Source organism: Mytilus californianus, unplaced genomic scaffold (assembly GCF_021869535.1).
Source record: "Mytilus californianus isolate M0D057914Y unplaced genomic scaffold, xbMytCali1.0.p SCAF_4, whole genome shotgun sequence".
Classification (NCBI taxonomy): Eukaryota; Metazoa; Mollusca; class Bivalvia; order Mytilida; family Mytilidae; genus Mytilus; species Mytilus californianus.
The window spans coordinates 126,003,673-126,075,761 of NW_026262690.1; the positions used below are offsets into that span (position 1 = coordinate 126,003,673).

At 32.6% G+C, this 72,089-nt stretch overlaps 3 protein-coding genes across 5 annotated transcripts in view; 1 reads left to right on the top strand and 2 right to left on the bottom strand.

Moving 5' to 3' along the window:
* Positions 1–2,503: 2,503 nt before the first annotated feature.
* Positions 2,504–26,098, top strand: LOC127739369 (triokinase/FMN cyclase-like). Of its 2 annotated transcripts, none has more exons than XM_052251067.1 (16): positions 2,504–2,738; positions 9,965–10,075; positions 11,580–11,764; positions 13,876–13,954; positions 14,408–14,497; positions 15,296–15,330; positions 16,131–16,215; positions 16,682–16,771; positions 17,455–17,571; positions 18,662–18,802; positions 19,746–19,880; positions 20,621–20,736; positions 21,526–21,629; positions 22,172–22,205; positions 24,952–25,041; positions 25,779–26,098. In XM_052251067.1, exons 1-16 carry the CDS (start codon positions 2,534–2,536, stop codon positions 25,929–25,931), a joined length of 1,770 nt encoding a protein of 589 aa, XP_052107027.1. In that variant the 5' UTR covers positions 2,504–2,533; the 3' UTR covers positions 25,932–26,098. The 2 variants fall into 2 exon arrangements, with proteins under 2 accessions (XP_052107027.1, XP_052107025.1); XM_052251065.1 differs by lacking the exon at positions 11,580–11,764 and adding an exon at positions 12,566–12,750.
* A 7,351-nt stretch (positions 26,099–33,449) lies between these two features.
* On the bottom strand, positions 33,450–45,948 carry LOC127739370 (visual system homeobox 2-like). Its single transcript, XM_052251068.1, has 5 exons — positions 45,481–45,948; positions 38,542–38,623; positions 36,345–36,468; positions 34,308–34,488; positions 33,450–33,969 (listed from the first exon to the last, which is right to left on the bottom strand). Exons 1-5 carry the CDS (start codon positions 45,878–45,880, stop codon positions 33,701–33,703), a joined length of 1,056 nt encoding a protein of 351 aa, XP_052107028.1. The 5' UTR covers positions 45,881–45,948; the 3' UTR covers positions 33,450–33,700.
* Positions 45,949–65,545: 19,597 nt separating this feature from the next.
* LOC127737045 (visual system homeobox 2-like) overlaps positions 65,546–72,089 on the bottom strand; it is a 15,899-nt gene continuing 9,355 nt past the window's right edge. The window contains exons 4-5 of one of the 2 annotated variants that reach the window (XM_052247581.1): positions 67,496–67,676; positions 65,546–65,972 (exon numbers count right to left, since the gene is read on the bottom strand). In XM_052247581.1, coding sequence (XP_052103541.1) covers positions 65,680–65,972; positions 67,496–67,676 — 474 coding nt within the window. In that variant the 3' untranslated portion in view covers positions 65,546–65,679. Of the gene's footprint in view, positions 65,985–67,495; positions 67,677–72,089 lie in introns of both variants that reach the window. The other variant, XM_052247580.1, reaches the window with a different exon arrangement.

Genomic DNA, 72,089 nt, shown 5'->3' on the forward strand with positions numbered 1-72,089 from the left:
TTAGCTTTGAACTAGCTTTCAATAACTGCGAGTACTATCAGATCTGTACTTTGTGCCTTTTGTGTTTTTGTTAGCCTAGGGTTTTTCGGCTTTGTATCGATCTGATGAGTAAGTTGTTTTTCAACTGACTTTTATAGTTTGTTCTGATGTACTGTTACACCACTGTCCCAGGTTAGGCGAAGGATGTGGCGCCATCAAACATGTTTAATCCCGCCACATTCTGTATGTGCCTGTCCCAAATCAGGATCCTGTAATTCATTGGGTGTCGTTGCTGTATATATCATATTTGTTTTTCCTTTTATTTTATTTTTACATAAATCAGGCCGTTAGTTTTCTCGTTTGAATTATTTAACATTTGTCATTTCGGGGCCTTTTATAGCTTACTATGTGGTATGGGTTTTGCTCATTGTTGAAGGCCGTACGGTGACCTAAAGTTGTTAACTTTTATGTCATTTGGTCTCTGGTGGAGAATTGTCTCATTGTCAATCAAACCACATCTTAGTTTTATAAGCTGACATGAGATGGTTTTGGCTGTTATTTTAGATCACTTTGGGGCCAAACAAAAACTCGTCGAAGAAAGGCAGACACCATTGGCAAGCGAAAATGCAAACAGACAAATAATGCAACATGCGACACACAACACTAATGTTTGAGCAATATGAATCTCAACGTCCTCCTGAACCATTTGTCTGAAGTCATCACAGTCGCACTCGAATATTTGTGTCGCACAGGTTCCAAAAGCGACTTGATTGACCCTAAAATGAATATTTGTGTCACATAGGTTCCAATAACTACTTGATTGACCCTAAAATGAATATTTGTGTCACATAGGCCTCAATCAAGTCGATGTTAAAAAAATCCAACCAAATGTTAAAACAAATTCTCTGATGTGAATTAGTTACTCTTCTAATATAAATATATATTTTCTGTGTTGAGTTTCAGTGTTTTCTATTACATTTCCGGATTTCTGTTATCTTTTCTTTGTATTTGATTGATTGAGAGGGTGCTAGTGTTATTTGTTGTGTACTTTTGTCAATTTTGATTTCCGGCATGATGCTGACTATCACTATTTTTTATTAATCTGTTTTCATATTATATTTTTTTTAATTGTTTTTTTCTTCTAAAATAGATTTTTTTCATGAAACTCGACCATGTGACATCCAGCCAAATGAAGGCATTGGTTAAAACTATTGCTATGATAAAAAAAATTATGTTAATTTTCTATTTTTGTCTTCATCTTTTATCAAAATAATCAGTATCATTTATCTTCACCTTACATGCCATTCTTGTGTAACACTGATTAGTTGATTTAAGATGTTTTCTAATTATGGAAAGGTTAAGAGAAGGGTGTGCTTGCACTATGTCGGCTCGGATAAGACTATGTTGGAATAGCTGTTTTCCTGGTGTGTTATTTCTATGTCTAATGAATAATGGATGTAATAGGTTAAAGCTGCACACCATCCATGGTTGATAGCAGAATATACATTATATTTAATTATATAAGATAAAACATTTTGCCTCCGGTTTCCCAGTTTTTAGTTGTATAAATTTGTGTTGGTATTATGAATTTTAAATGTAAATATTCAGTTTTTATTGCCGGCCACGAAAATCGCAAAAGCGAGACTTTGTGAGCTGTTTTTTTGGTATGTTGTCATCAATTGTTTAAGTTTTTCAATCATTAGACACACACATACACATCTTTGTGCTAAAATAGATATAAGAAGATGTGGTATGAATGCCAATGAGACAACTCTCCATCCAAGTCAAAATTTATAAAAGTAAACCATTATAGGTTAAAGTACGGTCTTCTACACGGAGCCTTGGCTCACACCGAACAGCAAGCTATAAAGGGCCCCAAAAATTACTAGTGTAAAACCATTCAAACGGGAAAACCAACGGTCTAATCTATATAAAAAACGAGAAACACTTATGAACCACATCAACAAACGACAACTACTGAACATCAGATTCCTGACTTAGGACAGGTGCAAACAATTGCAGCGGGTTTAAACGTTTTATTGGTACCAAACTTTCACCCTTATCTGAAACAATAGTGTAACATCACAACATAGAAAAACACACTATAAAATATCAATTGAAATGGCTTAACTCAATCAAAAGACATATTAACACCAGTGAACATACACTGAACAAATAAATTTGATCTATGATACAATGCAAATACAAAATAAATAAACTAAGGGAAAAATATTTAAAGTAACATTTTATACCGCTTTGAAATGTTAAACAATTTAAGAAAAACAATATACTAGAACAAAAATATCAGCCATTTGCTTTATCGAATTATGTAAATCTATAAATGTCTTTTACATTGTTATTATTTTCCATAAAATTTAAGTTATTATAATAAAAGCTACTTAAAAAAATTATCTAAACTATTAAAGCATAATTTCGAGTATTTTGACAAGAATGGCGCACCATATAATAGATTCTTCCCGATGCTGATTCGTATATTACTATTGATAACATTAAGGACCTAAATTTTGACCCGAAGTGGGCGTCTGAAATAAACATGTCGACGGCATGCAAAAAACTTGTAAATACTGTGGAAAGATGCGTTGATGAGTGTTTAGAAGGACTTGTAGCGGTAAACCCAGGTCTTCGTTTGGTAGAAGGTCACAGGGTCGTGGTCCGCGCTGACATAGAAGATGCAATTGCTAGTGGGAAAGTTAGTCTTATATGTGGTGGTGGGTCCGGCCATGAACCGGCTCATGCAGGTAAGTCTTTATCTTCTATGTTTACTATCAGTACTTAAGTGTGTATTTCAATAGTACACACACACTTACCGAATCCATTCATAAATTTATAGTAAATTTAAATGGGATAGAATTTGTCACTGTTATCTGTCAACAAATCGGGACTGAAAATAAATTAAAATCAAATGAAGGATAACTGCATCAAGTGTTTAAGATGAAAATTATCTATTAAAGTTTTTGTATTTATAATGACACGCATTGATTTTTATAAATCTATACAATTTCATAAAAGGAGCGTATTAAATATTATGATTATTGAGTTTTGAAACCTTTGCCAAAAAAGTGTCAGTAATTTTTAGCCTATATATAATTTGTGGTTATATTATTCATCTTCTTGAAATTATGCTTCGTTTTCCTCATAACAGTGTAATATTAGATGTAAATTATGATTTGAAAAAAATATAATGTAATATGTCATTCGAGGGAAACTTATATAGCGGATGTGGTCGTGTGGTCTAGAGCGCTGGACATGAGGCTAAGCGATTGGTGCTGTAGTGTATCAAAGGTGTGAGTTCGAATCCCGTTGAGGGACAAAAATTTGTCAGCATAAAAGTCTAATTCTAACACTGTTGGGTGTAATTTTCAGACTTATATAAATATTTGTATTAACCCTGTGTCTCAAACACACTGAGATCCAGTGGGCATATATATTGTATGGTTGTCACTTGCTTAGACTTGTTTGTATGATATACTTATTTCTAGTGACTGTATAATGAATTGAATCATTATCCCATACGGTATATAAAAATTGTTGAGTTAGATTGCTGACAAATAACAAATACATTGTGTATTAAATAATAATATAACATCTTCACACGCTTAAAACACATGTCTTATGTCCATCTCTAGATTCGCCTTACGTGACAAGGTAACACTACGACTATTGAAGTTATATTTTTATATAGCGGATGTGGTCGTGTGGTCTAGAGCGCTGGACATGAGGCTAAGCGATTGGTGCTGTAGTGTATCAAAGGTGTGAGTTCGAATCCCGTTGAGGGACAAAAATTTGTCAGCATAAAAGTCTAATTCTAACACTGTTGGGTGTAATTTTCAGACTTATATAAATATTTGTATTAACCCTGTGTCTCAAACACACTGAGATCCAGTGGGCATATATATTGTATGGTTGTCACTTGCTTAGACTTGTTTGTATGATATACTTATTTCTAGTGACTGTATAATGAATTGAATCATTATCCCATACGGTATATAAAAATTGTTGAGTTAGATTGCTGACAAATAACAAATACATTGTGTATTAAATAATAATATAACATCTTCACACGCTTAAAACACATGTCTTATGTCTATCTCTAGATTCGCCTTACGTGACAAGGTAACACTACGACTATTGAAGTTATATTTTTATATAGCGGATGTGGTCGTGTGGTCTAGAGCGCTGGACATGAGGCTAAGCGATTGGTGCTGAAGTGTATCAAAGGTGTGAGTTCGAATCCCGTTGAGGGACAAAAATTTGTCAGCATAAAAGTCTAATTCTAACACTGTTGGGTGTAATTTTCAGACTTATATATATATATATATATAGAATCATGTGCAAAACAGTGTAGGCGAGACCATTGATTAGGTGAACGTTCGTCTGTAACGCCCACAACTCACGACGTATTTATTATAAACATTTAAACTGTGGGGTTGCCAAAGGGTTTCAGTATATATACGAACTACAGTGCACAGTATATTATATACATATTTTATTTGCGATCATAAAATGTACGAAGTCGTCCATTACTATGTAAATTGGGTCGATTAAAAAAAAAGCTGAAAATGTTTCTGTTGCCAAGGGTTTTTCACAAGTATAGTAGTTAGCAGAAAAGTTCACCAAACTATACATTTTACCTATTCAAAAACGTAAATGCAAATTCCACAAGGCTTGATACAAATAGCCTTTTTTATTGTCTAATAACTTGCAAGTACGAAAAAGACAGGACAGAAGTATATTTTGTCTATATGTTTTGTGTACGCACACTTTTTAAAGTTGATCATGCATTCGTTCTAAAATAAAATTTTGACCAGATAAAAGTTAAAAGATGACATAATTGGACATGCAACCGCAATTGTTAAATCGCTTTGACGTCCGAAAAAAAAGATAATAATCAACACATACATTGTAACTTTTAAAGCCAGTTAAATCCTTTTTTTTTGTTGAAAGAACGTGCGATGTCATAAAAATTGATTATCAAAACATAACGAAAACACAAGTAAAGAACGTTTACACTGAAATGCAGTCAAGTTTAGCGATTGATAATTCATTGATAACATTCTGGCGTATCACAAACAAACAACTTGTAACGTCTCACTTCATTGGCCGAAAGATTTAAATACAACAACAATTGTTGTGTGCACGTGAATTGACACAGGTGACCGACAATGGAATGTACTACGTTACTACGAACGTAAAAAACAATGATTTTTGGTCGAAATAATTAAATAAGTATTTTGTGAATTTCAAATAGTGGGGTCGAAATATTATACTAATAATTTGTGTTAAGTAATATTCTTTAAGCATGCAGCACTTGTACCGCACTATGAAAAATATAAGGATAAAATAAAATACATGTGCCGCTTTTATACGGATGAATGTATGAACCACTTTAATTTCTTTCATATTGACGCTAGGTTATTATCCAGACAATGTCGTAGTTACTTATAATAAGGATCTCATAATACTGATCCATTTCAAATTTATGATGGGTTGCACATTCCTCTTTTATTGTTTTCATGCTATAAAACGAAAATAAAGAAGCTAAGCGTTTGTTCTTCAGAAATGACGTGTCATAAACGAGCAAATTGTCCCCGAAAGATCGTACCATGTGTGCACGTGAATATAGATGTACTATGCAATGTACTATCATGGTCACCACGAAATTCAAATGAATTCAGTGAAGGCATGTTGGTGTAAAAAGGTTTGAAATGTTTCATCGGCGAAGATTTTATTTTTGCATGTGTGGAACTAAAAAATAAATAAATACTTGTGAGAAATGTCGTAGTTTATAAGGAACTATATAAATGTACTGTTTTCGATTTTGATTGGTTGAAAATTTATCCTTTAATTTCATACCGTAAGAATAGAGCTTTGCATAACATTGTTGAACAATCCGCCAAAGTAACGTGTGGCATGCGTGCGTATTAAAATGAAATACAAAATCATACATGTATGATAAACTTATAAACGAAATATTAAGAAATTAAGGATGACTACTGTAAAAGTATGTACAAAAATGGAGTCACCTTTTATCAATACATTTAGTGAATAACCACACTGTTTAAAACTGATTGTTTTCTATGCAACTATTTAAATATTTACAATATATAATTTTCAACCGAGGATAGCAAAACAGTTAATTATAAATTAAGAAAGTATATCGCTGGAGTTTATAAAGTACATTTCCTTCCACTATGCCATGGTTTGCCATCTCCATTTTTTCTCTAAACAAAGCATGGCTGGTTACATGTTCTGAATTTACTTAGAATTTCGGGATTTTTTTTTTTCAAAATCAAGTAAACTAAATCAGAAAAAAAATCACACTATCCTAAAACTTATGAAAGAATATGAATAATGAACATGACAGTTTATAACACAAACCCATTTACTATAAAAATCGAGCAATATCTTTAGTATGTAATTTGGTTATTTTTGTAGTTAAGTACGGTTTCATTTCAAGTACAACGTTAATTCATCAAGTCCATTGAATAAAAGATAAGGCAGGGTGAGCAACTTGACAAAAAAAAGGCAGGATGACGATTTATGTAAAAAATCAGGATAAACGAATAAATATAGTCAGGACCTAACAGACTGAAAAATAGAAAGACAGGACAGAGATAACAACTAAAAAAAATGAAGGACAAAATGTTTCATCCAAGTCCTTCACCCCCAATCAAAATAAAATGGTAGCTCCCTTAATCCAGGACCAATTGAGAGGAGACTGTTGAATTAAATATTTCGACGTGACTGTTAAGATTAAAGTTTAAAATTTTACATGCACATGTATAAAAGCTAGAATTGTCATCAATAATCAAGAACACAATCATGTTCGGGAATACGACGATGGAAGTTTTTAACGACCTTGACCGGCTACGTGAATACTGATCAGTCCATTCAGCTTTATAGTACGCGTGTTCTATCGTCGCAGGTGTGAGGTCGAAGGTTTGAATTGACCAATGAAAACGATCGTTCCTTAACGAGTTAATCTAATAAAGTTTGTTTGACTGATTATGTTGCACGACCTTTCGCTAAGCTTGACCGCAGTTCAGTGTAAGTATTCAATATAAATCAAAACACAAAGGTTATTCCTGATTAGTTTTTCGAATTATTTTATTTAGGCGTTGAGACCCTTTGGTGACCTCACAGTTTAAATGTCTATAATAAATACGTCGTGAGTTTTGGGCGTTACAGACGAACGTTCACCTAATCTGACCCAGTCAATGGGATATTTTTGCGCGCCAATCAATGGTCTCGGCTACACTGTTATGCACATGATTCTATATAGATTGCCTAACAATGTAATTTTAACACACTATTTAGTATGTAAATATAAGAATGTTTAAAATATTTACAAAATGATGAAAATAAACGCAATATTTCGCTAGACTAACTAGCTTTATCAAGCGTGCATCTATCCAGGTGAAATCGGATGTAGATGATAAGAAACTTTTGCAGCTCAATGTATATGTTGCACTTGAATTTAGCTGCCTTGAAAATAATAAATAATTTGAATGAAGTTCAAGATTTTTACAAAATTGGTAGTTGAAGTTAGCAACGTCCATTGGCCAATATTACAGGATAAAAAGGACGATGCTGTGTACTAAATTATTCTTTATCTTTCCTGTATCTTTTCTCATCTTTTTCGTTAAGACCATCAGGTTCTAAAGTGTGGAGTTGGTGGATCCAAAAATTTTCTCTTCTCCTTCTCGCCGTGGTGTCCCACTCGGTGTTGACTTCTATGATTTGGAAGGTAACATTATCAAAAGAATGTTTCGTTGAACGAAGATGTCTTGTGAGAGGACAGTTTTTGTTGGTTTTGTACCATGAACGATGGTTATTGAGCCGAATATTAAATTTGTCCATTGTTTCTCCCACATACTGAATGCCACATGTGTCACATGTTAATATATAAATTGAGTTCTCCGTTTTACAGTTGGAATTTGAGTAGATGGTATAATTTTGTTTAGTAACGGAGCTGATGAAAGAACTGCTTGTATTGGCAGCTTTACAACACAAGCAGTTCCTTCGACCACATTGTTTGTAGCAACCGGGAGATGGAGTATGCTGCTTTGCTAATCAAGATGGCACTAATTTGTCACGGATGTTTTTAGGTCTTCTGAAGGCCATGACTGGTGGTGAGGAAAATACTTTTTTAAGATTTGAATCATTTTCTATTATTTTCCAATGCTTCTGAACAATGGAAGACACATTTTTAAAATCAGGATGGTAAGTGAGTACAAGGGGTGTTCTGTTAGCTGCTTTATTCTTATCTTTGTACTCTAGAAGTTCTTGGCGACTAGTTTTGTTTGCTCTTTCTTTAGCGCTTTCGAAAGAGCAAACAAAACTAGTCGCCAAGAACTTCTAGAGTACAAAGATAAGAATAAAGCAGCTAACAGAACACCCCTTGTACTCACTTACCATCCTGATTTTAAAAATTTGTCTTCCATTGTTCAGAAGCATTGGAAAATTATAGAAAATGATTCAAATCTTAAAAAAGTATTTTCCTCACCACCAGTCATGGCCTTCAGAAGACCTAAAAACATCCGTGACAAATTAGTGACATCTGTATTAGCAAAGCAGCCTACTCCATCTCCCGGTTGCTACAAACAATGTGGTCGAAGGAACTGCTTGTGTTGTAAAGCTGCCAATACAAGCAGTTCTTTCATCAGCTCCGTTACTAAACAAAATTATACCATCTACTCAAATTCCAACTGTAAAACGGAGAACTCAATTTATATATTAACATGTGACACATGTGGCATTCAGTATGTGGGAGAAACAATGGACAAATTTAATATTCGGCTCAATAACCATCGTTCATGGTACAAAACCAACAAAAACTGTCCTCTCACAAGACATCTTCGTTCAACGAAACATTCTTTTGATAATGTTACCTTCCAAATCATAGAAGTCAACACCGAGTGGGACACCACGGCGAGAAGGAGAAGAGAAAATTTTTGGATCCACCAACTCCACACTTTAGAACCTGATGGTCTTAACGAAAAAGATGAGAAAAGATACAGGAAAGATAAAGAATAATTTAGTACACAGCATCGTCCTTTTTATCCTGTAATATTGGCCAATGGACGTTGCTAACTTCAACTACCAATTTTGTAAAAATCTTGAACTTCATTCAAATTATTTATTATTTTCAAGGCAGCTAAATTCAAGTGCAACATATACATTGAGCTGCAAAAGTTTCTTATCATCTACATCCGATTTCACCTGGATAGATGCACGCTTGATAAAGCTAGTTAGTCTAGCGAAATATTGCGTTTATTTTCATCATTTTGTAAATATTTTAAACATTCTTATATTTACATACTAAATAGTGTGTTAAAATTACATTGTTAGGCAATCTATAATTTTATTTGTGTAATTGAATTAATCCCTGTACTGATTAATCCACACTCCCATAGATTTGTATGTCATGTGCTGCTATTTATAGGCACTTATATATATATATACACATTTAGTAAGCAATCCCTATTTGACGGGTTCTGTCCATCCTGGTTGATAATAATAACAATATATTATAGAAATTTATGTGAATTAAAATTTGAGAGAGTACTTACCCGTTTTTTGCTATAATAGGAGTATTTTCAGTTCACAGGGACCAGTGTCTAAACTAAGAAGACGATTTAATTCTGACAAACAAAAAACCTTAAATTCTTAATTTAAAAAAAAATATTTTTAATAAATATCTTTATGATAACAGTTACGCACATTTATCATGACAAATATGTACTCCCTGAATATAAGATGGACACGTGTAAAGTGTTAACCCCTAAATGATGATAGATACAATATATGTTTTCAACCTTTTTAACTTCTTATATATATTCATAATTGTAGCGCAAATGCATATTTTTACAAACGAATTCCCATGTAAGATTTATACTTAATCCACACAATTAGATCTGCATCTAAGTCTATATGAATAATATTTTAATTTGTAATTTAAAAGGTTTCGTTGGCAAAGGAATGCTGAGTGGTTCGGTAGCTGGAGCTGTATTTACGTCACCTCCTCCTCAGAGTATACTCGCATGTCTTAGAGCTGTCGCAAAGAAAAATACAGGTATGTAAAAAGAATAAAAAATATAATACTAAAATACCAAGGGGTAATGTGAATCATTATTCAACGAAAGGACGACCAACACCAGGGCTATAAGACAACTGCAAAATGACTGCATAAAATATTAAAGAATTATTCAAGACGAGCAATACCAATACAATGGCATGAACAAAGATAGGTGCTAGGAAAGTTTAGCACTTCCTGTATATCATTTTTTAAATATAGGTTCTAAGTAGCTTTTAACCTATAACACGTATTTTGTCCTGAAAATGCATGAAGTATTTGGCACTGGACGTTAAGCAAACACACATCAATATAAAACGTATTTTATTTATGTACAAAAATACATTATGATTATTCTCCCATGTTATAATTCTTTAAGGACAGTGTGATTTTTACCCATTTACTTACGTTAATCACTACGTTTAACGAAGAATATATACCAAAATACATTTCATACATTTGATTGAAAGATGAACTTAAAAAAGTAAATACGATAAGTACAAGACTGTAAACGTCATTTATGTTACTAGAGTGTACGAAGAATGATTGTAAACGTTGCCAAAATACACCAGTTTATAATACTAGTATCACAAACGTGCCAAAATACACTTCAATTTATAATACTAGTATCACAAACGTGCCAAAATACACTTCAATTTATAATACTAGTATCACAAACGTGCCAAAATACACTTCAATTTATAATACTAGTATCACAAACGTGCCAAAATACACTTCAATTTATAATACTAGTATAGTATCACAAACGTGCCAAAATACACTTCAATTTATAATACTAGTATCACAAACGTGCCAAAATACACTTCAATTTATAATACTAGTATCACAAACGTGCCAAAATACACTTCAATTTATAATACTAGTATCACCATCATGATAACTAGAAACACCTGGGTTTGACGTATTATTATGAGAACTTTAGATCTCTATGAAGAAAAAACTCTTTATACATCAAATAAGTAAGATACTAATTAGGTATTACAAAAAGAAGGCGGCAAAGGAAGGCAAACAATACCATTGATAAAACATAAGTAAGACTAAACGACGAAGCGCATACACACTGTAACACTGAAAACTAAAGACTAAGCAATACAAACCTTATCAATAACTGAAGGTAAACTCAGGTTACCTGACATGGTAAGCAGTTCTCTTTAATCGAGTGGCACCTGTCGTGTTGCTCATGACAAGCAAATTAGAAGAACATTGAAACTTCCTTAGACCAAACAAAAGAGAACGAGTTTCGTGTTTTTTCTCCCTAAAATATAGCATAGGCAGGTATGAATTGTTTAACTTATTTTGTTAACATTGACTTCATTGGGAAATTTCGTCACGATTTCCTATCCTAAGTGTCATCAAAAACTTGAGGGTATGTAATTTGAGTCATATCACAAATAGTGCTGGTACATTTGGACAATCTAAGCACATGTACTCGTATTTGATTTGATTACTTTGGCCTTATTATTTAATATTTAATGTTCTACAGCTGGTTGTGTAATGGTTGTTACTAACTATACTGGGGATAGACTCAATTTTGGTTTGGCCCTGGAACGTGCTAGACATGAACACATTAATGTGGAAATGGTCATTGTTGGCGAGGACTGTGCTGTTACTAGCAGCGATAAAACTGCTGGGAAGAGGGGACTTGTCGGCACCATTCTTATTTTAAAGGTCGGTCTATGTCATGAAGGAAACCATCTGCTAGTGCATGCATTCCATCCGCTTCAGTATTGTCCCAGAAACCTTGCCGTTCTCCGAAACAGACATTCGAATTGTTTCTTCATCAAAGTCAACAGATTCATATTTACGCGTACCTACCAAAATTTGTCTTTATTCAAAATGCTTCCACGTCTTAGAAATATGGAACTTTTGGGGTGCTATATTTTGGCCTAAACTATAAATTTCCCACTAACTTTAAGTTTAAAATTATTTTTCGTCATACAGTGACCATCCATATTTTCCAGCGCGCCATACTATAGTATTCATACATAGCTGCCAATGACTTGTACAGTTTCTTTACAGTAGGGAAACTCGCTGCCTACGTTGTTTGAAGAAAGAAGGATATTGCCTCTGATTCAAAAATCGTAATCGTGCCTGCCAATCCAATTTATTTTTAGACGCCACATGTAACTGGACATTAATCCTTCGAGTGGTTAGACTCAAAGTATGTACGCCTGTCTGCTTGAGAACGTTATGCCTAAGGCATGCAAGATAAGACTTCCAACGATCTGTGTAAAAGATAAAAGTTCTTATTTAATAGTTTTATTTAAAAAGCCGAAATAAAGATTTTTTTTTATATAAAGTGATATGTAGCGATTATACTGAGCAGTAGATGGTTAGTCTTGATGGTACGTTCGTTTTTATGTGTTTTAAACAGTTGAACGATCTTATATAAAGTGGTACAGTTGTCATTATAAAAACGATCTTATATTAGGTGGTACAGTTGTCATTATAAAAACGATCTTATATTAGGTGGTACAGTTGTTATTATAAAGAACTACACAGGGGACAGGGTAAACTTTGGTTTGGCAGTAGAAAGAGCCAAACATGAAGGATACAAATGTGACATGGTGGTCGTTGGTGAAGACTGTGCTCTCAAATCTTCTGATAAAACGGCTGGACGACGGGGACTCTGTGGTACTATTCTTATCGAGAAGGTTGGATATATCTGAAATATTTTTCTGTTCTGATGTACCATTACAATACAGCCTGTTAAGTAGTTTTTGTACAGTTTTATTTTCCTGCTTGACCATCCTACCTGCTATCAATTGTAATTTCAGCACCTTGATCATCCTACCTGCTATTAATTGTAATTTCAGCACCTTAATTAGCTAGAAGTATTATACGGACAATTTTAATATAATTAAAACAGCTATGTGTTGAAATTGCATGCAGATCGGAGCTTGGTGTTGACATGGAGCAAAATTTTAACGAAAATCCATTTGTTACGTGTCATATTAATTCCGGAAAATAATACGATTTAATAAATCATCATATGTATGTTTGAAAGGCTTCTGACAAATGTATAGTGATTAGCTTAGAGAGAAATTAAAAGTTAAGCAGTTATTTTGATATAAACAATACATTTGGATATTGATACATTCCAGTTTTTTCTACACTTAAATACTGCAAGAACATAGGATAGCCGTTTTGGCAAGTAGATGCCGTCATGAACGCGCCTCCAATTGAGTCTTTATAATTGAATATACGACTTGAAAAAGATTTTTGACTTTTATAAATGTTTGTGTTTACGCTTCTTACATGTAACAATAACACCAATAAATAATTGGTGTGGTTAGGTGCAGGAGATGCTTACCCTGTCGACACACTTGTCTCGCTCGCACCGTTTGGACTTCGTGAAATTTTCTCAGTTCTTTTATCATTATTTGTATTTACGATTTTTGAATATTGGTATACTTCTGTTGCTTCATACATTTATGTTATACATTTTGGCGCATTCAAGTTAGTTTTTCAGCAATACCTTGTTATTTTATAATGAAAGTTACAGCTTTAAGGTTTTAAAAAAAGTATATATCAATATTAAATATACGTTTCGAAGTAAACATGACCTATATGTAAAATTTAGCCTTAATTTCACTCCTTGTCATTTTTGATATATTGGACCGTAGCATAATTTATATGTTTATACTGCAAGATATAAGTAAATTGAACACATAACTCACTTATATTAAAATTTTCGTATTGGTATTGATAAATAAATAAACTATGTATTATCAAATAATGTTTTTGATTTTTGACTATTTATTCTTCTTATTTTGCAGATATGCGGTGCTCTAGCAGAAGAAGGGAGATCCTTAGAAGATATTGCAAGAATTGCAAAAGATGCAGTAACAAAAATGGGTAACCTTGTTAAGGACCCAGTTTTAAATTTTCACGTTATGAAGCTAAGAATTAGTTAAAGGATCAGTGGTTTTTAATTAACATTGTTTAAAAGATATCGCTTGTAATACTAAACTTTTAGTTTAGGGTTACAAAACAGTTTGATTCGATTTTGGGATTCATACTAAATGTCATCTGGAAAAAAAAAAAATCCGCGTAGAAAAATCATTTGTCAAAACACTAGATCTTGTGTGATAGAAAATTGATAAGATGTTTTTTTTTAAGTTATTTTAAAATGATTTAAACGTTAACTGTTGTTTTCCGTACGTGTTGTGTATCCTCATTTCACTTGAGGGTTTAAATAGACTAACGTTAATCTAAACGCTTTAATGCTTGATAAACACAAAGGCATGTTTTCACCATAATGATAAAATATTAAGATATGATTTGATTTCTATGGTTTTGTACTTTCAGGAACCATCGGATTAAGTTTATCACCGTGTACAATACCGGGAGCAGGTGCAACATTCACATTAGGAGCTGACGAGATTGAGTTAGGACTTGGTAATGCATATTGTTACTCTTGGGATATCTTTGCTTGAATAATAACTGGAACATATACAAAAAAACACATCACAAATAACGGGCTCAAATTTACAAACACAAAACCAGTCAATGGTCAATGCACTAGTACTACTACGATGGTGTTTAACAACCTTGGTAACCCAAGTGGGTTTCGCACGGTCGGGATGGACTAGTAAATAGTTTTCATACTGGAAGCTTGATCTGAATTATCATGGCAGCCGACTTTGATTTTATCAAATAGTACCAAATGTCGGTTAGTTTTTGAAGAACCACATTGAACTAGATGCTAGCAGCACTTCATTTTCACGAGATTACAATTTTGCGATTCCTATTGCCAAATTTGTTAAAGAGATGCGGAACATACCAAAGGGATGGTCAAACTCGTAAGTCCAAAAAACGAATTGACAATGCCATGGCTAAAAACGACCAAAAGACAAACAACAGTATACAAAACCCAAAATGGGACACTAAAGACTGAGCAACATGATCCCACTAAAATTCAGGGGGATCCTAGGTGCTTCAGAAATTTTACACACTTTTGAACTTGTTCACGCCCCTATTTTTTACTCAATGTTTAGTAGATTTAAAGCAACCAAAAATAAATCATTCAACTTTTTACCCATGTGTGTATTGCTGTTAGCATAGTCATATTAATGCGCGTAAAGGAAAAAAAAACTGTCTACCAAATCTGTTTTAGAATGAAAGAAAATGAACAATTGGCAGATACACTTTTGATTTTATAACGGTGTCCTTATTGTGCCTTACATTTTATTTTAGGAATTCATGGGGAAGCTGGCGTGAAGAGAACAAAGGTATGTTTTTGATTCAAAAACTCAAACCTTTTCCCCTATTCCCCTTGTATGCATCTAATATGTACATTCAAAAATAATAGTTCGAATAAATTCATACATAATTAGGTTTCCATCAGTAGAAAATTTTAAGATTGAATTATCATAATGGTGCATAACAATTGTTTTTCTGTCACATGTTTTACCCTCATCACAAAAAAGTGAGTTTTTGATATTAGTTTATTTTGAATGAGGACGGAACTTTAATGTTGAACTTATTTTACTATTTGCTTTACATTCTCCTGTCGGTGTGAATATGCAAAATAACTTTAATCTTACAAGATATGATGGTCACCAGTCCACCAGATACATGAAAGATATTAATTCGTTCGGCCATAAGAAGATAAGTATTTTTTTCGGACGTTTACGTCAACTTTTCGAATGTTGCAGAAGCACACCCTTTCGATACGCTACTTAACGTACAGAAAAAGTAAAACAACAAAAATACCGAACTCCAAGGAAAATTCCAACGGAAAGTCCCATATCAAATGGCAAAATCAAAAGCTCAAACACATCAAACGAATGGAAAACAACTGCCAAATGTTGCGTTTTTTGTGTTTTTTAGCGGTTAAACTGAGTGTTTCCGGTGTATGAAAAGATATCGATGTTCCTCAATTTATATATTTTTGTAAATTGCTACTGTAATTGAATGATAATAAGGGCCCCAAAATACAACTTATAAACAACAGAAGACATATATCATGAGCTAATAATATCTTACAACATTTTAAAATTGTTTTGTTTGTCCCATTTGGTTACTTTAGTTGGTGACGGCTAATGAAGCTGTGGGGATGATGATTGACCATATGACAGACCCAAATAACAACTCGAGACTAGAAGTCAAATCTGGTATGTAGTTGTCTTCTTGACAAAGTGATAGTGGATAAATGTTTGCTTTATTGTTCATTTCAGCATCCCACTTGTATAAATGTAATATGCCACTTGATGAGGTGTGTTCCTAGAAAAATATTCACCAGGTATGACTGAAAACACACGTTTGAAGTGTCAAAAACATAAAATGATTTTGAGAATCGTAAGGACGTGAATAAAGCAAACCTAGCCAAAAAGAAACTAACGAAAAGAATTGTTCACAATATAGTTCACAGAAAACTAAAGATTGAGCAATCCGACCCAACCAAAAATTTGGGATTAACCCCGATGGTGCGAAAAGGTCAGAAGAACCTGCTCGACTATAAAATGTTATCAAAGATTGTTCCTGTGTGAATTAATATATCTATTATTTCCGCATTTTTTTTACATATTTATATCATATTTTATTTCCATCATTAAGTGACTTTCCATTTTGTTACATTAGGTGACAAGGTTGCATGTATGATTAACAATCTTGGTGGTACGTCTGTCTTAGAACTGAATATTATTGCCAGGGAAGCCATCTTATTGTTAGGTAAGTTTGTATTTTTCTATAAAATATTGAAAGCTTTTCTGTTGTTTATTGAAGTTGATTCTTATGTAAGAATGATATTTTGGATAAGAGTGATACGCATCGACAGGAAAAAAACAAAAACACCACTATCAATAATCATGTTTTGTTTATTTATGAATTTAAAAATAAGAAGATGTGGTATGATTGCAAATAAGACAACTCTCCACAAGAGACCAAATGACACAGAAATTAACAACTATAGGTCACCGTACGGCCTTCAACAATGAGTAAAACCGATACCGCATAGTAAGCTATAAAAGGCCCCGGAATAAATCACTGACTCCTAACTTGGGAAAGGCATATACAGAATGTGGCTGGGTTAAATTAGTTTGAAGGTTGCTTGTTTCTTTGTGATTGTTTGTTTCGATCTATATATAAAATCAAATTTGTGTCGCCTAAGTATGTTATTGAATGTATCTATTTATCTATAACAAAATCGACGGATTCAATTCATACAAACTTCATTGATGATATGAAGAGAAAAATAACTTGCTTAAAAAAACGTGTGTCTATTTGTCAAGGCTTGACAAACATTGCAAAAATTACAACTGAAGTACATCATTGATATTTTTTTTGTAAAGTTAGAAAAAAATGTATAACATAATTTATACAAGATTCCAGAATTTCTATTTTAAAATCTTCAGAATCGAGAGGTGTAGCAGTAGAAAGAGTATATTGTGGATCTTTTACGACGTCCCTAGAGATGGCTGGTGTTTCTATTACTTTGTTGCATTTAGATGATACACTAAGGAATTGTTTAGGTGAGGTTTAGATTAGTTGATTGTTGGTAGATAAAAGTCAAAATAATGTTAGTTGATAGAAGCCTTTAAAGTAGCAATTACTTAATAATGAGTACAATATTCCTCAATGCTCTTCAACTTCGTACTTCATTTGTCCTTTTTAACTTTTGTATTTTTAAGCGTCACTGATGTGTCTTTTGTAGACGAAACAGGCGTCTGTTTTAAGCCTTGTATCTATGATGAGTTTGTTCGTCCTTGTTATTTTATTTCTTGATTGAAAGAAGTAAGTTAATTTTTTATTGCAATATTGAAAAGTTACTTTTTCTTTTATTCAAGAAACTCAGAAGAATTAAATTGTTTTTATGTTTAGTTTGAATTTGATATTTAGTCATCTTTTTTGTATTTTTTTTTGCAAAGGAACAACGTGTTTTATTTTTGGCAAAACATTAAATAGAAGAATAATGATTATGCACCGGGGAGGACGATTCTCATTAGCAAATCACATTGTCTTCTCCGGGACTCGAACTCAGGACCTCTGTGTTACATTGCTTGATTGTTGGTTGCTTAATGTTTAGTGACAAATATTCCATGAATATTCAGGACGAGAACAAGTTAACAATAAATGCAATAGATAGTCATGTGATAGAGGTCGTTCGGGATGAAGGTCGGAAACATTTTGACTGCCACTTGAAAAGGAAGTTATATTGTATAGGGACAGACATTTTGCCTTGCAACAGACCACCTACGGATCCCTCTGAGTTGTTGCAATGGTTCTTAACGTGCAAAGAGCGAGGCACTCTCTTTGCACGAGGCAGAGGTTTAACGTCCCCTTTCGGACCGGACGTGGCTGCGTACTTGTACATTCCGCACAGCCAAACAGGCGCCCAACAAGGGTCTTACTGCTGGTCATATGAAGACCAAGAGTGACCATATTTCTATTCCCCAGTCATCCTCTGTGTTACAATTCAGCGCTCTAACCGACTGAGATAAGAATTACACTAGCTCAATCACTTATGGTTGGGTAAGTATATACTCCTCAAGGAAAACAATCCCCTCACTATTATTTCAAATCAACAAAATGATAAATCTCTTAACAATTCTCTTGTTATAGATGCAGAAACAAATGCACCAGGTTGGGTCCGTCCATATTTACCCAGTGGTCAACGAACCAGAACAACACCTCAAAAGATGGTTACCGAAGATTCACACAATATTACAAAACAACAAACTGTGACGGACACAGTCAGTGCAGGTATATCAATACAAGATCAACAAGCAGGCATATAGCAAGTGCATGAATGATATTACATAAAAAACTGTGGAAAACACAGTCCAGATAAAAGAGATGCGAAAGGTACCAAAGCGATATTCAAACTTATTAGTTGAAAACAAACTGACAGTGCCTTGACAAAAAAAGAAAGCGACGAAAAGGCAAACAACATTACACAAAACACAACATTGAAAACCAAAGACTGAGCAACACGAAACCCACTAAAAACCGGGGATGATCGCAGGTACTCCGAAAGGGTAACTAGATCCTGCTCCACATGTGACAATCGTAAAATACAGCAAAAAAAAAAAGAATCTTTACACTGTAGATGCATAGTGTGAACTAATGATTTTTCTCTGAGTAGAAAAAAGTGAAGTATTTTATAGCCTTACTGGTTAAAGAGGATTAACATTTTATAGACCTTAATAGATATAAGAAGATGTGGTATGAGTGCCAATGAGACAACTCTCCATCCAAGTCACAATTTGTAAAAGTAAACCATTATAGGTCAAAGTACGACCTTCAACATTAAGTTTAGAAACACGTTTGTCCAGTAGTCAGCACTTCTGTGTTGACATGAATTATCATTGATATGGTCATTATTATAAATTAACTGTTTACAAAACTTTACATTTTTGAAATACTAAGGCTTTTCTACCTCAGGAATATATTACCTTAGCTGTATTTGGCAAAACTTTTAGGAATTTTTGGTCGTCAATGCTCTTCAACTTCGTACTTTATTTGGCCTTTTTAACTTTTATTGATTCGAGCGTCACTGATGAGTCTTTTGTAGACTAAACGCGCCTCTGGCGCAAATACAAAATTTCAATCCTGGTATCTATGATGAGTTTATTATTGAACATCCATAAACTACAATTGCCTTTATTTATTGAATGGTATAACGACAGAACATCGTCTATTGTAGATATGAAGCAACAACTATATAATATGGTTAACACGGCTGCAGAGCAGCTGATAGCATCTGAAGAAAAATTGAACGGTCTTGATAAGGAAAGTGGTGATGGTGACTGTGGGAGCACCATGGCACGTGGAGCCCAAGGTACCTAGATAAATTTACGGATATATGATAACTGTGGGTTAACAGGAATGTTTATGTTATATCTTGTAACACTCACGAGTTACAGTAGTGTTTTCATGGTAACGAGGGAGCATTAATATTTGTATGTTTGAGAGAAATATATGGTTTATTAATAAAGCTAACAAATCATAAATATAGACCAAGGAGGAGTCTTAATGACTCCTAATATGAACTGTAAAACAAACATAAAAATGGCATTATGATTGAAAATACTCATGGATCAATCATTTTGTGGTAATTCAGAGACAAAAAGAAAACAAATAGAACTAACTTTTTAGAGACAAATTATCACAATTATTATTGAAGATCCATATAAATTGGTCAGGATTGTGAATGTCCTATGAAACAGTTTTTTTCTTCTTTTGAAAAACAATTGGTAACTGCTTTCATGGCTAGGGTTTTCAAAGATGTTGATGTAATGTACCTGAATATACTGTACGAGTAAAAACAGCTACCTTTTTTTATGGAGAATTAAAATGTCATCGTATTTGTCGTAGGAAAGGTAGATAAAGTCCAGAATAAACAGATAAAAGGTAACATATATAATGCCAGTTTATCTGAAAGAATATTACTCTGAATCATTCACAGAAGAAACGGGTGAGGTTTGTCTGTATTGGTCAAAGTACTGTAATTACATTATACTAATTCATCAGAAAGAATATTAGTCCGAGTCATTAAACAGCAGATACTCATCTTTACAGAAGTTTTATCAGAACTAAAAAGCAAAGACAATCCATTGCCTGTTGGAAATCCTGCAGAACTCGCCAAGAGACTGGGGAATATTGCAGAGGTGTCAATGGGAGGTTCATCTGGCGGGGTAAGTTTATAGAATATATAACATAATCTGATGGACTGTTAGTCCTGAGGGTAACACCAGATCCGTATTCAGTGCTTCGATACTGACGTCATTATAACCTATTCGAGTTTAAAATTCCGTTTATAAATTAAGGTTCCAACTCCCTCAGGCAAAATTGAACTTAGATGCATGTTGCTATTTTGTGTTGGTCCAATTTGGTAATAAAGCTCCTAACGTTTCAGCTTACTTGCGCATCCCTGGCTACAAATGTTAATCGTTCCTGATGCAGGTAAATTAAGAAAAGCCGTTCGGACGCGCAAAGTGTTTATTTCATTTGATATAGACCTTAAACAAAAAAGCAGAACTGTGTAAGGTAACTTCTCATGATGGACTTACACACATTAAAATATCTAATTGGAAAACTAAAACCTTAAAGTCACAATGTTATATCTAATCAAGATTATACCAAAGCTCTGACTTCTTGGCAAATGATATCCAAATGGTAGTAATATAAATATGTGAAACCAATTTCAATGTACATAACATGTTATAATATTAAATTTCAAAATATATATTGTTTTGCATCGAGTAAAACTTATTTAGGGTTATTTAGGTGGTAATTATTCAATGGGATTGAAATCAAATACACTACTTATACTGATACCATATTTCAAAAGATATACATATAAAGACGAAGTCACGCTAACGCTCGTCTAACTTTCAAAATTATGAGCCTGGTATCTTTGATGAGTTTGATATGCTTTGAATATAACAAAATTTTTTTGCATTTTCTGATTCTATATTTTACAGTTATACAGCTTATTCTTCACAACTGTAGCCGGTGAACTACAGAAGGAAATATCTCCTTCAGCTTGGAGCAGTGCTTTGGCTGCAGGTGTAACAACCATACGAAAGTAAGACATAGTTTGTGTATAAGATATAGGCACATTAATCACATTCACAATACTAATGGAAATGTAAGATGTTACCATATTATTAAATATAAATATTATTAATAGGTTTTGTGCCCCAAGATACCGTTTTCCTCCAAAAAATGTACTTATGCATATACAACAAATGTTCATTACATGAAAAGAATATAATAATTTCTTTTAGAATATTAACAAAGAACAAATTGACATTTATTTCCTAATTTTGTGATATCAGCTATCAAATTTGAAATTTCATGCATTTTTTTCAGGAATGATATAATGATATTAATGAAGTTTTTTATTCTTATACTTCCCTATATATTATTGTTTATTCACGTAAAGGTTGCTTACCTGTCACAAGTAGCATCAAATGGAAAGAAAAAAAATTCATATGAAAGTATGAGTTATCTTTCTTCAACTTGTCATATGACTTGAGAGATGTAAAATTATGAAAAGTTATTAGAAATGTTACTCCTATGCTTTAATCTGTAAATCATTAATTTACTGATACTAATACATTGTAGGTATGGCGGTGCTGATCCTGGTGATAGAACAATGGTAAGTGTGATACAATCGAAAATGTGTTTCCCTACCACGATGCTAGAGTATTGCTTCAGAATGTGTAACGTTACTACGGTCATTTTAACCAACAAATCAAATTGCTTAAAAGTGTCCTTAGAACACTGTGATTAGGGACTTTCCTTTTTGAATTTTCCTCGGAGTTCAGTATTTTTGTGATTTTACTTTTTTCAAACTCTCTCCAAAGGAGAGGGGATATACTAGTTAACACTCGTCCGTCCCTCCTCCCATGAAACGTTCGTCAAATTTTCATAGGAACTAGTAATTTTTTGGGGCCCTTTATAGCTTGCTGTTCGGTGTGAGCCAATGCTCCGTGTTGAAGGCCGTACCTTGACCTATAATGGTTTACTTTTATAAATTTTAACTTGGATGGAGAGTTGTCTCATTGGCACTCATACCACATCTTCCTATATCTATTCACATTAGAGCCTCCTGAAATTTTAGAAAACTCTTCCGGTGAGCATGTTAAACGGTGTGATGTGTTTTCACACTTATCGTGCATCTACATTCCCTTCATGGAATACTTAAGTATTCTTACATATAACTGCCAAGTATGAATTGCTTGTTGTTATTCTCTCAGTAACGACGAATCAGAATTCCCTTAAGTTTGGTATAAAGCTTCATGTGAATATTCTTTATCATTTCTCGTTTGAATTATTTTACATTTGTCCTTTTGGGGCATTTTATAGCTTGCTATGCGCTGTAGGATTAATTTGCTCTGTTATTGTTCGGTGATCTATAGTTGCTAACTTCTAAGTCATTTGGTCCCCGTTGGAGAGTTGTCTTATTAACAATCATATTTTGTTATCAGTAAATTAAAACCATACTAAATATTACATATATGTACTTTCACGGTACTACAATCTGTCGATACCTATAGTTTGGCATTGCACAAGGTCATGTTTTTCTCTGACTGTTAATGACGTCTTTACACTAAATCCATTGGATGTTTGATGTGTACTGATTGATATTTTAGTCTTAGATACATGATTTTTTTTCCTTAGTTGTTATTGGCTTTGAACTAGCTGTCAGTAACTGCGAGTACTCTCAGATCTGTACTTTTTTGTTTTTGGGATGTATAAGTACCCGTCCACATCCTTTCTGTGTTTTTGTTAGATGTATTTCTATTTGTATCCATCTGATGAGTTAAGCCTTTGTCAACTGATTTTATAGTTTGTTCTTATGTTGTACTGTTACACCACTGTCCCAGGTTAGGGGGAGGGTTGAGTACTCACAAACATGGTTAACCCCGCCACATTCTTTATGTGCCTGTCCCAAGTTAGGAGCATGTAGTTCAGTGGTGGTCGTTGGTTCATGTCTGTCATATTTGTTTTTCGTAAATTGTTTTGTTATAAATTAGGCCGTTAGTTTTTTCAATTGAATTGTTTCATATTTTTCATGTCGGGGCCTTTTATAGCCGACCATACAGTATGGGTTTTTCTCATTGTTGAAGGCCGTACGGTTGCCTATAATTGCTTACATCCACTTCATTTGAACTTTGGTGGATAGTTATCTCATTGGCAATCATACCACATCTCCTTATTTTTATATACCACATCTTCTTATGTTTATATATGGTACATGCTCGTTTTCATACCCCATCACTTTTCAATATCCTGTTCATCGTATACTTAAAGAGGGAATATCATTATTTAGCTATAGCTAACAGTCGAACTTTATTTCTATTTGCCTCTACCATTAGACATACTGGATAATATAGCCATACCAGTAGTTGTTATTAAACCCGCGGGAAAAAAAACGTGAATTCGTGCATTCCGTTTCATTTTCATGAAAATCGGTTGGGAAATAAATTTGCAATTTAGTGTTCCTCCATGTCAGGTAATAAACAATGTCTTCTCAAATATCTATGGAAAGAACCTCAAAGAGAGACGAAAGATACCAAAGGGGCATTTCAACTAATGTCTAAAACAAACCGACAATGCCATGACAAAACGAAAAACGAGAAAAAGATAAGCAACAGTACACAACAGAACACAAAACAAAAATATTCGATCAAACTTTTAGTGTGTTTATACTTTTGCATACCATTGTTGGTTTCCTCAGATCTTTGAAACAAATATTAATAGATTTGTATATGTAAGGATATGATAAAATTCAGATAAAAGTCAGTATTTTTAGAATTCTTTATTAGTCTAAGATTTTTATTTCAAAATCTAAGTTAAGACAGCCTTTGCCAATGATTAATAACATTAGCAGTACCAATTTTAAATGAGTTGTGCTATGTTGAAGACATCCTTAAAAATCAAACAGTGTTAATCCTTATTTATAAGACCAAGTAAATACAGGACTGATCATGCTGAAAGGCAAAACTAATGGTGGACAACATCATTCAGAAAGTTAACCTTTAACCATAATAAGATAATATGATGTGTACATTTTTGATATGTTAATCAATGCTGCCTTTATTTTAAAACAGTGTATTAATGTTTGAAATTTCTTTCACCATTACTTTATTGATTAGAACGTTTCCGTTATAATAAGAAGTTTGTTTTCCTCTAATTTTTTTTCTACTTTAAATGTTATATTTGTTAATAAGGCATATAAATAATAACAGGAATTACCAAAAAAAAGTATACAACAGACCACCACCGTGACTACTTTAAAACATATACGGACAAAGAAAGACGACAGACATATGGTCAAGATAGCCAGACTTTTCTACTGTAAAAAATAAGAATTCTAATAGAAAACTCATTTGTTTCAGTTGGATGCATTGTATCCTGCTAGCGAAGAATTATCATCTTGCCTAAAGGCCAACAAGTCACCTATAGAATCATTTAAATCAGCCGTCCAGGTATGTTAAAATAGTTGCAGTTTAAAAATGTCAACCTGGTAAAATTAGTTCAAAGTTATTTTACAAAAAATTCTTAAAAGTTCATTGAATACACTAAGAACTTTATGTTTGACCAGACCAATTGCTTGGTTGATGCTTATTTAAAGTCACTTTAGGGCAACAGTCTGCATCGGAAGAGATATACAAATTTATACAGTCCAATAGACTCGGGAAACGGAACAAGTATTGTAATATAAGGATTTTACAAAACGCTTTGGGTTACACTGTAGCTGTTTATATTTTCGAATGTTCGCACTGTGTAATTGAATTGCACAATACGGTCATTCATAACCTTCCTTTATTTCAACAATAAATATATTAACAATTACCATATTTTGTAAAACTTTTATTAGCAGTTAACCTCAGGCATTGCTAATTGCAATATATTTTGCTCAAATGAGCTCGGCTGTAGTGGAAAGATGCAAGGAACTTAGTCCAGAATTTAACTGGTTATGCAATGATCTCTAGTGTTTTTGACATGAAATCATGAGATATTAATACTACTATGTTAGTAACTACTAACTTCAACATTCCAGCGTGGTAGGAAATGCTGACCCCTTTAATGTAACTGTCATTTTTCCTTCTTTGGTTCAAACTCATTCGTTATTTTTTCTCTTATAATCTGAACTTGCCATTTAACGTACAAAATTAAATGTTCTTTTCGTTCACAGTGTCTTAATATTTTCTTCATGTTACAGAAATGCAAAGAAGGTGCTATGAGTACAGCGACAATGAAGGCCAGGGCAGGACGTTCTAGTTATGTCAGTCAGGACAGGTTAACAAATCCTGATCCAGGTGCAATGGCTGTTACTATCTGGTTATCTGCCGTGCTTGACATTCTTTCCAAATAGTTTACAGACCTTTTATATTGCAACTTGATAGAATTGCAATTGTTTTTGCAACCTGATAAAATTACAATTGTTTTTGCAACTTGATAAAATTACAATTGTTTTTATAACTTGATAAGTCTTTCGTACATAAGTAACAATACATATCTAGATTATATATTCACATTTTGTGTCTTGTATTTTAATGGGTCTTCGTGATGTAGAAAAATAAAGAAAATAGGAAGAGACAATCAGAAAATGCAAGTTGAAAAGGTACAAACAACACCAAAAGAAAAGAGCATAAATAGAAAGACATATATTTGCAAATAATTTAATAATTTGAAGCAAAAGGTTCTTCAGAACCTCTAGTCTATTCACCAATTGCCAACTTGTGTTCCGTCTTTTTTCATTCTGAAGCTCCAGAGTTCAGCTAGGATTTTGATCATTATGTACTGTTCTGGGCAGTGTATTGTAGACCTGTTTGTATGTTCGAAGTATTTCTTTTTTTGACATGGTGTCTGTTTTTTTATGGATATTGATTTATTCTTTCCTTTTTACCATTTCATTAGAATTGAACATACTCAAGGATAGTATAACTTCTCCCTCATTAGATAAAGTGATTGAAAATACCAGGCTTTCACTATTGAGACTTTAGCATGAAGTAAACATTATCCTAAAACATTTGTGTTGCAGGCAGTAGGGTGATCCTAGCTCATTTGTTGTTTAATTGCAGTAAAATTACGCATGTTATACCAGGTTCAACCCACCATTTTTTCTAAAAATGTCCTGTACCAAGTCAGGAATATGGCAGTTGTTATCAAATAGTTCGTTTCTATGTATGTTGCATTGGCGTTTTTTTGTTGCACTTCAGTGTTTACTGTTGTTCCGTTGTTTTCCTCTTATAGTTGATGTGTTTCCCTCGGTTTTAGTTTGTAACCCGGATTTCTTTTCTCTCAATCGATTTATGACTTTTGAACAGCGGTATACTACTGTTGCCTTTCTTTACACAACCATAAATGCACCTAACTACATGTTTGCGTATCTGACTCAGCACAGGCGTTTAACAAACTAAAAGATACTTCAGTCGCCACAGAACATATGGTAAAATTTGGGGTACTTTGCTAATTTGCATAGCGGCCATATTGCCTTATTATGAAGGCAGCCATTACAATAGGATTATGTTATGTCCCTAAAATAAAATGCAAATATACCAATTCCTAAGTCGAATCAACAATTTGTCCGCATGTAGGTGAATTGTTTATGTTTTTTGCCTCATAGCCAGAAATTAGTAGTACGTTTGCTAATTAATATTCATAATATGTAAATGAGAATTGTACCACGTGATAATAGTTTGAACTGGACTGGCTTGATATCATTAAAATCTTTAAAAACGGATATTATAATTTGCCCGTCACAGAGTCCTTGTTTATAATCACTCTGATATTTCCGTAAAGTTGTCAGGCGGTCAAAATCAAAAGAATGAACGCGAATTTAGTGAATTTTTCGTGTTTTCGTGAGTTAATTCTTCTTGAAATAGGGACATTTTAACTTTACGTGGGAACCTAGAGTTCAACGACTACACATACAAGGTTTGGACTTGCTTATTCTTTGGACATTCAAGTTTCAAGTTTCATCCCGGCAACCTGTTTTTGTAATGACCTTGTTAGCCAATTTTCAACACGAAGTTTGCAAATTTGACGTTTCAGCCATTTTAGCCTGTATTTTATACTGCAATGTTAAAAGCCTCTCGCTTCGATTTTTATAATAGCTCAGGAACCTTGATTTTTGCAACGACAGTCATTATGTTTCGTTTAAATGGTGTATATTGTTGTGTATATTTATTTTCTGTCCCGGCAACCTGTCTTTCACTTAAATTAAAGTTAAAACAGACATTTTTTTCAAAATTCCCTATCATTTCAATATAATTTCCGTGACCCGTATCCGATTTCTTTAGTATAATATTCAAATAAGCAAAGTGGCGTTGATTTCTGGATATGTTCTGTTCATTAACAAAAGAACATTGTCTTCTTTGACAACTTTCGGTCTTTTCAGTTTGAAAATCGGAAGCGATATCGTAGTATAATTGCTATATAAAATAACGATTTTTCGTGAAAAAACGAGATTCAAGATAGAAACAAGAAATGATTGTAACAGGATGCTGTTACGAAGTCTCCCAAACGAAGCTCCCATAATTCGTAATTCCCAGTGTCGCCTGACATTTGACAAAGTCCAGTGAAAATTGGTTTGGTCCATTAAATTTGTATGCATTATTGATGCCTGGTGACTAACCCTGTATATCATTCAAATCATCTTGGCATGACAAACCAGAATATATATGGTTTAGGGGTGGGGATCTCGACCATTTACAAGATACTAGAACATTGGGGTGGGGGAAACCCCTGGGGACTGACCCTATACATCATTCAAATGTTCGAGACACGACGAACAGGAATATATATGGTTTAGGGGTGGGGATCTCGACCATTTACAAGATATAAGAACATTGGGGGTGGGGGAACCCCTGGGGACTGACCGTATACGTCATTCAAATGTTCGAGACATGATGAACAGGAATATATATGGTTTAGGGGTGGGAATCTCGACCATTTACAAGATATTAGAATTTTCTCAAATGGCAGGGGGTGGGGATGACCCCTGGGGACTAACCCTGTATATCATTCAAACCATCTTGGTATGACAGACCAGAATAAATATGGTTTAGGGGTGGGGATCTTGACCACTTACAAGATATTAGAACTTTCTTAAATAGCAGGGGGTGGGGGTGACCCCTGGGGATTAACCCTGTATATCATTCAAACCATCTTCGCATGACAAACCAGAATATATATGGTTTAGGGGTGGGGATCTTGACAACTTACAAGATATTAGAACTTTCTTAAATGGCAGGGGGTGGGGGTGACCCCTGGGGACTAACCCTATATTTCATTTGATGTGCTTTATCATGACAAACCAGAATATATATGGTTTAGGGGTGGGGATCTCGACCATTTACAAGATATTAGAACTTTCTTAAATGGAAGGGGGTCGGGATGACCCCTGGGGACTAACCCTGTATATCATTCAAACCATCATAGCATGACAAACCAGAATATATATGGTTTAGGGGTGGGGATCTTGACCACTTACAAGATATTAGAACTTTCTTAAATGGCAGGGGGTGGGGGTGACCCCTGGGGACGAACCCTATATTTCATTTGATGTGCTTTATCATGACAAACCAGTATATATATGGTTTAGGGGTGGGGATCTCGACCATTTACAAGATATTAGAACTTTCTCAAATGGCAGGGGGTCGGGATGACCCCTGGGGACTAACCCTGTATATCATTCAAACCATCTTAGCATGACAAACCAGAATATATATGGTTTAGGGGTGGGGATCTCAACCATTTACAAGATATTAGAACTTTCTCAAATGGCAGGGGGTCGGGATGACCCCTGGGGACTAACCTTGTATATCATTCAAACCATCTTAGCATGACAAACCAGAATATATATGGTTTAGGGTGGGGATCTCGACAATTTACAAGATATTAGAACTTTCTTAAATGGCAGGGGGTGTGGGTGACCCCTGGGGACTAACCCTATATTTCATTTAATGTGCTTTATCATTTAGAAAATTTTCAATTAAAAAGATTGTGTCTATCACAAACGGTTTTCAATTTATAATCATTTGAAAATTTAAAAAAATAAAATCCCATAGGGTTCTATAGTAAAACCCTCCTTTCTTTTTGCCCCTCAAAGTACCCCTTTATAAACCCTAATGCACAAACAAAACCCTGATTGCACCACTAGACATGTTAGTCTAGCATATTGTGAAACCCTAAGTTAATCTGACAAGCGGTTTTGGAGAACGGGTGCGGACAAGTTCAAATTTAAAAGCGGCGGGAGAAGAAGAAGAATAATAAGAACTGAGCAAAACCAATAAGTCTTCCCAAACTTCTTTTGGGAGACTTAATGAAGATACAAGATGGCATTGTTCATGATTTGTCCGCATATAGGGAAACGACTTGAAGGTTGAATTTTCAGATTAATTAACTTTTATCTCACCTGCTTTCTTAAGTTATCGGCCAAACTCTTTTAAAAACATGATGATTACATCCTTCCCATTTCGTAAATAGTCAAATTTTAAACATCTGTCATTCAAATTTCATAAAGAATTTGTAAATATCCGCCAAAGACAGTTTTCAAAGACACGTTATTTAGATCCAAAACGGAAAAAGACCGGATTATCCACAAATTTGATAAAATTTATATTTTCAATCTACAACTAAGGGAAGTAATTTAATCAAAAGGGTCAAAGTCACGTGGTGCAAATCATATGAATAAAGTACCTAGGATTTTGCTATATGATCAGATTTATCCCCTTCTGTTATGTTGATCAAGGGTGTGGCAAATAGAAACAGAACTTCATTGTCTATAAATGTAACAATACCAACTTCAGGTGTAGTAACTAGTAACTTGTATAAATACAATTGCAATTTTACTATTAGAATACAGAACTGGCTTGGTGGTTGTACTTTTAATCAAAAGTTCATATGTTAATAGTGGTTTGGTTTTTGGTTTCAATCGATTCGCAGAAGTTGTATTATTCTAAAGTTAAATTCTGTCAATCAATACTATCGACAATAAATAGTTAACGATTGACGTAATTTGAGTAAGAGTTTTCGATTGACGTAATTTAACAAGGAGTTTTCCCATTGAATATTCGATTAACGTAATTTTGAGTAAGAGTTATTTCCCTTTGTCGCAATGTTGGAGCTTTGCAATTCCTTCATTAATCGACCCAATTCAACATACTTTACTGGTCGCTAGCCAATAGAAACAGTTGTTTTTCGAACATACCTTATTTGTTTAAGTCATTACTACAATCTAAAATGTAGTTAGGATCTCTTATCAGACTTGCTGGTACCATGTGTTTTAATTTTGCCCTCCAACTTGCCGACCAAGGGAAATAACTCTTAACTCAAAAAACATCATTACAAAAATTATATAGAATCTTGTTGAATATTATTGTGTCAGACGAAAGGGCAAGAGAACACTTAAAAGAACAATTAACTTTCAGTTATATTTTTAAACTTGTTGTACCTGTTTGAAGAAATCAAGAACATAATTTGTTTTCATTTTTATTTCTATTTACAGTAGTCAGCAAGATACTGGCATATTGCACTAACTTCTTCAAAACATTTATTAATAAATTCAAATGAAATAATGCTACGTAATGACATGACAATTATGAATTATGCCATTGACTGAAGTTTAAAATGGAATGTAAACAATCAACGGGTCAGAGGGGTGTGGCTATTTATCAATGTATCATTTCACTCAGAGTCATAATATCAAAGTTGATGAGCTCTGGTGGAATTCAAAGTATTATGCTATTTCTAAAAAACCTCATTCAGGGTCCATTATAATAGTGATACATACTATATGTAAAATATAACCTACAGATTTAATGGTCTCATTACATTAAGTTACTGGTACAAATGATAAATATGAAATCAGTTTAAAACTAAATGATTTTATCAGAAAGATATTTGTTCTAAAATTGGTATAGATACTAATGTAATTTCAAGTGTTATCCCTCCTTTTTTAATGCATTTTATATGATTGTTATCTCCTATGACCAGGCATATATTTAAAAAAATTTAAATTGTGTTCATATAACATTTCAAAGCGTTTTAAAATTGACTTTTTTTCGCTTTCGTGCCAGGTCTTCATAATTAACTGCTGTACCTATATCTGTTTATTTCGTTCCAAAACTAAGTATGTTAGATAAACCTTTATGCTGAAGAAAATTTTGATAAAATATTTGAAATGATTTTGTGAATTTTGTATTGTAAGACACATGCAACAAAAAATGTGAATAGCAGTGGAATACTATCGGTTAAGGTTAGGGTTAGGGAATACTATCGGTCGAATTTTAAGCTTTGTTTGAGATGTCCTTCTTATTAATTTCTTGAATAAATACTTAAATTGGTAAAAAAAATCTATTAAAATTGTAGTTATGAGTAATCCTTAAACATAATAGTTTAATTTAATGATCTTAAATGTTAGTCTTTCAGATGATCATAGTCCACACATAAGGCAGTGAAGATACAGTTTTCACACGGCAGTGATACAATAAATTTAAGAGAAGATTCAAGGACTCTTTGAAAATTACTCTACTGGTGAAATAAACATATGATAAATAGTTTTCCTTCTTTTTCATTACAGGTGTCTAGAAACCACGCCCTATTATCGGCTATAGGTATAAATGCAGATACAATAGGTATAATACATATCAAAATCTGCATTCCACGATTAATTCATTGTATTGCAATGGCGTTCATAAACAATTGTTTTAATGGAAATCGGGAACAAAGATCATACTGAATCTGCCGTAATGATAATCGGGAACAAAGATCAAACTGAATCTGCCGTAGTGATAATCGGTAACAAAGATCATACTGAATCTGCCGTATTGATAATCGGGAACAAAGAAAGTTCATACTGAATCTGCCGTAGTGATAATCGGGAACAAAGATCATACTGAATCTGCCGTAGTGATAATCGGTAACAAAGATCATACTGAATCTGCCGTAGTGATAATCGGGAACAAAGAAAGATCATAATGAATCTGCTGTAGTGATAATCGGGAACAAAGACTATATTGAATCTGCCGTAGTGATAATCGGGAACAAAGATCATACTGAATCTGCCGTAGTGATAATCGGTAAAAAGATCATACTGAATCTGCCGTAGTGATAATCGGTAACAAAGATCATACTGAATCTGCCGTAGTGATAATCGGGAACAAAGATCATACTGAATCTGCCGTAGTGATAATCGGGAACAAAGATCATACTGAATCTGCCGTAGTGGTAATAGGGTGTGAAAATACAGTGTTATTTAGAACAGTATAATATTTTTATATGTTATTCTTGCAATATTGCACAACAAAAACCCCAACCTGATCACATTAGTCTATACCCAGACCAATAACCATTGTAGCAAAGATATATATATATATATTACAATCATAACATCCAATTGGCAATACAAAATAATAAATAAAACATAAATGAAACATATAAAATAGAAATGATCGCAGGTTATTTCCAGTGACTTTGATTTGCGAACTGATTTTGGACACGAATTGTACATGAAAAAAATGTTTGTCTAGATAAGCATGGTTCAGAAAAAAACCAACCTTGAATTTAGCAAGCTTTACACGGGCTATATGTCCCTACCTACAATGTGTACATTCTCCGCCTCAAAGGTTTTAAACTTTCATTTTGATTATCGCTTCAAAGTTTTTTCTCATTGACGATTTATTAATATATTCATAAGAAACAGTTCTTTTTGCAAAAAACGTGGGTTGTCTTTCCTGCTACTTTGCATGTTAGGAGACCAAAGATAATATTTATATAGAAATAATGTATGGTATAAATAATAAGTTAGTGAGTTGTTGATACAGGACAATCACAGCTAAATCAATGAAATACACTTAATATGTGGATATATGAATACACTGTCCAGTTCAATTAGAAGAGATGGGAGTAAAAAGATTTAAAATGGCGGTTCGCATCTTGTGTGATGAGAGCGAGCATGAATTCGATATTGTTTTTGTTTGTATGGCAATATTGTATCCTGAAAATAAGTCCCCGAGTTTATACACATAAATGGAAAATAAAGGATTATTTCAACGGTTACGCTACGTCACTTTACTCTATAAATTAATAATTATGCAATAAATACTGAATGGACGGAGAAGATCTGATGTCAAATAATTACGATCTAAGAAGATCAGAAGATTCCACTGTGTCAGAAAAAAATGATCCATCAAATGAATTATCACTACATTCCTCCTCCGACTGTTTATCCTGGTCAGTCTTGTTCAAGGCCTGTAATAATCTAGCATTATGCTCCTGGGCTTTGGCTCTAAGTTGGGCTATACTCTCAGACCGGAAGTCTGTATTTTTATTGTCCGTGTTATCAACGCAATCTTCTTCTTCTTCCCGTATTTTCTTCGAAGCTTCTAACGATTTCTTGTGCATTCCTAAAACAAGAAGAAAGCTGCTATTTAAAAACAGTTTTCATCTTTCTTACGTGTACTTTATTGAGTTGATTTATAATTATCATTTTCAAATAATGTATTGGACATTATCTACACATATAAATTAAATTATAATCATACGACGGGGAAAAATACATATTGACAATGAACAATTCTGTCATTTCTATTTACTGTGGCTTTTGTAATCCTATTTGGCGGGAAAAGATAGTAAAATTAAAGAGGAGATTCGTTAAAATGCTTTCAAAAATATAAAACTAAATGTATTAACTAAATAAATGCTTTGCATCTTCTTAATGACCGAAAAATAAAACCATCATTACCTAACAGCCATGGTGCACTCGATTTCTCGATTCCTTTATCAGCAGTATTAATGATTGATTCCGGAAGCGGAAGGGCGTGTCTAACCATAGCACCATAGAGACCATATTCCGCCATAATGCTGCTCTTTCCCCATCTCTTCTCTGTTTTTCTCCATTTCGCTCTCTTGTTTTGAAACCAAACCTATCAAAACATTATAATACAATGAAAAGTGACTTAATTAAAAAACGTTTACACCCGCTGCATTTGTTTGCACCTGTCCTAAGTCAGGAACCTGGTGTTCAGTGGTTGATGTGGTTCATATGTGTTTCTCGTTTCTCGTTTTTTTATGTAGATTAGACCGTTGGTTTTCCTGTTTGAATGGTTTTACACTAGTCATTTGTGAGGCCCTTTATAGCTTGCTGTTCGGTGTGAGCCAAGGCTCCTTGTTGAAAGCCGTACTTTGACCTATAATGGTTTACTTTTACAAATTGTGACTTGGATGGAGAGTTTTCTCATTGGCACTCATACCACATCTTCTTATATCTATTAATATATTTCAAATTTAGTACCAAATATTTAATGTTTACATTTATACACTTGTATGTAACTGCGTACAGATCAGACTCGACAGTAAATAAGCATCATAGAAAGGTTGACTTGTATGTAAATGTGTACAGATCAGACTCGACAGTAAATAAGCATCATAGAAAGGTTGACTTGTATGTAACAGCGTACAGATCAGACTCGACAGTAAATAAGCATCATAGAAAGGTTGACTTGCATGTAACTGTGTATAGATCAGACTCGACAGTAAATATGCATCATAGAAAGGTGGACATCATTAAACCGATTTTACAAAACAAATATTCCATGTTAGAATTTTCTTGACTGAAAAAATGGGAACTTGAATAACACGAACAAGTTAAGTTTAAGTTTGTTTACTTCAAAATATTTAAGTTACAATTGCAAAATTTTGAGACCGATGTCAATTTCAAATTACAAGACTTAAAAATCGCAAAATGTCTGAAATAAGAAACAAGATCAGGCATCCATTTTATAAGATATATTTCAGGTAAGTGTTGCATTCACTCATTATATATACACAAGGTATGCCTAAAAGCTGGTGATTTTAATTAGTACTACATTATTTTACTTAAGATAAACATTTTACACTAGAAAACATATTTATCCATGATAATAAGATAAAGGTTTTACTTTTTTAGATTGGCCGTGAAAATGAAAAAAAAAGAAAGAAATTTTTACAAAAAGATGCAAAATATGCTGTTTTGTTATCAGTTTCGATAGAAACACAAATAATTATAAAATGTACAAATAAAGGTCACATTAGGGGTCAACGATAAAATAGTATATTGATGTTCGGTGTTTATTTTCCAAACTAGCTAGCATATTTTGGCATGTTAGTTTCCGTTCCTTATCGCTTGTGACATGCATGCACGTGCCACTATCTTCGATATTGTAGGAACAATTTTGATTAAATAAATGCAATGTAAACATAAGACACAGCATGGTGCAAAAATAACAACTCTACAATTTCCTCTCTAACTTTAAGAAAGAATTTTCAGTTCGCTTCGTACATTACATTTTTTAAAGAATTTTAATCAGGTTACGAAGAAAACATGGAAATTAAAGGTCTGATTATTTACGTCCAGATAAAAATAATGGGTTTTAAAATTTCATTACTTCAAAAAATAGGCAAGGTTTATATTTATGCATTTTCATCATTTTGTTTTATTCGAAAAAAAAGTTTAGAACCAAAAGTACCAAGTTACAAAAAAAGAAAGAAAGAAAAAAAAAACAGACACGCAAAACCTAATCAAACGTACTTGTTATTTTGGTCTATCTATTCGTTTTATCATTCAGGCAAGCATATTGTTGCTTCAAACGAAAACCATCTGTATGGACAAGTTGAATCCAGGGCTTTTTTTGCTGAAGTACAATAGTGAAAAAGTGTAGTCAATATAATTTTGTTCACCCTTACGAGATGATATAAGACTATACGCATAAAAAAACTCAATGGTTGACGGTGATGTTCTAACCTGTATTCTGTCCTCTGGAAGATCAATTTTTAGAGCTAGAACTTCCCTGGCATATAAATCCGGATAGTGAGATTCTTTGAAAGTCTTTTCTAGTTCTTCTATTTGATAACCCGTAAAAATTGTTCTGCAAAAGTAACAATAGAAAATATTAAAGCCATTGTTTTTATATATAAAACAGAAAATAATGCAACACGACAACTGTGAAGCAATTCATTTTCATTTTTTAGCCGACATTAATTATTTTTTTCACGATTGTACTAAACATAATCATATAATGCTGTGTCGGCGTAGCTATGATTTTAATAAAGACAGACATATTTTTTATTTAATATAAAGAGCAAATAAACTTCACAAGCAAAAGTGGCTCAACTAAAACTTAACTTAAAACACTAGTTTCATGTAACTAACTATTCTGGTAAAAAAAAGGGATCAAAAACGTTTCGACTTTTTTAAGTTCTGCTGGTAGTTTTAATTGGCCTGACCTTCTCTGGCTTCAACTTGACCAATTATGTAACATTATAATCATGAGACAGAAATTGTTTTAATCCATATTTCAATCAAAATTGGAAAGTATGTATTCATAATTGTTTGGAACTTATATGTATAAAATGCATTTCAATCATCTTAGAATTTGACTTTAAAAGAGTTACGGTTTTCTTTAAGCGCGGAGTAATTTGTTACACTATATAAAGCTCTACGTTATATACTTTTTAGCACTGTGTGCATTACATTTTTTACACAAGCGTGTCCCTAAAAGATACATATCCATGTACGGAATAGAATACATAAATTGTAAAACAAAGAAGTCGTAATTGCATACATTAGCTTTTTATATCCATGTTTAACTTTTCTTAATAGAAATAATTTGGCTAAAGAAAAGGAAACTACATTTGAAACGATCTTGATTTTTTTCTCATTTGTGAATTTCAAATAGCTTTATGATTAATGGATGTCGGTTTCTGAACGTCTCCTGCCTTGTTTTGTAACTTATGTTGAATTCATATCCAGATTCAGTTTGTCATTTCTTTCTGTTTAAGAAAAGGTAATGAAGATAGAAACATAACAAGCAATTATTTGTTCAGTTCAAACATTATTGGCAGAAATGATTAAATTGGAAAATGAAATAACTACTCCTTCCTTTTATTTTCAGTAACTATCCTTAATTACTGAAGACCGGTCGATCTTATAACGTTAATAAAGAAGCAAATTTGGACATTAAGCATTCTGGAAGAACTAATTGACTGAGCTGGAGCGAAAATGATTAGGTTGTTTATTTCATGGTCATGACATCTAGTCAATCACATTACTGCTAGGGAAGTAACATAACATACAACGCACATGCATCGCTTATTAAATTTTGAATTATTCTCCGGTTTTGCTTAATTTGAAATATAATAAAGCATTGTATATCAATTTGATGATATGACGAAATTAGTTTTTCCAATTAGATCGTTAAAGAAAATTCATCTTTTAAAAAATAAAAATATAAGATATTGTATAATTGTATGTAGAACGACAATTTTGTCATTTAAACGCCAGAACCATTTAGATTTTTTGTTGAGGCGTCTTACAAACTGTTCAAGGTCTTTTACAAAATATGTGCTATATGGAAAAATGCTTAGTTTTTCGTGGTAAAATAATCGCAACCATTCTCCATTTGATAAAAAAATTGTATGGAGATGGGTACGTATTCCTCTCAAGTGCAAAAAAAAAAAAAAAAAAAAAATAAAAACCATTTCGCAATTAACCAGCGAAAATGTGCCCTTCAGGCCGTGTAATGATATAGAAACACTAATTAGGGTCTGACCCGGAAGAACATATATACGAAATTAGTACATATTTAAAAAAAAAATAGTTCGTGCGCAACTTTAAAAATATGTAAAATATTTGGGTAATTTTGGTATAAAATGATGGCTTAAGGCCCGGGACTACTGTCCTTGCATGTTGAATGTTTGATTTGAATGATAAAAAAGTATAGGACATTAGAGAAAAGGGAAAAAAGGCTTTGAAAATAAAAAAAAATATAGAAATACCCTCCTCCTTTTTCAACTGCCGTATACAAGACCCTATTAAATAATGCAATATGAATGAAAGCAAGCTTGTGTATGCGTCAGTGAGAGAGCAAGCTTGAGTATGCGTCAGTGAGAGAGCAAGCCATACATAAAAAAAAAACCTTTATTTTGTTTGATTATTATACCTGTGTCTTCGTCGCTTTTTCTGCTTTTTATTTATCTGTTGTTCTGTTTTCTCAAGATGAGCACATTCTGGTCGTTGTAAACCTGAAAATACAAACAAAATAAACATATATATATATATATAGAAAACATCCTCCGTGGAGGATCGAGGGTTTCCGGCTCCAGGGTTTCCGGATGAGACCATCTTGGGCAAAACTCAAAGAATGTAACATCTATTACAGTTGGTAATTTGTTGCAATGTTTTAAAAATGACGTACATTAACAAAAATGTCTGGTTTTTTTTTGTTTGCTTTTTTGTGCGATACTTGTCATATAATACTTAACCATGCAGTTATGAAAATAAATATGTTGAGATGTAAAATGGGAATCAGCGAGCAGTTTAATAAATACACATTTAGGTGGTATGCACGACATGTTTGTCCTTTAGGGAATTGCTTTCACTAAGGTTGACCGACACCGATATCCTCAAAAGCCAAAGGTCAATTCATAGGAAAAGTTCTTTGAACTAGTCTACAGATCTTAAATGCTTGTCAATAATAAAAAGGATAGTTTGTTTACACCCCCACATTTTACCGGAAGTACTTCTGACTGACAAATGACCACATCAATTTTACATGCAAATGTATTACAAGCCATTTTATTAATTTAGGGCCTACAATATGTTGAGGTCAAGTATAACCTTGATATTGAATTTAAAAAGAAAACAAACGTACTTTTTGCTTTCACTTAAGTAAAAATTAAAGTGGTATTTTAAATAGCTCTTCATTATATTGATTACGATAAAAGAAAAACAAACAAATACGATTTAAACGACAGGAAAAGGCACTGACGAAGACACAGAACATGGCGCCCAGTGTCATGGCTGCCAAACCGATTGTGTCAAAAACTTGAGATAATCTGTGGTACCAGTTAACCACTTAAGTATACTTTAATGTGACTAAGACAAGACTGTTTAAATAAATGGTAATATCTGAATACACAAAACTCGAGAGCCGGTAGAACGGACGTAAGTCTTGTGGATTTAACATTCCGAACGCTGTACGATGTTGGTATACGGCTAGATACGTTAAAAGTTAAATATAATTAGCGGGACGTTGACATTGGTTTTTCATTTTACATGTAGTTTTACATGTAATAGAAAGATAAATGGAAATCGGTAAGAGTGGGTCGAAAGGAACTTTCAATATCTATCATTTACAACACGATTGGAAATGCATGCCGTCTAGTTTTGATATTATAAATTATGATGTATAAAACACGACTGAAAATACATTGTTAAGTACAAGGTAAAAATAATATAAGTTGACTATTAAAGATTTGAATTTTATTTTATTTTTTCCATTTGTTTTTGCAAAATACTGAAACAGCTTTATGGGAGGGGAGTATATTATCATTGTACGTAAAAGCAGGGGCAAAACCATAGAGCGAGAACGCTTATTGTGGAAAATTGCGACTAGACAAAACTTATAAATTCAAATCATCATGATTAAAACTGTTAACACGATCTTGCTCATTTTGATCCAACAATGATGTTACTAACAACCAATTTTCCTTCCTAACACCCGGACTATCAGAAATGGATTTTCTGTGTTTTAACCTGATAAGGAATTCCAGGTGCTATTGAACCCGTTTAGATGATTCAAATATTTGCTGAATTTTTCATAATTTTTATTTTTATTAGAAAATCGGAAAAAAACTATAACTGTCATTAGTGAGGAAAATTAGGTTTCAATCCTAAACCTGAGCAAATTCACCTGCCGAAATATCGCTTTAAAAAATATCTGCAAGTTCCTAACATTTCATCTGCAGCTACATGTTGTTGAAAGCATAGGACAAAGAAACATCTTAAAATTTTCAAGTATAAATGACAGTTTTAATCATCTCTCATATTGATTGAAATAAGATAACAATTGAAATTTATGTATTCATATTAAACAGAAATTTGTGTTTATCAAATCTTCACATGAAATAATCGCATCCGTCAACAACGAAGTATATGATCATATGTGGTTGAATATAAATGTGCAATGTTTTATCTGCGTTATCTATCAAAACCCATATTTAACTAAAAAATGTCTGATTTATATTTTAAAAATGAAATTATCATCCAAGGTTAAAAATACGGTATAGGGGATCGGGAAATCTATTTTATAACGATATGTGCTCTTCAACCAATTGAAGCACTGGAAAAAAAACCAATTTTGTCGAGAAATCCCGAGCCCCGGTGAATAAGGTAGCATCTTCGAACGCATTCAAAGATATACATTGATTTCACGATCAGTAAAAGAAAATAACGATGGTAACCCATAAACTTGAATGGTGGAAATACCCAGATATTACCCATTACAAAGACCTGCGTATCTTAAACGACGTTATCTGTTAAATATAAAAAAAAATCAAACAAACAAACAAACAAAGAAGTAAACAAATGAAACAAACAAAATATAAAAAAAGGAGAAAAAAGAACACCACGGATTTCATAAGAAAATTACTGATTGAATATTTAACAAGAAGTTATTTTAAATTTCATTTTAAACTACATACGATAATAATAATATGTTTAACGTTTTAATGATCTTGACCCCCTTGAAAATGTCAGCAATTGATACGACAAAAAGCAAATATTACGAATTTTACAAACTACTTGACCAGTTTTTTTTTCCTTTTTTTTCCTTTTAATTAAAATGCAGCATTGACGTGAACACCAGTGCATTAACATAACAGGTTACCAGGACGTTTGTTCCCATCAGGAATTAGCTGAAGGACCGATCAAGTGCCGCGTAATAAATGGTCGGTGTTTATACGTCCAACGTGAAGATGTCATCAGGTTATAGTGTTAATTGTATTGTCATTTTGTCCGTGTTCACGGTATGATATCACCTCCGGTACAAAAGATCGCACTAGACCACGACTTCCCGCGGTACTCGCACAAAACATCATCTCTGCTCAATTGGCCATCTTTGTACTCATGTCAATAAGCAAATGGCAACCGTGTCGTTACCGACTTGTTTAATGACAATATCTGCTCGTATAATTGGAAGGCTAACTGGGCGAAATTCGCCGGTTTTAATCTAATAGACAAACCGTCAAATTAGTTTGTTTAATAAATTGTTATAACGTGTGAATTATAACACGTTTTCCACAATTTTACTTTCTAAGTCAAGGAATACATCATTTTCTCAGATCTTTCTTATTTAGCAGTTAAATCAATCATAATAACGACTAATAGAGTATTTATGAATTGTATTATTTTAAAATGTATTGAAATTAATTTTATGTTTTATTTTACCGTATAATTATTTTCATACGAGTAAAAGGAGATTACAGCAACCCATCGACAAAACTAGACATATAGAGGCAACATATAAACCTTTACAAGAATTTCAGTATCATAGTTCACACACAAAACACAAACGGAAGTTTCCGTTGAAAAGTTGAATGTTATTAATAATCTTATACTTATTATGAACACCTATAGCTGTTTACATTTTCGTCCTTTGGTCTCTAGTTAAAATTTGTGTCATTGGCAATCATACGATATCTCCTTGTTTATATAAAGAATCGCCCCAGTATTTCCAACCTCCGGTCGTAAAATTTAGTTTAAATTCACACATAAACTTGATCCAGCGAAGAAAAAAACAAGAGGGCAAAAATGCATATTTGCATAATTTCAATAAAGTTTTTACTAATACGCCAAATATTTCATTGATAAAACTCGATTATTCTTACAGGTATGAATAACTTAATCTCTTCCGCATTACAGGAAATAAAAACAAATTGTATTAGTTGATGTTAGGGTTGTAATCCCTCCTAAACCAACAAATAATTCTTCAATGGATTTAGAATAATGCGATAATTGGCTAAATATTGACTCTAAAAGCAATGAAAATACTGATATATGCTTGTAACTGTTCCCGGTAGAAACAACGTTTGAAAATTAAATATACGAAAAATCTTATAAATATCACTCAGGTGAAATAATTTAATTTCAATAAATAATTTGTTTTCTTTAAATGAAATGCGGAGAAAGGGGAAAAGAAGAAAAAAAACCAGAATATTAAAAACAAAAAAACAAAAATAAGATAAAAACACTACACTTATTGTAATAATTGCAACTAAATCTTAAAATATGATATTATTTTCCAATTATAAATGTTTAACATATGGGATATAAGTGGTTTCTGTTTATATTATTATGTATTTGAATGCAAAACTGTGATTTTTTTTCTTGATTAGACAAGGGGAAATTGTGTTATTTAATTCTAATTTAGTTATTTCAAAACAAAAACTAATAACATGTATAAATATAAAAATAATTATCTGCATGTTAATATTAGCCTGTTGAAAAAACGTTTTGTTAATTTAACTTTCTATTTACATGTATCATATATTAGAAGATAAAGTTTTCTGAAAATTGGTTAGAATCTCAATCAGACTGTGGACGAATCAATTCCAAATTAATTTCTTCATGTATAACATTTCGTCATTCATTCATTATTCTAAACATGCATATCCATATAGTAATACATGAAATATTTGCCGCTAGTCGTTTAGAAAGCAACCCGCAGTTATTCGTTTCAAACCGGAAAAAAAACACAGAAAAGAATACCTTTTAGGTCTAGCATAACGGTAGATTTTTTTACACATTTTATTCGAGTGATAATAGCATTGAACAAGCTAACATTATTTTTCCACTTTTACCGTTTCCTTCTTTGTTTTTTTTTAGCATTTTGCGATGCTTTACATTTGTATATTATTGTATGTTATATGAAATGGTATGATTTCAAGGTTTTGCTATTCTTGTAATTTTTATAATTGAAAAGTTAAGTTATTTACTTTTATTAATGACTAAAATTATTTTTATTTTTACGCGGCCAGTAAAATGTATATTTACTGAATATCAAATCCGGGAAGTTGGTATAATAATAAGATCATATTCAGCACATGCAGATGGGGAACAAAAATGAAAACAGGAACTTCAAAGTTTGAAAATATCATGACCGGACGTAAGGAAACATCTGGAATATTTTAACTTTTGACAAATCAAGGACATGACCGTGTTTTGCAAGTCAGAAAAAACAACAAAACATGTAAACATTAAAAAAAGGGAAGAAGATATATCAAGGAGACATTCAAACAGCGGTATTCAAGCTGACCTTCGTTATTGCATACGTGGAGGATGATGTCATCGCGGACAAATTGTCCACCAGCAGTGGCATCGACAGAAGTAGCCTCGGATCATGGCTCACTGCTTGACAGTTATCGACGAAGTATTAGACCTAAGATTGGGTCAGGATGCCAGGCTACGACAGAAGATGTGAAGAACTATAGAAGAATATTCCAAGGGAGAAATAATAAAGGCTTTATTTTAGCATGATTATGGCCTTACACGAACGTCGGTAAAAATCTGAGGTAAACTGGCAACTAGCGGTTATTTTTTTCTTTACTTATGAAATACCTACAATTATCCATTTTTACAAGTTTACTGTTATATATGTTTAGTAAATTCGATTTTTATTTTTATTTAAAATTAATTTAATTCAAAATGTTTTAAAAATGGTATTCGATGTAACTGAATCAGAGAAGTTATAATGTATATTACATGTTTTAGAACACGTCTAAATTGAAAACAACGTTCAAACGTTCTTTTCCGCAAACTTATTGTTTTCTGTTTGGTAATAAATTAATAATAAAATCCATTTTGTTACATCTGATGATCCGTTTATTTGGCAATCGCCAATGGCAGTCAGCAGGGTTTAAGAACATCAGTTGTTCGACCTGCTAGTCAAATGTGTTTTGTGAAAATATACTTTTTCACTTTTTTGGTCTATTGGAAAATGTTGTTTGTGCTGTATTTAGACCCCTCTAACATGTTTTAAAATATACATTTGCTGTAAATATCATATCAAAGGGGCTCTCGGTGTTATATGTGCAAGATGAGCACTGGGAAGAGAAGTTCCAGCTAAATGCTCGAAACATCAAACCATAGGAAACAACCCCCTTTAGTTTCGCTAATGCATATTCATTCGTATTATTTATAAAGATACGTATGAAATATAAAACATGCCGCTTATCTTGTTATTTAAGCAAAATCATTAGATTTATTTTCCTTAATTCAAGCATAGATAAAAATTGACACAAAAATAAAGTGTCATACACAATGCATATTACATGTAGATTATTAAGAATTATTATTCTGGAGCAAATGTTGAATATATTTTTTCATAACAAGATGCCAGTCAAAATGTTTGTTGACGCCATAGAAAAGCTAGTACATGTTAGAAATAGTCATGTCCATATTACATGTAATTGAAACTTAAAAACATCACCGATAAATGTTTGAATATGAATGCAAACAGCTAGACCAACTGGATAAGCTAATATGACTTGTGATAGATTAAAAATAACATGAAGTCTGACAGCTTTTAATATTAATGTATAATTTAAATTTGTTTATTTGTCCTTAATTTCACCAACTTTGATGCATGCATTTATATATCCGACCTACGGATAAAGGGACATCTAAAAATTCGGGTTTTCAGTATTATTTCATTTTGTAAACTATTTTTGATTTTGTAAAAGATCGAAATGCAAAAAAAAGAAAATTATTCAAATGAAATATAATTCTAAACAATTAAACCAGAATTGGTTACTCGTCTGAGGACAAATAGTAAAAGTTTTATTTTTCTGTCATAAATTCCATGAATAATCATTATTTAAACAATATCAGAAAAAAATATATATACTTCTGACTACTTAAATGGAACCACATACACAAGAAGTACAGTATTAGATTTTTTTCTATGTTCAAAGTATTTGATTTTCTTAAAAATGAGACTCACTCCCCATTTCAGTTTTCCCAGACATTACTAATAATCTTAAAACTTCATAATGCTAGTATGATCTTAACTCACAAAAGTATAGAAGGAACGTAAACTCACCTTCGTCCAAGGCCGGTGCCTTGACTCCGTACCCCATGTTGTCTGTGTACCGTGGGGTACCTGTAGAATATGTTTGGGCTGTAACTGTCCCCGTATCCAGTCTCCATGGACAAAAAGAAGTACTTGTACCCTGTGGAACAGTCTGGTCTCTGTAAAAACCTTGTGGTTGTGTTTCAAATCCAACATTGCCTGTTTGGTATGGAGAGGTCGGTGTTAGTCCTGGTACATACGATATGTTAGTGTATCCCTGTGCATCTAGAAAGTCTGGGCTCTGGTTCTGTCGACAATTTGGCAGTCCGAGAATTTCATGGATTGCAAAAGACTGTCTCTGTTGTGGTGGACTGTAAAGTGTTCCATTATTGTACGGGGTCTGGAAGCTCATAGATTGCTGTGTATTCATAGTCCAAATACAGTTTGTAAATGTTGGTAATTAATTTTTCACTTATGCTAATTGTAGAGGAAATCAGTAAATTTGTCGGTCCTTAGCAGGCCAATTTAGAACTGTTACAATTATATTTAACTTCGCTAATTATATCCCAGCATTATGATGCACATAGACCAATGGGTCTCCAACATGAATATTTGCATATTACAGATATTATTACCTGTCAAGAAGGTATCCACCCCATCACCGTGAAAGTCACGTGGTCATTCACATCCTAATTACCTTTTTGTTTTTCATGACTATCTCCTCCCATTTATTTACACAAATATCTTGTATTTGTCAATCACTTGTGAAATTCGACAGGTTTAACAGATTAACTGGCGATGAAATAAACACGAACCTTCTCAAAGGGGCGCCTTGCTTTCCGTCCTTTTTACACATTTAATGCAACAACCTTTATATTCAATTTCTGTCAATTGCTTGTATAAATAATGATTTGATATAAGTTTAAAAATGTGTATTTCAGATTTTTAGTACAATTAGCTTTTATTAAATGGACAAATGTTTTAAATATAATTGCCACTTTGAAGGATGTCCTAGTGGGAGAGACGAACCAAGTGATATAATGAATTGGGTAACACTTCAAACCGTCTTCCACAAAATGTCAAAAAGGAAAGTTCGAACAAAACAAACTTTTCATGTGAAATTTTACAGTTTTCTTGCTTACACCTTATTTTAACCCTAGTGTTTTTATAATAACATGATGAATTAGCTATTTGTTTTCTATTTAAAATAAGAAAACGTGGTATGATTGTCTATGAGACAACTATCTACCAGAGACCAAATGACGTGTGAGCAACTATAGGTCACCGTACGGCCTTCAACAATGAGAAAATCCCAAACCGTATAGTATATATATATATATAAGCTAGAAAAGGCCCCGACATGATACAGTGTAAAATCTCCCAGACCAGAATAAGAAAGAAAATAGCCATAGTTTCATGCGGACATGTTCAAGTATAAGCCATCTTTAAGATTTACAGGGAAAACAAAATCATATGATTGAAATGTGCAAAGAAATATAGAAAAACATTTTCAAATTTGGAATACTATATGTTTTATTATCTTATCGTAATACACGTTTTAAAAATTTTTACTTCTATATATAGATGAAGAAGTTCAAATTCAGTCGGATTAAAAAGAATTAAAACTAATAAAAAAACAAAACATTTACTTTGATATAATTTTTTCAGTCATTACATTTTAAAATGATATTTGTAAGTTTTCGAAAAAAAAAAGCAATATTATGACATTTTACTTCATCATATTAACTGCAAGGTACTGATTATATTCAAAACGAAGTGATGTAAATATAATTTTAAATTTGCAGAAAATTCCGAACGTAGAGAATTTACAATACAGAAAAGGGGACAAATATCCAGTAGGGATAACAATAGTTTGGTTTTGTTCTTGTAAGTTAGTCAGTCTGTCTTATTTTCATCGCACCTCCATATCTTTTAATTCAAAAATCAATCACACCTTCCTGATGAATCATATAAAAATACGAACTTGTATATCAAAACGTTTAGGTCGTTGGTTTTCTAGTTTAAATCATTTCCCATTTTTCATGTCGGGGCATTTTATAGCCGACTATACGGTATTGGTTTTTCTCATTGTTGAAGGCCATACGGTGACCTTTATATGCTTATATCCACGTAATTTACACTAGACTGGTGGATAGTCTCATTGGCAAATCATACGGTATATACCACATCTCCCTCTTTTCATACAGCAATACAAAAATCAATTAGAGATTTATATATGAACAGCTCTATGAGAAGTTCGATGTTGAGTAATGCATTGGTTTTGGATATACATTATGTATGTATTTTCTATAACTTATAAAAATTCTGATATCGATGTATTCTTGTACAATAATTGGGACAAATACACTCTATATACCCACGTCAACCTGATATATTGAAAAGGAGGTTTCAGGATAGATTACACAAAGGAAGAAATCCAATACTTTGGTTGAATTCGTGCATTGAATGTCTATATGGCTAGTGTTTGACTTTGAAGTACTTTTTAGATATAGTTATATAAATTATGAATCTATATATATAACATTCGTTTAATTGCATAATTCAAATTTTTTTTTTTGAAACTCGGAAAAAGTTAAAAGGGTAAATAACAATGCTGCAGTTCAATATTTATTTTACAGCAAAGTTTCTATCGAAAGTTGTTAGGACAAAGTTTTTTTAAAAGCTTTTCTTATGTCTTATGAGATAAACATAAATAAATATGGTCATAGATTGACAGAAACTGATAACAATTAAACCTTGCAATTAATACTTTCGTCAAATCAAATTATTTAGCTTACTGTCCATGTCTTATCAAGAATGGTTGACTCAACGCCTGAATGATAATGACTCTTTTTTAAATGTACTATCTGCTATTCATTTTGACTGTTTGATCCAGTTCAATTTGTGCTCTCTTTTCTATTCGCATTATTTGTTCTAATGTTTGCCACTAACCTTTCTTGTTATTAGGTCCTGTCTGTTCTTTTAGTACACCAGACCAAGAGCCACTATGAGCAATAGACATAACTGGAAACTTTCTTTTGGTCATCATGTGCCCGACAATCATTTGGTCAATTGAAACAAATCTCTATAGGAATTATACATTTAAGACCCCTTATTATTTTTTTCATTTTGTTTCTATCGGTTTAAAAAGGTTTACTTCTGAAAACTGATCTATTATAGCTTAATCGGTAGATTCTGGAAAAATCTGAATATTCATACAAACTGCATCTGTGGTCTCGAGGTGGCGTGATTGCATTGGTTTCGTCAAAGAAACTCATATTTGTTGCTTTTCTGCTAAGTACTCGATTATGACGAAAAAGCAGGAAAATTATAGCCTCATGCAGATTCATTATATATAATGTCTGGTAGACAAAATGAGCTATAACATTTTAAAAATTAGGCTTCGCCTGTCTATTCGTATATACACAGTTAGCAGTGTGTATTGATACTAAATATATACTGTCTTGCATATGCATATCATAACTATGTTCCGGGTGATGTTTAACACCTATCAGTACAAATAGATGACTTTTCTTTATAAACTATGTAGGAAACCTGCCATTTTTATCTGATTTTTTTCCCTCACTGCATGCAAAATATCGATTTTGGTATTCTATTCTGTGAGTGAGGTAACGTTATCAACGAAACAATGTTGTGCACGCTTCCTTTTTCTTTGCTCACAATGATATTTAAAGTTTCCAAAATATGGAATTTACCACTGTTAAATATCGGGAAGGTTGTCAACACAAAATATCATACAATTTACATTGGAAAGGAATGAAACTTAAATTGACAAAATTCCTTCTTATACCCTTGGTATACTTGTATGCAGATCTTATTTTATGTTTTCCAGGACCAAACAACTGTGGACTTTGTACTATTGAAACATTTGAAAGAATTTTATCAATGCAAAATTTTCCACATTTTAAATTGGAATGACAATAAACTGCATTACTTCATACATGTATCTCCTTCTTATGTAGTTATCAGATTTGCTATTGGTTTTTTTTTCTTTATGCATGGCAAAACATGGACATAGCTAAATAGCAAATAACAAACTTGGGACGTTTGACAAAAATGTCAAACATTTCAGTATAAAATATGCAAAAATGGTGCAAGCTTGTTCATATACTGGATACATATAGGGTGCTTAAGACTTTACAATGCCAAGGCTTGTACAAGACCTTGACGATTAGAATATTTGTCACTTTAATGCACGAATCAAAATTTGACAGTCGGAATGAAACATGTTATAAGCATTGCTCAGACATTCTCTTTGTTTTAATCATCACATTGTTACATCTAATTTGTCAATATTTACCTTAAGTATTACCTGAGAATTAGTTAGATTTACCTGCCCTTATCTCAAACCTGATAGATTACGGTATTTTTGTTTTACACCTCATATTTATTATTTATTTTAGGACGAGATCAAGATTAGTATTTTTCCGACAAAGGAAAGATTTATATAGTCACATACGCAAAGAGACAAAACGCAAATCAAACTTGATATAAGAAATAATAAAAAAACACAAAAAAAAAAAAATACTGCCAAGTTAAAAAAATAATGATAAAAAAGGAACATGGAGAAAACAAAAAATCTAACCGTAAAAAAAATCGAGACAAAACGGAACTTCTTACAACTTTAGAAAAAATAACTCCTGCTGCATATATTTTCTTTTTTTAAACCCGGAAAATCTGCTATGTATAAAAACCAAAATGGAGACAAAACGGAAAATCTGCTACGTTATATATACAGAAAATAGATGCAGAGTGACATAGCGAATTCATTGATTTAAAAAGTTGCTATAGATTTTCTATTGTAAATGATTGGCTGGTTTACCTCTATCTTTAGTCTTGCTTACATGTATGTTAAATTTTCATTTGTTGTAAAATGGAATTTTCACAATGTCAACACTTGGATTTAAAACAGTTATAAAAGCAAATGGTGAAACTTCGCTCTTTCTGAAGTTTTGATGAGAAGTGTTAGTTCTCCTGTTTATTTTGATACAAATGTAGCTATTTAGTTTTGATACAAATGTAGCTATTTAGTTTTGATACAAATGTAGCTATTTAGTTTTGATACAAATGTAGCTATTTAATTTTGATACAAATGTAGCTATTTAGTTTTGATACAAATGTAGCTATTTACTTTTGATACAAATGTAGCTATTTAATTTTGATACAAATGTAGCTATTTACTTTTGATACAAATGTAGCTATTTAGTTTTGATACAAATGTAGCTATTTAGTTTTGATACAAATGTAGCTATTTACTTTTGATACAAATGTAGCTATTTAATTTTGATACAAATGTAGCTATTTACTTTTGATACAAATGTTACTTTTGATACAAATGTAGCTATTTACTTTTGATACAAATGTAGCTATTTAGTTTTGATACAAATGTAGCTATTTAATTTTGATACAAATGTAGCTATTCAATTCCCTTTTCTTTAGACAATTATTTTTTTCTGTAAATTCATCACCATGACCTTAAGATATTTGACGGCACGATTTCTGTATCAGCTTGTTAAGTATACTTTGTACAGATTTTCGAGAAAGAATGTTAAAAGAATTTTCATAATTTGTAACAACAAGGTATGCTATAGAATATGTAAATATTGTTGGTTTGCTTCATTGATTGATTGATAGACCTGTTTAAAGTTCACGGCAAATAATACTTGCAACACAAATAACAGTCAAAAGTGGTACATGAAACAAGAAAATTGATTGAGATTGATTTTTGCATGCTTAGCTCCAAGTAGAAATCAGGCATGGCCGTTTATAGCTTGCTATGCTGTATGGGCTATGCTCATTGTTGAAGGCCATGCGGTGACTTATAGTTGTTAACTTATACATCATTTGGTTTTTGGTGGAGAGTTATCTCATTGGCAATCATACCACATCTTAATATATTAGGAACACAAACATATTAACAATTAATACAGTATAGGTTCTGCATTGTAGGTCGACCGCGTTGAAGGGTGGGAAATTTGGACTGCCAGAAATTTTAGACTACCACAAGAAAAAGAAGGTTTGTTGGATGAGGCGGATATGTGGTCTTACAACAGGACACATACAGACCCATAAGCTTCAATATTTCTCTAACGTGCAGACAGTATGGCCCTCGCCCAATACAAGGCATCGGATTTAATGTCTCTCTCTCTCTCTCTCTCTCTCTCTCTCTCTCTCTCTCTAACCCCCTCCCTTCACCCCCTGAATTTTAAATACTTGCAAAGCAGTTACAATTACGCTGCATAGGAAATAATATTTTTATCAATTGTTATTTAATTATTATTTTTTTGGAGCGAGCAACGACTTTTTTTATATGAAATTAAATAAATCTATTTACATGTAAATTGAATATAAAGAAAAATAAGGAAATAAACCGAGCTGTGCTTTGAATCGCATATCCTCAATGAAATATTGAAAATAGTAAGAAATTACGTTAGCAAAAGTAAGTGAGTTCGAAGAAGAACAAAGTTGTAGAGTTAAATTACCAGAATGTGTTTCACTCACATGATCAAACCCGAAAGCGGATGAAACCTAGTGGAATTTGAACATCAAAGAATCTAGTATCTAAATAAAATATGTAAACTATTCTACATCTTGCCATAAAATCAAAACGTATAGTAGAGGACAATTTTAAACTAGTACGGCAAATTTTGCATCGAAGGACATCCATAATGAACTTGTATCTGAAAGAAAATAAATACCTATACTTCTGGGGCCATTTAAGTGAAAGTATCCTAGGAAATGTCCCAAGATATGTCTTAGGACATTATTTAGGATGGTCTTAAGACGTGTCTGGGACATGTTTTAAGGTAAAACTAATAGATACACTATAAGTATATGCTATTAAAATGATATATAAATTTCATACAACTAAAATCAATTTTCAAAAACTTTTTAAGAAGCTACCATCGTGCTGCAATTTAAGCTATATAAACTAGCTTTGTCCTTAATGACACTCGATTTCATTATATGTATTGAATCAGCCTTAGTAAGAAGAGAGACCATATTTGTTGTTTTTATTTCGGCTTAGGACATTGTAACTTTTAGTACTATCCTAAGACCATCATAACATACCTATGTTTATACCCTAACTTAAGGACCAAATATAGGACATATCTTATCTTATTCATATATATATAGGAGACTTTCGTTAACCTGACTTAGGACTAAGACGTGTCCCAAGACCATCCTAAGACACGTCCTAGTCCTAAGACAGCTTCGTTGACACGGCCCCTGATATAAAGGGGTTATTGGTTATATTCCTTTTTTTCTATTATAAGAAATAATGTAAATGACCAATTATAAATTTAAAAGACGGTTACACAATTAATGATAAAAAATTATACTTAAAAGCCTAAATCGTTCCGAGGCAATTTATACAACCTCTTAACGTAGTGTGGCAAATATGCCATTTTTGCATTAACCTTTTTTCGGCTTCAGTTTTTAACAAACGAAACTTTCTGTATGAATATTTTGCCATTGATTTTCGTTGAGAGTCTGAACGCAATTTAAAGGATCATCATAAATAAAAACGCACATCGGATATGTAACTTTTTGCAGCTATCTTTTCAACACACAACAAGCAACGGTTTTAACGAACAGAAAATGTATATTAGATGTAGTATGATAAACCGTTTTGAACTATATTACCCCATGTAGTCCAGTGGTAGCCATCACTCAAATTTGTTATTTTAACTAACAGTCTGGGCAATTTGACACTAGTTATTAAGCCAGTTACAAACACACAAAGTTTTTGGTTACTCGATAAGACAAAAATAAATAATGATGCTGTGTTTACCTCATTGATGTAAAGTTTTACAACATGTGAATTTCAAACTAATTGAGGACATTAAGTTTATGCAAGAATTTTTATCAGATTCTATATTTTTATCATAAAGTACTCAAAAACTATTTAAGTTATGAAATCAAAAATTGTAATTTTTGCTGCATATCGTTTACGTGAAAGTCGGTGTAGGATATATATATGTGACTTCATTTATCAAGCTTTCCGGGCATGCGCCGAAAGTAATCGCTGACTTCAAGTCAATTAACAAATCCTTTATTGTTTGTATTGTTACTATATTTAACATTTTAGTGGCGGATCCAGGGGGGGAGCAGTAGGAGGGGGGGGGGGGGGGGAGTTCCAGGGGTTGGAACCCCCTTTTTTGACGATCAATGCTTTTGAATGGGGCCATATGGTTGGACCCCCCACCTTTTAAAAATGGCTGGATCTGCCCCTGCATTTAGACTCTGAGGCAAATTAAGACGGATAGTTTTTTGTTTCTTTGTTTTCTTATAAATATAAGGACTTGTGGTATGATCTCCAATGAGACAACGATAGTTATATAAATATAAGGACTTGTGGTACGATCTCCAATGAGACAACGATAGTTATATAAATATAAGGACTTGTGGTATGATCTCCAATGAGACTGTGATAGTTCTATAGATATAAAGACTTGTGGTATGATCGCCAAGGAGACAACGATAGCTATATAAATATAAGGACTTGTGGTATGATCTCCAACGAGACAACGATAGCTATATAAATATAAGGACTTGTGGTATGATCTCCAACGAGACAACGATAGTTATATAAATATAAGGATTTGTGGTATGATCTCCAACGAGACAACGATAGTTATATAAATATAAGGACTTGTGGTATGATCTCCAACGAGACAACGATAGTTATATAAATATAAGGATTTGTGGTATGATCTCCAATGAGACAACGATAGTTATATAAATATAAGGACTTGTGGTATGATCTCCAATGAGACAACGATAGTTATATAAATATAAGGACTTGTGGTATGATTGCCAATGAGACAACGATAGTTATATAAATATAAGGACTTGTGGTATGATTGCCAATGAGACAACGATAGTTATATAAATATAAGGATTTGTGGTATGATCTCCAATGAGACAACGATAGTTATATAAATATAAGGACTTGTGGTATGATTGCCAATGAGACAACGATAGTTATATAAATATAAGGATTTGTGGTATGATCTCCAACGAGACAACGATAGTTATATAAATATAAGGATTTGTGGTATGATCTCCAATGAGACAACGATAGTTATATAAATATAAGGACTTGTGGTATGATCTCCAATGAGACAACGATAGTTATATAAATATAAGGACTTGTGGTATGATTGCCAATGAGACAACGATAGTTATATAAATATAAGGACTTGTGGTATGATCTCCAATGAGACAACGATAGTTATATAAATATAAGGACTTGTGGTATGATCTCCAATGAGACAACGATAGTTATATAAATATAAGGACTTGTGGTATGATCGCCAATGAGACAACGATAGTTATATAAATATAATGACTTGTGGTATGATTGCCAATGAGACAACGATAGTTATATAAATATAAGGACTTGTGGTATGATCTCCAATGAGACAACGATAGTTATTTATAAGGACTTGTGGAGACAACGATCCTTCAGAGACCAAAGGATGTGGATGTGTATTCGGTTAGTTATGGATATCACCCTGTGTGTGTTTTCTTCACTGATGTATTGATAAAGACATCTTACAAAAAATTCCGCTCAAATCGGATTCGTCATGAACTTCGGCAACGAGGTTCAAGCTCTTGCTCCGTCCTGAAGTCCTCGCTGTGGCTTTAAGTTGCATGGTGAAAGCTATAAAATCACTGATAGTTTTCTTTTGGTTTTATCAGATGCGTTTAGTTTTGTGTCATGTGACACACTACAGCCCCTTTCTATTGACCCGAGTGTTTTCCATTCGGAATCCTATTGATAGCATAAGTAATATTACAAGGTGTATACATACGTTATATAAATTTACCTTGGAGATTATCCGGTAATACAGATTTCACCTCCAAAAGAATGTTGATCATGTTTTGTTTTGCTTCATCTTATATTTATTAATAATCTCTTACAATCAAAGACGTTAAACACATTTAGATTTTGTTATATTTGTATTTAATATAACAATAATTTAATGGAGGATCGATTTATTTTTAAAGAGGGATGAAGCAAAGAAGAAATAGAGAAAAAAAATGGATCAGTCAGTATTGGCTATATGTTAATGAAGAAGAAAACATTTTTCGGGATAAAGGTCCGTTTTAAAGTTTTTCAAAATTCCAGTGATGAAATATGTCTTTTATAGAAAAATAAAATAAAATAAAAAACATTTTGCTTGGATGCGCCACGGCTTCCCTACCGATAAAGAGATTTTCCTCTGAGATTTTCAAAATGATTTAATCAACAAGGTTGCTATTCTATTTTAAAGGCAAATAATTATTTTACTTAGACATTTTGTAATTTATGGACAAATTGAAGTACATGTTTCTGTATATTCTGTCCTTTCCGGTCGAATATTGATTAAATTATTAAAAGCAAATATTTTATAAACAAATGAATATAGAAAAAAATAAAAACAATTGAGAATAGTTCATTGTGAATATATAATATATATGGAAATATAAAATGTATTGTAAAATGACTAAGTTCCCAAGACTGTTAAGGTGGTACATAACACTACAGGGAGATAACTCTGTAAAAATCAGCTGAACGTTTTAATCACTTTCTATTGTCAAGATAATATTAAGCTTCTCAATGATCAAAATTAGTGTTTGTCAAACTGCTATATATCCAATGAAATTTTCCAATAAAGTGTGTGGTTCAAGTTTTTTGAAATTTTTATATTTTTGTCAAAGGGTCAAAGTAAATATTTTGTCAAATTTTTATGAAAATTAAACGAGCCAAATTAATTTTAGTCAAGGTGTTTGGTACCACTTTTTAAAAAAGACTATACAATAATGTACACTACTTCAAAAGGTGTGCAACATGCAATGTCTGTGAAGTTTCAATGTTTAACACTGTAAGGTGAGTTGATTACGCAAAATGGGTACCCACTTTCCCTCGTCTGCAAGATATACTGCCAGACGTAATCATACCATAAGACTGTTGTGCAACCCGGCAAAAAATGAGAAAAAAAAAAAAATAACACAAAAAATTTGAAATGGATAAATGATAAATTGTTGAATAAAACAAAACTGCTCCCATATCTTTTCCAGAATAAATTCCACTTATACACACCAACAGAAGTTTTACTTATTTACACACATTTTTGTTCGGGATTATCCTTATTTACCTTGTAGAGCGGCCATTCAAAATTCATAGGTTTTTGTGTATGCTTTTTGCTCTAACTAGGAAGGTCTCTTTGTTTTTAATTATTATTCAACATTTCTATTACAGATGCTGATACCCAACAAACAAAATATATATCATACAAAATAAGATAAAAATGGAATAATGTCGATTAAAAATATCCCATGTTTTTTATTGTGTGTCGAGCTGCTTTGAAATTAAAATAAAAAAGAAAATGGTATACTGTTACACGTACCACAGTCCCAGTTTAGATGAGTGTTGAGCGCTCAAACATGTTTAACCGCGCTACATTATGTGTGTCCCAAGTCAGGAGACTGTATTTCAGTGGCTGTCGCTGGTTGCTGTCTGTTATACTGTAAATTCAGAAATTATTGCGATGTTTTTATTATTGCGAAAAATGCGACAGGGTAATAATCGCAATAATTTAAGCTCGCATTTTGACATTTTCTATATGAATTAAACAGGATTTTTCTCAATATCGCAAAAATAAAAATCGCATTTTAGTCTAAAATAACAAAATCGCAATAATAAATGCACGCAATAATTTCTGAATTTACAGTATTTGGTTTTGTCATAAGTCAATTCTTTATAAAATTAAGGAGGTGTGGTATGATTGGCAATGAGACAACTATCCACTAAAGTTGATGTAAGCAATCATAGGAAACCGTAAGGTCTTTGAATTATGAGAAAAAAACCAACATGAAAAATATGAAACAATTCAATTGAAATCGGAAAACTAACTGTACAGCCTAATTTATTTCAAAACAAATTTGCGAAAAACAAATATGGCCGACATGAATCAACGACAACCACTGAACTACAGGCTCTATACTTAGGACAGACACATAAAGAATGTGGCGGGAATAAAAGTTTGAAGACGTCATTCCTCCCCTAATTTTGGACAGTGGTGTAACGGCACGACATAAGAACAAACTATAGTTGTTTTACATTTTGGTTGTTTTACAACTTTGGTTGTTTTACATTTCGTTATGTCGGGCCTTTTATATAGCTAACTATACGGTTTGTGTTTTGCTGATTGCTGAAGGTCGTACGATGACATATAATTGCTAATATCAACTTCGTTTGGTCTCTGTTGGATAATGTCTCATTGGCAACAATATCACAGCTCATTTTATTTATGTTAGGAAATAAATATTGATGGACAATTTTCTGACATGTCATTTTGAGCAGCTACAACTACAACTAATGAAATGATTATTTAACCAATAAGTTAGATCACACATTGTTGTAAATATAATGGAATAATATGCAACTGTCAAGTACAAGTGAGAGGTTTAGCTAGCTATAAAACCATGTTTAATCCACCATTTTCTACATAAGGAAATACCCGTTGTTTTCCATTCGTTTAATGTGTATGAGCTTTTGCCTTTGCCATTTTATAAAGGACTTTCCGTTTTGAATTTCCCTTGGAGTTCGGTATTTTTGTTATTTTACTTTTAAGAAAAATTTCACTAAATTACACCGAGAATAACGAAACAAACGTTTAATGGATCGGCACAAACAATGTGTTAGATTTTTCTAAATTGTCGCAGTTTCTTTCAAACTTTTCTCGGTACTCTCTCCTAAGTATACACTTTGCGAAGATTACAAACTGATTTGACCCACATGCACATCGTGATCCAGATTGTTTTCTTTGAATAAAAATGAGACACATGTCAAGGTTTAAACAATTGGGTATTAAGTACAATGTACCAGTATAAGAAGCTGCATGCATCTCTTTATAAAAAATGTTCTATAAACAGATTACAGAAAAAAAAGCAGTTTGTAAGTATTACTTACAGTGGTTGATCTAAGAGTTTGAATAAGAAGTGGGATGGAGGAGACAACCGAAAATTACGGGACGGCAGTCATAAGATATGTACCAAAAAAACACAAATTTTCCGCTGTACATATCGAAATCACGTTCCGAACTAAGGAAATGAAATAAACAATCTTTGATTAAACAAAATATTGCTTTCTTCTCTAGAACAGTTTGCTAATATTTACCGATCGTCATGTTATGTTATGTTAGATTTTAGAAATACATGTGTATACACATCTTTTTGGAAAATGTTAATTTATAATATGGTTAAATATTACTTCATGGTGTTATATCACAAATATAGTTTACACTGTTGGGTTACTGGGCTATGTTACATATGATCTCTTGGGTGGAAAACGAGTAAATCTCTCTCGAATGAAAAAAAAAAACGTGTCAATTGTTTTTTCTAATAGTGTTTATACAATATGTCAAGCTCTAAATCGTTCCCAGTTTATAAAAGATGTGAACAAAATGTAACAAAACATGCAAAGATAGATGATGGTTGTTTAACCCCGCTATAATATGTGTGTAAATGTCCAAAGTCAGGGGTCTCCGTGGTTGTCTGTGGGTTGCTGTCTATCATATTTCTTTTTTGTTTTGTTTATTGATTTTTCATTATACATGTCTATAGGCCGTTTGGGTTTCTTTTTCTTAAATTGTGTCACACACATTTGTCATGTAGGGCCTTTTATGACTATTTGGTATCGGTTTTGCTCATTGTTGAAGGCCTTACGGTGACTTTTAGTTGCTTGCATCTACATCATTTAGACTGCGATAGAAAGTTGTCTCATTGGCAATCATAAATGTAAAGATCTGCATTCACGTGAGCGTATTTAAAAGAATCGAAACAAATTAAAGAATAAACCATTTAAACACAAATCTAGTTTGAGAGTCTATATTCACTCGGAAAAACTTTTTGTTTCATGAAATGTTTTTAGTAATTTTCACGAAAGCAAAATCGAGAAAGTCGCCGATCTAATGTCAAAATATCAAATTGCAAAAACGAGATATATAAAATTTCCAAACAGATTAAAATTTGTTCAATAAACATAACAGCAGTGTGGAAAAGTTGTTTGTACCAATTAAATATTTACACTATATTAGATCTGTAGTTACGACACACACCCCTAGTCAGTTCAGCCACACCCTTTTATCTGCTTGATTATCCCTTATTCTGCATCAATTTCTAAATCACTTATTAACAACAAATATTTGTGCACGTTGTAAGGGAGATTTTGTTTGGACGTCAGTTTTATGAACTTGCACCGTGCTGTAGTTTTTGATAATTAGGGAGTCTGTTAAAAGGCGACTGAGTTAATGATAATGATAATTAAAGACCAGTCAGCATCTTAAAGTTTTTTTCAACTTTATTTGAAATCAAAGAGGTGTTTAAATAGAAACATTGTTTCACATAGAAAGGAAAAAGGTTAGGTTTTCTATGTTTGTGATCTCCTGCTTCATATGGTCTGAGTAAAAAAACACAGAAAAAAAAACTATTTGAAAAAAGGGTGTTTAATGGGTTGGTGCCTTCAAACTAGTTTAACCCTGCCACATTCTGTATGTGCCTGTCCCAAGTCAGAAGCCTGTAATTCAGTGGTTGTCGTTTGTTGCTGTGTTACATATTTATTTTTCGTTCATTATTTTGTACATAAATTTGGCCGTTATTTTTCTCGTTTGAATTGTTTTTCATTTGTCATTTCGGGGCCTTTTATAGCTGACTATGCGGTATGGGCTTTGCTCATTGTTGAAGGCCGTACGGTTACCTATAGTTGTTAATTTCTGTGTCATTTGGTCTCCTGTGGAGAGTTGTCTCATTGGCAATCGTACCACATCTTCCTTTTTATATTTTTAATGGGGCTTTTTGAATAAGTGATATATTTTCCGAATTTATTATTTGATCAGAATATAAACATTTACTAATATGAAGTTTGCTCGTGGAAATGATTGAATAGAAATAGTTTTGATATAAAAAAAAATAGTGTCAATCTGTGCATGCATGATTGATTGATTGATTGAGTGGTTGCTTAACGTCTAGCGGGGAGATATTCCATGCATGTTCAGGACGAGAACAAACTAACAATAAAGACAATAGGTGGGTTCTGTTATAGAGGACTTCCGGGATGAAGGTCGGAGAAATTTGGACTGCCATGTGAAAACGACTGTATATTGGACAGGGACAGAAATTTTGCCTTTCAACAGGCCACCTATGGATCCCTCAAAGAGTCGTTGCAATGGTTCCTAACGTGCAGAGCATATGGCACTCTCTTCAAGGCATCGGATTAATGTTCCTATTCTGACCGGACGTGGCTACGTACTTGTACATCCCACACAGCTAAACGAACACTCCACTTTGGCAAGAGTTTTACTGCCGGTCGGAATAAGACCAAAGTGACAATATTTCTATTCCCCAGTCACTCTTAGTGGCTGTACATGTATGCATGTTAAGTATACTGTGGGTGTGTTTTCTGTACATATACTAGTATGCAATTTAAGTAAACTATGGGTGTGTTTCCTGTACATGTATGCATGTTAAGTATACTATGGGTGTGTTTTCTGTACATGTATGCATGTTAAGTATACTATGGGGGTGTTTTCTGTACATGTATGCATGTTAACTATACTATGGTGCTGCTTTCTGTACATGTATGCATGTTAAGTATACTATAGGGGTGTTTTCTGTACATGTATGCATGTTTAGTATACTATGAGTGTGTTTCCTGTACATGTATGAATGTTAAGTATACTCTGGGTGTCTTTTCTGTACATGTATGCATGTTAAGTATACTATGGGGGTGTTTTCTGTACATGTATGCATGTTAACTATACTATGGTGCTGTTTTCTGTACATGTATGCATGTTAAGTATACTATGGGGTTGTTTTCTGTACACGTATGCATGTTAAGTATATTATGGGGGTGTTTTCTGTACATGTATGCATGTTAAGTATATTATGGGGGTGTTTTCTGTACATGTATGCATGTTAATATATGATGGGGGTGTTTTCTGTACATGTATGCATGTTAAGTATACTATGGGGTTGTTTTCTGTACACGTATGCATGTTAAGTATATTATGGGGGTGTTTTCTGTACATGTATGCATGTTAAGTATATTATGGGGGTGTTTTCTGTACATGTATGCATGTTAATATATGATGGGGGTGTTTTCTGTACATTTATGCATGTTAAGTATACTATGGGGGTGTTTTCTGTACATGTATGCATGTTAACTATACTATGGTGCTGCTTTCTGTACATGTATGCATGTTAAGTATACTATAGGGGTGTTTTCTGTACATGTATGCATGTTTAGTATACTATGAGTGTGTTTCCTGTACATGTATGAATGTTAAGTATACTCTGGGTGTCTTTTCTGTACATGTATGCATGTTAAGTATACTATGGGGGTGTTTTCTGTACATGTATGCATGTTAACTATACTATGGTGCTGTTTTCTGTACATGTATGCATGTTAAGTATACTATGGGGTTGTTTTCTGTACACGTATGCATGTTAAGTATATTATGGGGGTGTTTTCTGTACATGTATGCATGTTAAGTATATTATGGGGGTGTTTTCTGTACATGTATGCATGTTAATATATGATGGGGGTGTTTTCTGTACATTTATGCATGTTGAGTATATTATGGGGGTGTTGTTATTGAGGTGTATGTTTTTCTATCTGGCTGGATTATTCGTTTGAAAAACTTGAACGTAAAACGAAATAAAAAACGCACGTGGCATAAATTGCAATAATTTAATTTCAGAGGTAAGGGATACATTATTTCAACAAATTCAGCCACTTTAGAGGACAGTTAATAAGATCTATAGGGTGAATAATTTACTTGAATGTTTTTATTTCAATATAATTCCTCAAGTACGATCACTAGTTAATCGATTACCAAGAACATGGTTATTGTTTAAGATTGATATATTTAAAATAAGATTATTGTTTCAACAACAAATATCAGGAACAGCCAGGTCCACAACATTATCTTCGGTGTACGATACATCTTATTATCATAAACCAATATACACTAGTATACGGAAAATACACAAACAAATTAACATCTCCAGTCGCGTGAACATTCACAGAACGGGCCGGGTACTTTAATAGTATATAAATGAAGGTATGCCATTTTGTAAAGCTCATCAAAATTGATTTGAATTTCAAGTGTTTTTGGTCTTTCATCCAAACTTGCAAAATTGACTGATTTTGTTGACATTGAGCTCATTGGTAATTTAAAGGCTTTTGTTGGTTGGTTTTTTCATGAAATTGTCCGGTGACAGTGGATACGAATAAGGCTATTAAAATCACTCAAATAGCAGTCTAGCTACAATCGTTTTCTGCGCACTCCAATTACTAATTTTGTCGGTAACGACTGAATACGGCGAATTGTTTTCGTTTTCTGTTTTAATTATTTAAATCGGCGGTCAATAGTAATTTGCGCCAGGTTGTGATGAAAGGGGGACAACTCATTTTACTATCTCATAATTTCTACAATCTAGGAGAAGTAACTCTGAAATATTTTCTGGTATGATGTATCTTACTTTTTGTCGACCGAAGTCTGTGTTAATTCTTCGTTACTAATCAAAGAAATCAAAATAATATTCAAAGTAGACAGAAGAAACTTGGACAATACAGCTTACTTTCACTATCTTAACCAATCATATTTGCAGTTCTTTTGACTGGCTTCCGACTATAAATTTCTTTAAAAATAGATGTAAACAGATTTGGATTGGTTAGAGTAATTGCCGAAATAACACCAGAATCAAAATGCGATCTTACTAGAATAGTTCATTCAATTGATAAAGATTAAAAGGGAAAATTGTGTTTAAACATATCGGCTTTGATAGTCTGTTATTTACTACATTTATAAAAAAAAAAAAGCAGCTAGCGATTCAGAGCTGTTCTACACATTACAAAAACATCTTTTATGTGGTTTTTGAATGCTGTTACGATAATGAATACCTCCATGTAACTATTGATTTTATTAATATATTAATATTTAAAAAAAAAAAGACAGAAAGAAAAAAAACGCGCTGATGGTATCTTTCAATATTGTTTAACGGGTTTTATCGTTTAACGTCAATTAGTTTTTGACATTGGTATTTCACGTTTCTTTTGATCTATTCAATATTTTTGATTTTACTAAAAAAAAATTATATACAGATGATATTAATTTATTCATAATGCAAATGAAAATGACAACATTTACAATAGCGTGATATGTTTCGCGCTGATATTCATACACGGAAATATAGAGCCAAATATTCTATTACTGTTTGATGTGTTCGAACATTAGATATCAACAGGATAAAAAAATGGATGCACAGACCCTCTGATGTTACTACTATTGTAGGAACTTTCACCTTTTGTAGCCTCATTTGATGTTTGGTCACATTTCGTGTGATTTGATGCGGTCTTGGCAGACGCCATGTGGCATCGGTTCCGTGTGAAAACTTCTCGAATTTTCTCATCGCAATTTGAGAAGCTATCGATGACCAAACCGCTGCAGTATAACAACATTTTGGTAAATTTAAAATTGGCTTATGTCGTTTTCATTTATTCCACTGAGTTGACATAACTACTGTTAGGTTAGTCTAATGTGAGTATAATCTCATGATAAACACTGCTGTTCAGCTGTATGTCACAAGCATATGATCCCATGATAAACACTGCTGTTCAGCTGTATGTCACAAGCATATGATCCCATGATACTGACTGCTGTTCAGTTGTATGCCACAAGCATATGATCCCATGATAAACAATGCTGTTCAGCTGTATGTCACAAGCATATGATCCCATGATAAACAATGCTGTTCAGCTGTATGTCACAAGCATATGATCCCATGATAAACACTGCTGTTCAGCTGTATGTCACAAGCATATGATCCCATGATACTGACTGCTGTTCAGTTGTATGCCACAAGCATATGATTTGCTAAGCAGTCCGTTACAGATATGATTAATTATAAATACAGTGAGGTTGATATGCAATGCAGCATTTGAAGAAAGGAAAGACTCAACACCTAGTCTTGCAGGATATATTTATCCTTCCACATTACCTAATGATTATTTACATATTTTTTAGAGGTTATATATTGCTGATGCCCTACGTTTATCTGTTTTTTTTCGACAATCAGTTTATGTTTGTCCTTTTTCTTATACCACTTATTGAAAAGAAACCATGTGCATTTGTATCAGTGATAAATACGTTCGGTAACTTTGCTTTGTTCTGGTTTACGATGATGTATACTAAGCGTTAGTCTGATAATGGTTTACAAAATTAAAAACATATGCAAACACATTGGTTGTCTTTTAGTTTTTTGAATTTTTTGTTCTGCCTATTTTTCAATTGGATATAAGTTTTGACTTTTTATTTTTCTGTATATACTTTCCTTGTTGTTACTTTGTTGTCTTCAATTTTCTTTTGTAGTGCATAATGACTTGACTTCCTAAAACATTATAGATTTTTCTTGGTGCGTAACCCTGTTATTGTTATAGATATATGTATATTATTTTAACAATATTGCAAGAATCCAAGTGAATATAACAGGCTCTTTAAAATTCTACTCCAACAGTTGTTATAAGTTATAAAAATTGAGAACTATAAGCAGCATTGGAAGTATATTAGGGTCAGTAGCTTAATATCACAATGTTTTTTATCCGATGTTAATGGTTTTATAGATGTATTTTTGTTCGATTGACAAAATAATATACGGATTGGCAAACTAGTTTACGTTGTTGCAATCAATTTTAAACGTGGGGACACAATCCATGTTACACATAAAAGCAAAGATGGGAAAATTATGATTAGTCCATAGCATGCCTTATATGTACCATTGAATTGGCGAATCCGTGATTTTGATAAAAAGGAAGAGAGGAACTGAGTAGACAACTCAATAATAAGGGGTGTGGACATAAATCAGAATTCAGAAAATGTGCTTAAACAAAACAAACACAAATGTTTGAATACCCCTGCACGGTCTATTAAACATAACGAGTTAAATAAATATATATATTGACTGTTGAAAAACGTGTATTCATTTGGTTGTGACATCAATGTTAAAAAAAAACCAAACTTAATCTTGCAAATGATATTTAATGGTCATATATATAGCAATATAATCAAACAATAATATTTATAATATAGATATAATGAGAATAATAAAAAAAAAACACATTAAAACGAAATTTAACAATAAATTAATGACAAATATTTATTCAACATCAATCTCGTCCTGTGAACTTTCACCTAAAGAATCCTTCCCAGGTTCCTCAAATCTGCTTTGGTATGTTCCATAGTGTTCATGTTCATTAACAGATTTTGTGTCCTCGTGTTCCGATTGATCACAGTTTATTTTGGCACTATGTTCAAAAGCTTTGGCTCGTAACGTAGCGATACTTTCTGAACGCATTTCGTCTTTGTCTTTAGTACTCTTGCCATCATCCGATGATTGTTCATCAACGTCTTTGAAGGTCTTGGCTGCTTCAATGGACTTTTTGTGCATACCTGAGGACAAATCTGAATGTAAGTATTCAGAGTATTTTAGTTATATTATATACACAAAGGTGACATGTCTTCGCTTCATTGTAGGTAAGTCTGAGTTTAAAATCTGTGTAATTGTGTTAAATTGCTAATAGTTGCCTTATTGAGCTTGTCCACACCATTAGATGCCGCAAGATATTATTTGACCTACAGATCTACAATGGCCTCATTGTTTTATTTGGCTACAACACATTTGGTTTCAAGAGTACCTAAAAAGGTTCTTAAAGAGAGCACATGTGCACTAAAATCGGACACGTAAGTTTAAAGTTCAAATTGAACATGGTTCATTAATGGGTGTTTGTCTCATTTGCAGTTACACCATTTAGTTTTTTTTTAATTATGAATGTTATGGTCAATTTTGATAGAGATTGTTAGTACAACATCATAAACAATTATCGTGTAGATTGTTTTGTTTGTGTATTATTCTTTTTTGCACAAAAGGCAACACGAAACATCACTTTTATTGTTTGCCTTCACTAGTATATGTATCTATATATCATTATATATATATATATTACACTATTTTATGATCCAAAATATTAAAATTGAAGTTAATGAGAGATTTTTGGAATTTCTATAAAACTTTGCGTTATGTGGAACTGTGGGTATATTCCATAAAAAAATCATATTTGACGTAGATTTTTAAGTAGTTATATTTGTTAGGGAAGTAGTCAAGTAGATTGCACGTATAAAAATATAAAAAAGGGACAAATAAATGCATAATTTAACCCAGATTTCTATAGGAAATATGTCATACGAATTTTATATAAAATGATAATTTATCCCCTGTTTCATTGATACAAAATTTATTTGGGTCATTGACTTCGTTTTTTGCTGAATAAATAATAAAACTATGCGCGTAGCATCTACGTCATGACTTTATGCTTGCATTGGCCTCCGACTTATTTTACACAGTTTTACGAATAACATATTTAACTAAAAACAAATTTAACGACCTCAACTTTATATGAAATTGAATATTGATAAAGTAGAAACTTAAATGGCTATAACATATCACTTTATAGAAAATTCGCATGCCAATTATAGTTTTAAAGAAAGGGCGTTAAAACAATTATTTCTTTAATTAACATTTTAATCAAGTCACAGATATATACTTGCATTTTATATACATGTACATGTGTATTTCTATTCAGTGCATGATGTATACTTAACTATTTCTCGTAATATATTTTCTATTTTTGTTTATGCTGATTTTTATAAAAAAAATCCCAAATAACGTCCATTCACGTACTTGTTACCTTAAACAAAGTGAAAACGATATTCCTTTCCGTTCCTAAATTCAAAGTTATGGTCTAGTGACTACATTAAAATTTTGATGGTATCAATTAATGCACTTAATATGACAGTGATCATTTCGCAACCTTTTGACTGAAATGGTATTATTGATTTTTTTTTATATTTGATTGACTTCAAAATGTAAATACACAGAAATATGCAAGTTAAAAAAACTTTTGAAAAAAACTCACTTAATAACCATGGTGCACATGAATCCATCACTCCACGTTCAGCACTTTTAATAATGGTTTCCGGAAGCGGAAGTGAATGCCTAACCATGGCTCCATAAAGCCCATACTCTGCCATGATACTACTTCTTCCCCAAGTTTTCTCTGTCTTTCTCCATTTAGCTCTTCTATTTTGAAACCAAACCTAAATTGAAAATAAAATAGTTCACATTTATTTTATTGCAAAACAAAAAACTTAGGTTTATATAAAGGTAAAATATATAACCCATTCTAATCAAAATGAAAAGGGAATACAGGGAATAATATATATATATATCCTAAAAGTCCGTGATATGATAAGATTATACAGCTGAATCCTCTAGAGCATGGTTGTCTAGTTCCAATCTTGGCATGTGCAATAGGTGTTCAAAATATACATGTACTATTTGCCGCTGGACGTTTAGGATCTGTCAAGAAACGACAAGTGTTTGCTTCATAACGTCCAGTAAAAATGCAAAACAGGGCATATTCAAAATGTGTCCGGAAGATAAGTGTTCAATTAGCATCTGAACGTTTAGAATCCATCAAAGAACTAAAAGTGTTTACCTCACAACGTCACGTCCAGTAGAAATGCAAAACAGGACATATTCAAAAGGTATCCAGAATATAACTGCATGTATTATTAGGCACTGAACGTTTAGAATCCATCAAGAACAATTAAACGAGAAGTGTTTACCTCACAACGTCATGTCTAGTAGAAATGCAAAATAGGACGTATTCAAAAGGTATCCTGAATTAACATGTAGTATTTGCCACTGGACGTTTAAAATCTGTTGAGAAACGACAAGTGTTTGCAATGCAGTGAAAATATGATTGATATATAAAAATAGGAATTTGTGAAAGAGCAACTCATCAATGCATTTGTTAATAGCCATATAAAATTGTCAATTCATGGTCATTATAATGCTATACAAATAGTGTTTAATTCATATGTACAATAAAAGAAATAGACCACTTCAACTTTCAGTATACATACAGTGATAAATAATATTGTTGTTTTGTATATTTTATCTTATAGTTTTATAAAACCGGTGCCATAGACAAGTAAAATACCGAGTGACTGGTGATTGCATCATGTACAACTGCAAATATTGCAAGCCAATGTTCCTTAAATCATGCAAAAAAGTATCGGAAGCGCTGCATATCAAAAATGGTCACAAAATCAACGTTTTAACAACCCTATAGAATAATTTAAAAAAAAAAGGATTCAATTCTTATAATTACATTTTTATTTTACAACAATGAGACTAAGAGTTATATCGGGCTTTCCGATGCATTATTTTTAGTTTGTCACGGATAGCACATGCAGTCATAGCTTTTGTTTTTATACGGAAATAAAATATGATATTGAAATGCCTCACGATTGTTGTCAGCCAATCAAATGAAACATACATACTGACTGTGCGTTATGGGCTTTGCTCATTGTTGAAGGCCGCACGATGACCTGTAGTTGTTAATTTCTGTGTCATTTGGTCTCTCGTAGAGAGTTGTCTCATTTGCAATCATACCACATCTTCATTTTTTATATGCAACGTAATTATATACAAGTACAGTTTAAAAATATATGCGTAATTAAACATATAACATAAGACAAATACGGTAGTGCTAAAATGCACTCTCAAGTTGAATAAGTGAAAGAATTGTAATTGGTATGATGTATTTAGGAAATTCATCGTTCTTCTTTTGAAAAAAATAAAGACATACGGGTTGCATAAAATATTTCAATTTCATATATTTATTAATTCAAATATTATTTAACTAAAAGGAGAATCATTATAAAAATATATCAATCAATTTAAAAATAAAGAATAACCATTTTTCAAATCCCGCCCGCTAAAACCTTCGGACTAATCTAACATATCTTTATGCATTAAAATTCGTTGAATTATCTCATTTGTTAGCTACAGTTCACATTAATTTAGTTATAATTTTCCGCTGGTTGGCTTATTATCGTAAAAGAGGTTTAAATATCCGCAGTGCCGGTCTAATCCATACAGAAAATATAGTTCCTTTGTTAATATTCAATAAAATAACAAAATGATTCTATCTGATTTAAGGCAGTTGACCGGATTCGTGAGAAGAAAGAATTTATCTGAAATACAATGATGCATTGACAATATAATTAGAGGAAAATGCATTACATCGCTAATATCCCGTTTTCCAATTGGAAACCTATTAATTGATGTGCAAACACGTGCTTGTTCGCGGTAGAACGTGTCTAACGGTGTTGTCAGCTTCAGTAGGTGGTATTTATCAGATCTTACACTCCATAGAAGGCAGATTTGAAATATCTGATGAAACAAGTACATAAAGTCCAAAATTGGTAACCGAATGATTTCAAAATTTAAAGGATTTCAATAATAAAAGTTTACTGATATTGTAATAATAAAAGTTTACATTTTGAGAATGAAGCGCTGCGCTTCATACAAAATGTGCTTCGGTCACCACTTTTACACCCCAATAAAATTACAAAGAAGCCTTAATTTATTTAAAATAAATGTGTTATGAAACGTGGAATATACTCCAACGAGACAGCAAATATCCAAAATCCAAAAGAATACGGTCTTCAACATTAGATATCCAATTATCTGAACAAAGGCCAAGCTATACATTGACTAGAGTCTAAAACAGTTATAAATATTAAAAAGAGACTATCAAATTTCCGCCATCAACATAAATTCCAAATATGACAACAGCATCTAACTACGACGAATGACAACCAAGCACTGAAGAAGCTCTTAACATGGAACGCGAAGATAAACTAGATTTGTGTACAAAATAAAAATAATACTTAATAAATTTCGTGTGTCCGAAGCGCTTTTCTTGATTTACCTTTTTGCAGGTACGCTCAACCATAAACATTTGAAGGTTAAGGTGATATGACCAAACGGAACCTATTAACTATTTTTATTGTATATTCACATGCAATATTGTCAGAACTAAATCAATATTTTAATTCAGGAATGAAGCAAAAAGCAGAAATGCAACATGTCTTTGCATTTTTTTTTATCTACAGCATCTTCAAAATATTTCATATTTCAAAAATTCTTGCGCAATTATTATTTTAAACTTTAGCGAAAAGGTGCCTGAATGTGACAAAGGTCAAAAATAGTTGTAGCTTTTTTCGTAAGTCTAGATGTGCAATGCCCTCTTCTCAAATTGAATCAAAAATGCGTCTAAATGTGTCCAAAAACATGCAGTGTAACTTATCATTAAATTAATATAAGTTTTGTAATTTAAAAGCGTGTATTTCAATTTTGCATAATAACACGGTGTTGTCCTTTAAAATGAAAAAAAAGACTTTATAAATTTCGTGCGCTGAAACCAGAACATTTGAAAGCCAGAAATGTCTGTAAACGTAGAAACCTTAACGGACAATTTAACAATAGTATAGATAGGTCACCATATTCTATTACAATTTATTACGTCAAAAGCTTCAGTTAAAATGCGACAAACTAAACTAATTAAATCACTTAAGTTAGCAATATAGAAAATGGCATAAACTGTTCGAACTGAACAAAACCTAATAGGCTGTAACAAGGAAATGGTCACGCTATGCTGAACACAACCGTAACAGCGAGATGTTAATGTACGCGATTCTCATTGTGTTTTAATGCAGAGTACGAGACCGGTTTGAACTATTAAGATAAAATCTAAAACCCGGACAATGATCGACCTTACATTCGGAAGACAACTATAACAGTGTAACTATACCAGTTAATAAATACGATACATTGTTTCCAATTTCCAAACCGGATCTAACACCAATGAAAAGCAATATGGCTACCTTGCCGCGTGGTGATCGCTGCAATTAGCTTTTAATTGAATATGGTCACGACAGATGAGATTGGAGTGCTATAACAAATCTATTAATTGAAATCACATAATTGTTAAAAGATTCATTGGAGAATACAGCTAATCTATTAGATAAATTGAAAATTCTAGACATCATTGCACTCGTTGGGTTTCAAATATTCTGCTTAGCAAAATACAATTTGACAAATTCGTCTCCTGGGGTCTTTATTTCGACCTTAGAAAAGATAATAGTTCTAACGTGATATTCTTTATTCTGTTTGAACGACTATTAATTATCCTGCACAATGTTATTGGACCTAGTTGTAAATGAAATGTCCATGTTGTCGATGAGTTTTCTTGTTCAATGACAGATAAAAGCTAATAAATGGATGGAAAATATATGCATGTTTTACAGATATATAGAAAATAGATACATCACCGAAAAAAGAATCCAAATTGCTTTATTCAGCTTATTTAAGTTATTATTCATTATTTTGCCCATATTTATAAAATGGCATAACTTTTTATACAATTCCATATGTTATACAAGTACACATTATGATAATGTTAGGAAGATATATTGGCTAATATATATATATATATCTACATTGACTAGAGGTATATAGTGGGAGGGTTGAGATCTCACAAAACATGTTTAACCGCGCCGCATTTTTGCGCCGGTCCCAAGTCAGGAGCCTCTGGAATTTGTTAGTCTTGTATGTTTTTTAGTTTTAGTTCATTTATATGTTTTGGAGTTTAGTGT

What these genes read in the sequence shown, in the direction of transcription:
- LOC127739369 (XM_052251067.1), top strand. Translation starts at nt 2,534, where the DNA reads ATGTCGACGGCATGCAAAAAACTTGTAAATACTGTGGAAAGATGCGTT. An exon ending in AGATGCAGTAACAAAAATGG is followed by an intron (nt 13,955 to 14,407) that starts GTAACCTTGTTA and finishes TTGTACTTTCAG; the next exon opens with GAACCATCGGATTAAGTTTA. An exon ending in CATGGCACGTGGAGCCCAAG is followed by an intron (nt 19,881 to 20,620) that starts GTACCTAGATAA and finishes TCATCTTTACAG; the next exon opens with AAGTTTTATCAGAACTAAAA.
- LOC127739370 (XM_052251068.1), bottom strand. Translation starts at nt 45,880, where the DNA reads ATGAATACACAGCAATCTATGAGCTTCCAGACCCCGTACAATAATGGA. An exon ending in AAAAAGCGACGAAGACACAG is followed by an intron (nt 36,469 to 38,541) that starts GTATAATAATCA and finishes TTACTTTTGCAG; the next exon opens with AACAATTTTTACGGGTTATC. An exon ending in GAGTGCACCATGGCTGTTAG is followed by an intron (nt 33,970 to 34,307) that starts GTAATGATGGTT and finishes TTCTTGTTTTAG; the next exon opens with GAATGCACAAGAAATCGTTA.